General features: G+C 37.7%; 2 protein-coding genes and 3 long non-coding RNA genes across 9 annotated transcripts in view; 2 read left to right on the forward strand and 3 right to left on the reverse strand.

Moving 5' to 3' along the window:
* LOC100576183 overlaps positions 1–2076 on the reverse strand; it is an 8207-nt gene extending 6131 nt beyond the window's left edge. For both annotated transcript variants that reach the window (XR_001703338.2, XR_001703336.2), the window contains exons 1-2: positions 1621–2076; positions 1–155 (exon numbers count right to left, since the gene is read on the reverse strand). The exon at positions 1–155 is cut by the window's left edge and continues 517 nt beyond it. This is a non-coding gene — a long non-coding RNA (uncharacterized LOC100576183). The remainder of the gene's footprint in view (positions 156–1620) is intronic.
* A 27939-nt stretch (positions 2077–30015) lies between these two features.
* LOC411176 (neurotrimin) lies at positions 30016–48135 on the forward strand. Of its 2 annotated transcripts, XM_394650.5 has the most exons (6): positions 30016–30540; positions 30610–30869; positions 39169–39320; positions 44754–44964; positions 45819–46115; positions 46924–48135. In XM_394650.5, the coding sequence occupies exons 2-6, from the start codon at positions 30800–30802 to the stop codon at positions 47106–47108; spliced, it is 915 nt and encodes a 304-aa protein (XP_394650.2). In that variant the 5' UTR covers positions 30016–30540; positions 30610–30799; the 3' UTR covers positions 47109–48135. The 2 variants fall into 2 exon arrangements, with proteins under 2 accessions (XP_394650.2, XP_006565479.1); XM_006565416.3 differs by lacking the exons at positions 30016–30540; positions 30610–30869 and adding an exon at positions 39046–39079.
* LOC107964582 lies at positions 46131–50447 on the reverse strand. Of its 3 annotated transcripts, none has more exons than XR_003304791.1 (5): positions 49972–50447; positions 46966–47121; positions 46729–46815; positions 46400–46487; positions 46131–46140 (listed from the first exon to the last, which is right to left on the reverse strand). It is a non-coding gene; the product is annotated as an uncharacterized LOC107964582 (long non-coding RNA). The 3 variants fall into 3 exon arrangements; XR_003304790.1 differs by lacking the exon at positions 49972–50447 and adding an exon at positions 49593–49717; XR_001703333.2 differs by lacking the exon at positions 49972–50447 and adding an exon at positions 49593–49717 and having other exon boundaries at positions 46922–47121.
* A 28-nt stretch (positions 50448–50475) lies between these two features.
* Positions 50476–54534, forward strand: LOC107964583. The gene is made up of 2 exons (XR_001703334.2): positions 50476–51264; positions 54412–54534. It is a non-coding gene; the product is annotated as an uncharacterized LOC107964583 (long non-coding RNA).
* Positions 54535–54853: 319 nt separating this feature from the next.
* LOC408892 (3-ketodihydrosphingosine reductase) lies at positions 54854–56520 on the reverse strand. The gene is made up of 4 exons (XM_392423.7): positions 56183–56520; positions 55451–55880; positions 55140–55381; positions 54854–55068 (listed from the first exon to the last, which is right to left on the reverse strand). Exons 1-4 carry the CDS (start codon positions 56297–56299, stop codon positions 54856–54858), a joined length of 1002 nt encoding a protein of 333 aa, XP_392423.2. The 5' UTR covers positions 56300–56520; the 3' UTR covers positions 54854–54855.
* Between the last annotated feature and the right edge of the window lie 15569 nt (positions 56521–72089).

Raw genomic sequence — 72089 nt, forward strand, 5'->3', positions numbered from 1 at the left:
ACGCTATTCATTCGGGTAGACAAAACTTCTTAAACTTCACGCCAAACCTCTCAGCATCTGATTTGTATTCTAGCCTAGTTTGCATACATTCCAATGCGCGTATATTATACACCCAACGGTATTGTCGGTAAAGTTGTTACTACTTTAACGAGTATCTGCGAAAAGGGGTACACTTCGGAAACACTGTCGTTTAAGCTCTTGAGAGTTCGTTTGGATCGTATATAAATTATGGAACAAGTTATGGAAAAAGTAGGAAGATTTCTGTTAATAAACAAATCCGAAATATATAAACTTGAATACGCAAAATAAAACGAGTAAATAAAACATAAATATTTTATGTAAGTAAATAGATTTTAGGTTAAGTATGAAACGTATAAAGCATGATATATCTTGATATAAAATATTATATTTTTATAAAAAAAAATGTTGCAATGTTGTGATAATAGAGTTAATAAAAATGACGATATCGTTCACATGAGATTATTATTTATGTGAATACGATTGTTTCATTAATAATGCTATTGTTTGCTATTATTTTTTCTCGTTTTTATATCTATAGTGAATTTTTATTTTTTTATATGCAAAAAAAGATATAACATTAAAAATAAATTATTTGGTTACTTTCTTTATTAGCTTCGAACTAATTCTATTATCATTTAAATGAAAAATTAATAAATTGTTTTTAAATTAACTTAACCTTTCTTTTCAAATCTAGGATATTTCTAACATTAAATCTTACAATGTCTTTTTATTTATAGGATATAATATATATGCAATATATATGTAAATAGAATATTTCTATTGAAATTAATAATTAATATTCTCAATAATATTCAAAATAGAAATTAGAATGTCTATTTTGTTTGTATCTTTATTTTAAAAAATAAGCTTGATTGAATGTATTACAAATGGTCTATGAATACTGATATTTCTTTTATTTGTTCAAATTAAAAAAAAAAAAACAAAATTAAACGACTTTTTAATTTTAAATAACAATTTTAACTTTAATCTTAATTTTAAGCAAGATTTCATATCAAAAGCATCTTTTTAAAACCATTGATTTTGTACTTCTTATATTTTTCATAATGAATAAAATATTCATAAAAAAATCTTTTTTTTAATTATGTATAAATATAAATGTAAAAATATAAAAATTTGTATCTTTTTCGCTTTCGCCCGACATTTAATCAAACATACCATCACTCTATATCTCATATAATTCGTATTCATATAATTCGCGTTTCGTTCAAATGCAAATTTTTTTAACATATTCCATATGGAGGAGGGATGTCATTTATCAAGCGTAATACACTACTATTTGTAAAAGTAAATAAAGAAAAATGGGAAGAAAATGTAGGTAAAAAGCACACAACAGCTGAATGTGATTTTCGTTGAAAGTACCCGACAACACAGATACGTAAAATGGACGCTAAAAGGTTCTTTTTAGATTCATTTTAACAGCAAGGGGTTAAAAGTAGCATGGAGAGGGGAGTGGGCGGGGTTGAAGTGCTTTCCGCTATTAGTACGAGAGCGATTAGCGATCGGGACGTGAGAACGGAACATCTGATTGCTGGACGTCGGGCTTAACGTCGAAATGGTTTAATCCTACGTATATCTTACCAACTACTGCACCCTGCTTCACGTACCAACGTTATCCTAGCAGCGGATACGATGCACGCGGCAAAAAGGCGCGTTTTAAACGGGACTGGGCATGTCTCTAAATATTGAACGAAGCGGAAATTAACGAAATGTTGAAAAAAAATGTCATATAGAACGACAACGATACTAAATCTTGAATAAACTTGAATAATTACGTAATCTGTTGATAGCATGTTGAAACATATATATTGTTAAATAGAAAAAATTTTTAATTCTCTGTGTTTTGAAAAATTATCTATTATTCACTTGTCAATTCTGCTCGTCTTTGTATTTGTAACTTGATATATGATGAACAGAATATGGCGATGTAATCATTCTAGGATAAATGTGATTTTGAACAAATAAAGAAAAAATATATGTATTTATGTTATTCACATTGTTATACACATTGTATTATTTATTGTGTTAGTAGGTTCGTATTTTATTTCATGGATTTTCAGGAATATTTGATTTAGGAAGGATACTAAATTCAAACTTCAATTTATTTTATATCGAAAATTTAATCTTAAATCAAACTTGCATTGAGTAAAAAGTTAAATTTATTATGGTTAGTTCTAACGTATAAGAGGAAGTAATTTCAGAATTGCATTTTCCGTTAAAAAGACGAACGGCTTGAAATGTAAAGCTTTTGAGTGGTATGCTTCTTTGATCGATTGAGTGTACAAAGCAGGATCTTATCAAAGCATACTGATTAATGAGAAACTAGCTCACTAATCCAAGAATCTGTTACGGTTCTATTACACATCCGTCTATTAATCCTAAGAATAAAATTATACATTCTCAAATCATTGTCAAAAAAATCAAACTTTAGATTTTAATTTTAATTCTTTTCTTTTATATAATCAATAATTAACGATTACGAAATACGAATTTATTAAATAATTGAAGAGTGTAAAAAAGTACATCACAATCAGTATGCTATCTTTTGCATTGCAAAAATCTTATAATTCAAAGATCAACAATCGATAACAAAAGAAAGCAAGCAAGAGAAAAATATCAGATTTCATTATAATCCAGTGAAATTAATTGCAGCACAAATAAAATATAAAATTTTATATTTTTTAAACAGAAATAAAATCCCACTAAATCACTAGAACGAAACACATTCAAGAACAACACACCGTTTAATTTCGAGGTTAAGTTATATAACAAAACTATAACCGCCATGTTACATCGTTGATTGTAATCATGGTTGCCACCTGTATCATAGCAAATAGTTTAAAAATATTAACTTTTGCATGAAAGTAATGATACCAAGTGTAATAATTCTCTCGTTGAAAGTTACAAGCCCAAGCTTACGACTAACGCATTTCCTATGAAATTTACGACATTGTGCGAGCAGAACAGGTGGATTGTAATGACAGATCGATATGCATCTCAACTAAATCCAATCTGTTTCAGCATCAGTCTCCTCCGGCGCTTCAATTTCGATTCGCTCTAAACATTAGCCGTGCTTGCATTGGCACGTGTAAAGCGGCCTCTAGTGGTCGTGTGCACGAAACCTCGGCACATACGAACCACTGTGTGCCGACTTGTTTGCCTTCGAGCATAAACAACCGGGACACGTGTATGCATGTAGGTATATACTATTTGCATTCGTGAACTTGGACGCCGGATTAAGGAGTCACGCTTTCAGTTTTCTCCTGGTAATTCTCGTGCTGTGCCGTTAAATTTGCATTGTGTCTACGAGAATATTCTATGAGAATATTTTCCCATCTACAAGAAAATTCTATCTGTGTTCGATGTGCTTCTGATTGTGTTATTTTCGAGGTTTCATACGGAATTTGGTGAAAACTTACATAAAATATGGAATACGAGTGAGTACATAATCTTTATTCATTAAATAGAAAATATTTTATCATAATAATTTTAAATTTCTTCTAAATAATAATTAATCATTTTTGATATAAAATTAAAAATTTGAATAAATTTGTTATTTTATCTGATCATTAATTTAGTAAATAGATAAACGAGATAGAATGTAAACGAGCTAATCTATATACATTTATTGCAAACTTTGTCACTAATCTAACCTTTTTGGCGAATAGTTTTCCAAAAAAGAATTTACATATAGTTAATAATAAAGAATTCTATGATCAAACATAGTTATTTGATTTTTATGTGATTTTATAACATTGTAGTAGATAAATATAAAATATTTTAAATTATATTATTAAATTATATTATCATATGCAAAGATAATAAAATAGGTTATAATAAAAAAGGTTATCGATAGAATATTATCGATAGAATAGAAAGAAAAGAATAATATTTGGCATCAATTTTATGTGCAAGTTTAATATTTTGATTTGTGTAAATTTTATATTTCAAGGCACAATTTTCGTTGTGCATTGGACTAGGATTTTATATTTTCGATCGTTTTGACGGTACTGTTTCCAAATCTCCACGATTTTCGTTGACCGTATTTTTGTTACATTTTCCTCTCTATTGATCTCGAATGTTGTGATTTGAAATCTTTTATGCTCGTTGCAGTTTTCAAATGTTTCATTTCAATACAAGATCAATCATCTGTATCAATTTGAAAAATCTTATATTCTTCGTAATTATATTTTAACGAATTTTTACGAATCATTCGATTTAAATTTTTCAATTTTTTAGTTTCTAAACGAATCTCTTCAAAAATTAATCATTAATTAAACTAATTCTGATAAACTTTTTTTTTACTATCTTTTATTTTAATTTAAAAATGAAATTTCTATTAATCTTTAACTTTATATTCCGGTATTTCTTCGATTTCCATTAACATTGAATATCGAGATTCGCATGCTCGATTTTCGTACTGTACACTCTGTTTTCAGTATCTCTCGATTCATATCGATACAGAATCCTACGTACACTGTTCCGATGTTTGACTTATCTACGTCTCGATAGCTAGGTAACCGAAACTCAAACCACGATGATTTGTCACATAGATATGACATTGGCGATTAATTACAATTAATCACTGAGATAGGTCATGTTTCGAGAGATACTCGAAGCCCGAATTAGCCGGGATGTAGTTGGTTCAACGTGCAAAAGCATGTATACCTAACCCTTGTTAACGCGTGTAATCAAACGTATATCTCTGTGATTCACAACTCTTCAATCATGCGTTAAATTCATACGTTGTATCGATTCTTGTATCGAAATCTTATTACAATTTTATTTTTTATTTTCTTTAATTGCAATCACCATTATATTATATTATCTATATTAACTTCCAATACAATATCTGTTGACGAAAATCATACATTTGTGTCATACATCTTTTTATTAAAATTTATCTCGTACAAAATTTTCGTACATTTACGTACAAAATATTCTATGTTAATTCATGTGTATTGCATTTAACAATGCAAACTTTCGCGAAAACAAAATTCAATTACGTGAATAGTTCATTACCCGGTAAAATTATATCTTACAACGTTACGATTCTACGAGTGTCTGTGAGTCCTGAACTTCTATATCATTTCGCTCATGGTTTTTGGTGTTCGTTCGTTCTTTGTAATGGAAATTCGCAGAGAATATTATTTTATACGTGTGTATACGTGTGTGTGTCTGTATACCTGTGTAAAATCAGTTGCGATAAAATTATTCGCCGTGACATAGTTGCATAAGTAACTTTATCAAACTCGTATATCGTTCTGCCCGTATTATCGTTTACAATATTCATTGTTTGTAATAGAAAGTTTCGAGGATCATTTTTCTCTCTTCCTCTCTCTTTTCCTTCTTGTCGTTCTTTCACTTGAAAAACAATTTTCTTCTTTCTCGTTTTATTTTTGTCTAGTATGGAAAAGGGTATTTTTTTTTCCTGCGGGTAAAGACAAAAAGAAAAGGAGGGGGGAAAAAAGTATAAATACGGAAAATTTGATATGAAATTCACGGTAGATTGAATTTCGAAATATCGATAAATGGCGGGAGTGGCAATCACGGGAGATGGCGTGCCAGTCAACGTGTTAATCAGATTTGATAAAATTGTTATACAGTTTTTATTCGAATTCCGTGTGAAATTCCAAAGAAAAAACATTGTGCGTCCAATGAGATCGGTCGGAAATTTCGATTTAAACTTTAATAAAGTTTTGTTTTGTTTAACAGTGAAAAGAAAACATCAATCCAGTTAGAGTGTTTAATTATCCGATTCTCGATTAAAATGAAATATAACGTTTGAATCCTTATTGATACGAAGAGAAGAAAATTAGTCAAGAAGAAGCGAAAAAAGAAAAAATTAAACAAAAGAAAAAAAATATTTTATTCATTTAATGAAATTTATAATGGAAATATCAATCTATATAAATCTTTCGTATCCCTATTTAATAATATCCTTGCTCTGCGTTATTGCACTCTGATGATATCATATTTTTAAAGGAATACGATTTCTTTGTAGCAGATGATTGAACATGTTTCTATAGGAGGAACGACGTACGAAGAAAATTACGTCGGGAAGGAATGCATGAATATCGTATCTGAAGAATCATGCGTACGCTTTTCTAGTTCGGTGCACAATTGAACCGAATAAAACTCAAGGAAAAATCTGGAAAAACTGGAGAATGCACCTTCATAACAAAGGTCTTTTGTGCAACGAACGTTATTCCTCCATTGAATGCTATTACAGACTGCATACGGCTTTACAATTCTACTTCTTGCGCGCATTCGCAAATTTTCACCACTTTTGAATGCAATTACTCCCTCTCTTTTCACTTCCTTTTTTTTCTTTTTTTCTCCTTTTTTTTTTCTTTTTTTTACTCTTTTGATACTCATCGCAATCATTAAAGAAATAATTCGATCATATTCGTCGATGAATCTAAAAAAATAATCACAATTAATTGTCTGTATATTTAATCCAAAAATTTTAAATCTTTTCTAACATTACTTGTATACTATATAGATACTTTTTATATAGATATTTTTTTTTAAATTTAAAATAACATATTAATTTCATATTATTAATTTCTAAGAATCACATTTCATCCTTTCATTTATTTCATTCATTAATAATAAAAAGAAATTCATATATATTAATCTCGATATTCTATCTATCGATGAATAATAATTACAAAATTTTCTCATTTTAATTTTAGCATAATTATATTTTTACGACAATATTCTTATTCTTCTGAGCCAAATTTATGCGATGCTCATTTTTCGGAAAATATTCCACGAAGAAAAAGAAAAAAAGAAAAACCTCTGTATTTTCCTTGCATTATACGCGCGTATTACGACTACTTTCTGAAATCGTAAAAACTTTTCGCGAATCGTAAAAAAAAGCATGACTCCGGATTTCCATGGGCGTGAAACAGGAAGTCGAACAGTCGAAACGCGGGAAGATCACGCGATACGAAAATAACACCGTTCCGTAATTCCGTGTAATTAATAAAGATATTAATTAAATCACTGCCCCCTCCTCGTCGGATAGATCCGACGTTTACAACGGCATTTATCCTGGTACAGAACCGTGAAATAATAAATGTTACTCGCGATGTTAGTTACGGAATTCGGGTCGTTCTCCGATGGCGAAAGACCTCGGCTAACGTTTAACGAATGTTCCCACGTGTAATCCGATTTACTTTTACTTATCACGCCGTTCAAACACTTGGAAATATTTGCATCGCAGCCTAGGGCGCCTAGGTGAAGTTCACGCTGGGGTGGAGGAGGAGAGGGGAATTTTGGCGTTTCGACGTTGGAGAAATGTTTTTTCTGGTAATTTATCGTTTCACGGTGCCAAGAACAACGCGAATTATTCGACGTGTTAAACTGTACGTAGTCGATTTCCCACCGACGAGTTTCGACCAAATGGTCCGTGTTTCCCAATTTTCCCCATTTTTTTTTTTTTTTGAACTACCACCATCGATAATCGAACCGTAGATTTTTTCCGTGATATTTCTTGGTTATTATTAGACGAGGTATTGCTCGTGCAATATTATTTTATTTTCAAATTTAAATGGTACGAAGAATTATGCAGAGATATGTAAAGTAATAGCAAAATGAATATGTAAAGCGAGTTCAATCATCGTTTATGTATAAAATCACACTTTTGTGTAAATATTCGTAATTACATGAGAATATGTTTTTATCGATGAAGTAAAATATATATTTTATTTTTAGAAAATGAATTATTAAGATAAGTTGAAAAAAGAGATAGTGAAAATTCGTAATTATGTTGTCAAGAATATTTTTTAAAACTTCCTGAAAGAGATTTTAATTTTTTCTTTATTGTTTAAAAAATAACGAAGAAGAATTCATTTTATAATAGAGTTGGCATACGTTTGGAATATTTGATCATTTAATGAAAAATATGTTTGAAACTTCAACATATGGACGAAAGAAGGATTAAAATCTCTCGGGGGATTATCTCTCGAGAAGGATATTCTCGACGGCATATATCAAGATCAAGATCATCGGGAGCTTTTATCTTTCCCAAAATTAAATGTTTACCTAAAAACTTGCTTCCGCAAATATAAAATATTTAATATGAATGATCGTACAACGGATATTTTTTTTTTAAGATCCGTCGCGAGATAGATCATAAATCACTTTTATCTTTTGCCTAATATTTACCTGAAAACAAACATAAAATATTTAATATAAATGATCGTACGACGTATCTGTAATATTTTTTTTTCTAATATTTTTTACCTAATATTAAATAACATTTATCTAAATCGTAGCAAATATTTAATACAAAGCGTCATATCTTGAAATACTCTTCTATTGCAATAAATTATTTCTATCTATTATTACGTATCCACGTAAGTAACCATACTGAAAATGAGAAAGAAAACTTTTATTGCAAAAGGATAATTAAATAAAACGGTAGAACAATAAAATGTGGCATCACAAGAAAGATCGATTTAAATCGTTCGGTGTAAAAATTTGTTGTTTATGGGCTAACTAAAATCGTGTTAAAATCGGGGGTGGAAATTGACGCGGAAAATTTCGAATGCTGAAGTACACAAGATTTGAAACGAACGAGGAAGGGGTGAAACGTTTAAATCCGCGGCTGGTTTGTTCTACACCGGGCTTAATGATTCCTGGCAAACGTTGAACTATTTTCAAACCAGAGGAATTAAAATGAAACGTTAATAGCTGCGATCATGAGAACGAACAGGAATTCAAGAGGTGTAATATGGTTTTCAGCTATTTCGTAATAAGCGGTTTACCGCGATAAATTATTTTTTATTCTCGAAATTTACACGAAAGATTGATAACATTACGTAAAGATGGTGGAATAAAGTAAATAATATTAGGAACGAAACGCTTTTACGAAACGCTCGCTATCTTTCTCTATGAGATAAAGAAATTTACATTTCTAAGATTTGATATCTTTTGAAATAGTTTGTAATATGAACTATCTCTTCTTGTCAAAATTTGATTTTTCGGATATAATAAGTTAATTAAAAATTTATCAATTTACGTCAAATCTTGTTTCTTACAAAAATCAAAATAAACAAATCAATAAATCAACGAGATGAATAATAATAAATAAGAAGAGTAAATTTTGTTTGTCACAATTTAATTAAATGCAATTCCAGAATTCTGAAATACGATATTTTTTGCTTTCTTGCAAAAGGACAAAAAGTGAAAAGAAAAAAAAAAAAAAAAAATTGTTTTCGCCATGAACACTTCGTTTATATTCCACGACTATGAAAGCCATTGAAATCCTGAAAGCAGACTTCATCATTCGGGCCAGTAAAATCGCCTAAGCTTCTAAATTACCAAAATCCAGGGATTTGCAATCCCTCCGGGCTAAAAATTATTCAGACACGATGACAACCACCGAGATCCCAGAATCGTGCATGTCCACAGGATTACCAAAAACTCCAACGATACAGTGAAATTGTCCGTGTCGCAAAACTTTTACTATAAAGTTTCATTCAGAGTTTCAAAATCACGCACAATCACGTGGAAATTATTTTTACACCAAAATATGATTAAATTTAGAAATTCATTCAGAAGATTAAATTTGGATAACAATTTAAATAATCGACTTATTATTTATATATTATTCTCTCGAGGAATTTTAATATCAAAGATTATACAATCTTGACGAATTATTCTTACATATAAATATAATTATATAATATCACATATACATAAATTGATTTTATTGATACTTTTCCACATTTTTGAATAATTCTATCCCTTCTCGATCTCGTGAAAAATCAAATCTATCGTAATCTCAATTTTCACTACGTTTCAATTAACGTTCCTTATTCCAGTATTCTATATAATTTCGCATTATTTTATAACTTCATCTCGAGTGTGTTTAATTCTAAACTTTCCGTATATTGGCCTCGTCCAACAATAAAGCTCCACCCACGCGTTCGCGTTCCCTTTATCGGCATTAATGGGAGAATAAAATTACTATCCGAGCGAAAATCGAGAGAAATATATTTTTACCTCATTATCCGAGTTTAGGATATTGCTTAAGTTTTATATATATATATATATATATATATATATATATATATATATATATAGAATTATTCGTGTCTCGTCCCTTTTTGTCGTATTTCATGAGCGTCGAATCATTCGACGATTGAACCGGTAGTAATCCACTGTATACATTCCTGAAGTCCAGGGTATATCGAGTCTCGCGTATGCGATATGATCTATGCCAACCATCATCAATTCACTGCTACACGCATCTGGTATCCAGAGATCCAGAAGTCATCTGTATCATGTTCTACAAGTGGGAGACTAATATATATATATATATATATAGGTCACGAAGATAAATCGCGTTTGCAGATCAGAACTTGCCATACCAAAATGTCCTTTATTATACGTGAGAAATCATGAATTAAGATGTGATTGGACATGAAGCTCCTATCCTAATTTCTAGGGATCCCCAATAGTTTGTTCTTCGATTAAACATTTCGAATTCTTTCTTACAAATCATTAATTTTACTAATAATAAAATCTGTGTGTGTGTGTTTTTAGAAAGAAATTTAATATAAAATTACAAGTATAATGTATGGGATAATTTCTTTTACACGAAATTAAAAATTTTCACCACTCATAAATTTTAATAAATCCATCGATCTTTACGAGATCATAAATTTTCGAGTTACGTTAAAATACAAGATAAACAGATATTATATTACAAAATTTGTGACGAGAGGATGTAAATATTAAATGAATATATTCCTCTCTAAGAAGATTAATATTACCTTCGCAACAATGTATTTTCATTTCCGTGGAATATAATCTTGTTTGGATAATCTGGTTTGACTGTATGTTTACATACATATCTAAATGTGTGTGTATTTGCCTATACAAATATACAATTATATGCGTATATATATATATTATATATATATATGTAAGTATATATATAACATGGTAACAGAATCGAATCGTGAGCACAGGAATGGTAGCGAAATGATTTTAACCCCTTAATGTCGGCCTCGATACATAGTGTAAACCGCATACTGCTTCGTGTGTCGTCTATTATCGAAGCTATGTAATATAGATCCCTGGAGATGTAACTGCACCACTCTATTATGTACCTCCAGGTTCATAGACCAGTTCGAAACTCTTGTTAATACAATATAAACCACCTGAGCCTAAATTTTGAAATATTCGTCCTAAAAAAAAAGAAAGAAAGAAAGAAAATACGCGGAGAACAAAGATTAATTCTTCTCTCGATAGTTGAAACGAGAATTAAATTTTCGTTAAAACGTGTCCGTTAAATTAAAAAAGAAACATCGATTATTCGATCAAATTGAAATTAAGTTTTTTCGTGAGATATAAGGTATAAAAATATTCGGACATATCGATATAAATTTGATCGATCGTCTGATTAATTCTAACGCGTACAAGTATTTTTAAATATCCAGTTTTCTCTTCTCAGTTGTGATGGATAGGTTACATGGTAAATTAAACTGGTCGGGCAGATTTTTCTTGACAAGCTTTGAATCATGAATTGATTATGATTTATTCGATACACAGGTTCGCATAACGGATGCGAATTTTCGGAATTAAAATTTATCGCTCGTAAGAATGTTTCTTTTTTTTTTCTTTCTTTTTTTATTTTGAAGAATGGATCGTATATAGATATAATATTAAATTACATCATTGGAATAGAACTGTTCATTTAAAAAATATTTAATCCGTCAAGTTTCTTTCCTTTCTCTCTCTTTCTCTCTCTTTCGCCTCTTCTTATTTTCGAGATTCCTTGGATATACCATGCTCGAGAGCTTTACGGTCTCTTACTCTTACAAGAATAAGTTTTGATGGAGTTACTTTGCTCGAAACGAAATTAAAAGAGACTCGAACTTGTTAAATCATCCCCGGTCATATAATGTAACTGTGACTGTAGAAAAAAGTTAAAGGTACTTTAAAAGTATTGATTATTATGTAATAACAAAACTCGACAAATCTTCCCAACTTTATATAAATCCCACTTTTCACAACAACAACTCAAACGATATTTCATTCTCTCGTGACGAGTGACTCGAAACGAAGAGAAAGACGAGTTTTCACGTGTCTGACGATGAATGGGAATAGAGAATAACTAGAGAATACGTCTAAGAGAACTACGCTCGACGATTATCGAGATTCGAAGTTTAAAGAGAATAGCGGATACAAGACTTAAAGAGAATTGCAAATATGTAGATCACGGGGCTAAAATACTCGCGCAAAGCTTTAGATCGTTGCATATGAAATTGGTTTCTATAAACTTGGAAGAATACCAGTACCACTCATCAAATTTTCATCCATTCGTCAATCGCGCACAATCGATTAAATAACATCGAAGAAGAATTTGACGTAACAATAACGTTCAAAATGATTTTCTAAAAGATACGTTTAGAGATATTTGCATGATATTCGAGTAATTAGCAAACAATTTCATCAAAACACGAATCACATTGTTCCAGTATATTTCAACCAAATAACACAGGGTGTTGTACGAATTTCGACATGTTGTTGTTTTAACCACGAATTAAATCAAAACAATGCGCGTTTCTCTTAATTACCGGTAATTGCTATTTGTTCCACTCATTACGCGTGGCGTGTTTAAATTGATGACTTGAAATAGATATCCTCAATCGTCTATTCCCTCCTTTAATAATCTTCGAACCTTTGTTATGATCGACGTAAAAAAAAATGTCAGCATCGATACAGCGATTGTCTCGAAATATCAAGGTTCAAAACAACATTAATAAGCATCAATGAAAGAAAGAAAGAAAGAAAGAAAGGAAGAGGAAATACATCGAGTAATTGCAGAGAAAGTGTATAACAATATTCACGCATGATTGTTACGATGCAGATAGACACGTCTGCTCGTTATTTTCAATCCAGCATCGTATGGCTGACTGTTCTGCGCATCGATCAATAATTTAGCAAAATCGACGTAATTGCGACGTGCCGACGTGCTAAAATTAGAACAAAAATTATCGGTCGGCGCGGTGACGTTACATCGAATGACCAAAGCGCCTTTCCACGTCCGCCCTTCTTCTCCTTCTCCTTCTCCGTAAACGGTTAGCTAAAAAACTTTCATCGTAACTCGATTTACAAAACGGCTGAAAGTATCATCTTTCACTTCGTCGAACGTCCATCGATCGAACTTTCCAAACTCGGCTACTATTATCCACCCTCGGTCTCATCTATGTATATCAATTCTCGTTCGCCGCTGAAATCGAGCGGCTGCTTTTACCATCTTACGACCATCTGAGAAATATAATGACAATAAATATTGTGGCAAGGAACGGTGTCGCGTAAAATAGAGTGAAGATCTCGAGATGGAATCTATCGAAGATTTTATGAGAAGCGATTATATAGGGCAAGTTTCAATCTTGTACCTCTTTTTTTTTTTATATATTTTTTTCTAATAAATTTTTAATCGTCGAATTTTTCAAATATTGAATTACGAATTTTTCTATGTTTATAAGATATGTTTACAAAGTGTCTATTTTTTTATTTTTATTTCTTTCTTTTTTTTAAGAATAAAAGTGAATTATCAAAAAAATGGATGTAATTATTTCTTTCGATCAATAACATCGCGAAAGTAACGCGATAATTGTCTTTGAATTTCCATATCTCCATATTTTTCTAAAAGGAACATGCGCTTCAAAAATGCAATATTTTCCAGTAATACTGTAATATAATCTATTAATTCGATCCCTTTAAATATTTCCAACGATTTGTTCCAATCTATCAATCGATAATGACAATTTCCCTTATTTATCTACTTAGACTTACCAGATCGAGGAGGAAAGTTTCCTCGAAAAATTCCTCCGAAAACACGAGCCGATAATATAACTTCTCCGAGACGAATCCATATCTCGTCTTCGCTCTCTCTTATCTTTCTCTCGTTCGAGGTGGAGAAATTCGAGGCACGCATCCCGATGCCAGGACCGTTCCGATCTGTGGGCCAATGGGAACCGCGGTCGCCGGGTTTAATCTTTCACGATGTTTAACCGCGCTCTTTCGCGGCCAACCTCGGCCAGTTTCGTCGAGTTTTAACTCGACAACCCGGCCAACCCTGTCTCCGGTACACGCCACCGATCTTCCGTTCCTCGTGGAATAACAGCCGCGTAACGAGAGGCTCGCGTGCCGCCGCGTGATTAAGGGTGCCACCGTCGAATCTCGTGCGGAGAAACGAGACATCCGAAAAAGTAGCCCGCCTCGATCATCCCCCCGCCGAATCTCGCGATTAATCGAGCTGGCCAGACAGCAGCGGGCCGAGATTTATCACGAGAAACTCTTCTGCTCGAACTGTACCCTCTCTAGATTTTGTAGATCTCGCGAGGTGTGTAACAAGCGTCTTCTGGGAACGCGCCAAGAAGGGTTGAAGGGATAAATAAGAGGATGAGGAGGTTAAACGAGATTATTATATTGTCGAGAAATGGAGGGAGGATTATTTTATTCGTCGTAAAAAAAAGAAGAAGAGAAAGGATTCGAGAGGGAAGGTTTTGGTGACGGATAAAAGTATCCATCTTGCAGTGCCGTTGTATCATTTACAACGCTGCTGCGAGCTATTGTTCTTGTAAAGAGTTTTCTTTTTGTGTGTGTGTGTGTCTGTTTTTCTTCTTTTTTTGATTCTCGCGTTTCTACCCCCTCGAGGCATGCACAAATTACGTCGCGATTGAAATCTCGAAAAATATTCGGAGAAGATTGTTTTCTTTTCTCGGTATATTATTTCGACACGATGATAATTTTTAAAATACAAATTTTTAGTAACGGATTAATTTTTACTTCGTTCTCTTGAGAGAGAAAAAGAAACGATCGTACGCCTCGAAGACAACGCGTCGATCGTTCTGCGACGAGGAAGACACTCATTAACGCCAGCGCGTGGGAACAGAGGGGGAACTGGTTCAAGGATAAATCGTGTAAAGCCGCCCGGGGCGGTAATCGATACCAAGTACATTGCGATCGCTTTCAATTACCGCCACTTGCCACCCGTGAAAAATAAAATCGCGACCGTTACCCGAGGGACCGAAGGGTTGAAGGGAAGAGGAGAAAAAGCAAACGGAAAGAAAGAAAAGAGCAAAAAGGGGAAAAACACCCACACGTGCATACAACGAAAAAGAAGGGTATAGAGAACGGAAACGAGGAAACGGCGCGCGAGAGAACGGAGAAAGGAGGACGACAGAGGATGGGATCGCGGGCCAAGCTCTCGTTAATTACACCCCCTCCTGTATAATGTCCCCCGACTGTCTCGTAAACGTGTTGTTACACGCAGGTTCTCGCGCGTAACACGCGCAGCCGAGCGTTAATGACGACGACGGAGGGGAGGGGGGAGGAACCCACGTTGAAGCCACCCCCTTTCCACTCCCTTCCTCCGTGAAAAAGAAAAACGCCCTCTTCCCTCTCCTTCTCTCGTTAAATCGGCGAGGCGTATCGCGAGCATCCACCAGCGCGCGGCTGGAAATTGTATTTTTCCAGGGGTCTGAGGTCGAGAAGTTTCATCCATCAAAGAGGTCGCGCGGTGAAGGTTGATGATGGCGTGTGCCCAAGGAAAAAGAAAAGCGGAGGGAGCTTTTGCGCTTTTTCATTAATCATCCAGAGCTTCGCGTCCTCCTGCGTCGCGCTCCTCCGATATCCCTAATCGAATCGTATCGCATCGTATCCGGATGACAGATGGCTCCCCTTCCCCTCCTATCATCCAGCGCTCGGACGACACTTGTTGAAGCTCGCGTTTCCTACGTCATCCAATTACGAATGTAATCCCTGCGCTGGACTCTGTGTGGCGCGCAGACAGACAGAGGAGGAAGTTGTAAATTATTCCTGGAATTCCAGGTGAATTCTCCAGGTGAGAATTCGAGGGGGAGAATCGGCGATTTCGTTTCCGCTTATGGAGCGCATGATACATGGCTGTTGCTGATATGGGGGAGGGGAAGGGTTGATGAATAGACGCATCAGCGAACGATTAGGATATGGATCGTCTCCTTCGTATCCTTTCGATCGAGTTTAATTCGCCAAATTTAGCTTTCTTCTTTTTCTACTTTTAATTTCTACGGGAAGGGAGGATGAAAAAATTAGGATGGCGCGTGTCCCGTCGGATGAATGTCCCTATCCTATTCTCGAACGATTCATTCGGTTCCGCGAATTCATTCGAGAAGGAATGGAGGGGGGAGATGAAAGAGGACGAGGAGGTCGCATCGAAGGGAACAATAAAGACGATAACGCGGACGATGAAGAGGACAATGGTGTAAGGGAGGAAGGAGGGGAGTGGCGGATAATGGGAAGATCATTATTTTCGACGAACAAAGTCCCGTCCACGTCGTCGCCGTCTCGTCGCCTTCGTCTAAGCGCGCCTTAATTAACATCTGCCCCAATTAGAATGGTTCCGACCGAAAGGCCGCGCTGCTTTGAATCTTTCTGCTCCTCGCTCGCGCTCTCCTTGCCCTTTCCTTTCTCCTTCATCGTGATCCTCCTCCCTTTTTTCGCTCTCCTTCTCCTTCCTTTCTTTTCTCCTTCCTCTTCGTTTCTTTCTGCCTTCCCCCATCGTAACAGTGACCCGATTGTTTGTGCTTTACCAGCGGCCGTTTTCACAGCGTTGGAAAAAAATAAGGGATATGGTTGTCTGTGGCGGGGTGAAACAGCGTAGAAATATCGGATATCGAGACCAGGAACCGCTTTCTAACGATTCCTGTGTTAATTGTCGTGGCCAGGAGTCGGAGGCAAAGGGAATTCCGATGGAGCGCTTTTTGATTGAATGGGAGAATAAAAGTTGGATGTCCAATCGAATTTGGAATATTTACGGATGGCGTCCTCTTGTCGAAACGAAAGTACGAAATGGAGCAACCGACCGGTTAAAAATTCACGTTTTAACGCCTTCGAAAGGCTATTCACGGAACTTGAAACTCAAAAGACGCAACGTTGTGCATCGAAAAATTGTTCGATTTTCGTTTCGAAGTTTGATGAAAATATATCTCTTTCAAAAGAGAGAGAGAAAGAAAGAGAGTATTACGTCGGTTTGTTATTTTTCAATCTCCTTAACCCTTTAATCGGGGAAACACGAGTTAAGTCCCCTCTCTTCACTTGCCAATCTTTCGAACTCGTTAAATTTTTCCTTCTTACTTTTATACACTCGTCGCTTTTTTATCGCGTAACAACTTTTTAAAAATAAATCCATCCTTTTTTCACAAGTGTGAAGAGTAATTAACGTAACTTAAATCCTCTCTTTATCACATTGATTCGTAAAAATCAAAGAATTCGTTCTAACAAATTTTTATTAATCCCTGCTATTAATAAATTCTCCGTTTAACAAATTTTTACTACTCAGATTATTGATTAGATTGGTCATTAGCAACTCTGCCATCAGTAAACAAACAATTATTCGTTATCCATCGATTGCCATAAAACGCGCAAGCAAAAATAAATTTCCGTAAAAAGCTGTTCTCGCCGAGAAACAAGCGATCTCATCATTACCATGGCCGAGAGACAAGGGAAATCCTCCACAATAATTACAAAATCAATAGGCAAAGTGCCATTTCGAATTCGTCGACGATTCGTCGTTGAAAGATGTCTAAGTGCGACGATTATTTCCCTTCTAAACGTACACCGCGTTAACGTATTCGTGGAAATTTCCTTTTTAAAAGATTCTAAACGAACGTAATAAAAATTGGTGTTTTAAAAAAAATTCATTCACTAAAAGTAAATAAGAGAGTAAATAATTGCTTCATTCGACTCGTAACTCGACTTAACTCGAATCGCTTAATGACAAGATTTGATTTAAATTTTCGTGATTAAATAATACATTTTCACATTCCTTTTGTTATATTTAAATCTTAATAAAATATCACACGATATTGCTTGTAATACAACCGATATTTCTATGCATCTTATATTTTCTTTTCTTTCCAGTAAAAATCAACCCTCGAAAAGGGTACAACTCATCGATAATGCATCACTCTATAATCGAACGAGAGAGAAAGAGAACGAGAACAACAATCCGCTCATTCGAATCCTCCTTTTTTTCCTTCCCCCTCCCCCACTCGCCTCAATTTGTCGAGGGATATTAATCGCGAGCGCGATAACGTCGTTGCTGTTGCTTCGTGCATGACAAACGGGACTGATATAGCACGCCTGCACGAGGCGGCAAGTTAAACAGAGAGGCGTATTTATTCTACGTGTTCCAACTGCTTTCTACAAATTAACTTTCCACGGAAATGAATAGGCGACGGGACAGAGTCCCGTGGCGTGAAGACAAAGACGGAAAGGGAGGGTAAGGGAGACGGAAAGGAAAGGAGAAGCGGGCAGAGATGGAAATATATACAGGGTGGTACGTAATTTATGGAGAGAGAGGAGACCAACAAGCAGATTCTGTCTCTGTTTCGAGATAAAAGGAAAACGTAGAATATAGTATTTTCCTCGACGTCGTTTCTCTTCGAAACGAAATCATCGTCTAATCCTTGATTAAATTAAACTATTGTTTTCGAGAATATATCATTTTTACTTAACAATCTTATTAACGATTCATTCGTAAATCGAATTTGTTTATATTTGATGTAACTTTTCGAAAACTTTTTCTTATTCTTTTCGTGCCTATATATTTGCGTAGCAATTTCGGGGCCACCCAGTAGAGAAGAAAGGAGGGACAAGGTAGAGAGTAGTGTGCATCAAAACAGTGGGGCTGTCACGCGGCATCCAATTACCTTCGAATCACGTACGTTACCGTTAACGTTCTTAATTATCCATCCCGTGGGCGGGAAAGTTTCGCTCCGTGGACGATCCGTGGAAAAGTTTTAAAGCCGGCCGGCCGTCCTCCTCGTCCTCGGCTAACGAAAATTGCTCGTCGCGTCGAATTATCGAGTTTAACCTGCCGGTAACGGCCATCGGTTCCCAACGGTTCACTTTTACCCTAATGGTTTCACGTTTTTGCCACATCACCCTCGCTGCCCCGTCCCCTCACCGACGACCAGTTCTCGACTCGAGCAGCTTTCGTCGACGACAGCCGCGCCGCTTCGATTTCGATCGAACGAAGAGGAGGGTGGCTTTCGACGTTCGGTGGCCGTTTTGACGTTGTTACAACGCGGTGTAAATTCAATATTCTTTTTTTCCCCCCTCCCTCCTTTTCTTTTTCTCGATTTTCTCCGCGGCTAATAGTTTCTCTTTGCCTGTTTCCTTTTTTTTTTTTTTTTTAATGCACAACAAGTGTTTGTTGCTTCAATGGTGATATTTGGATTATTATTCCGTTCGATGTTTTTCCAATCGTGTTTCAACGGAAATGGTTTGTTTTTTAAAATGTTTTATATTTTTGGAAAATTATAGGGAACGTTAGAAAAAATAAATGATTTTGTCGATGAGAAAGTTTTATCCGATATAAAATTACAGGGAAATAGAAAGGTGATCGTATGTGGATTATATTAATATTCATATTTTCGTGAATATAATTACGTGAAATGAAATCCGAATGGATATTCGTGAAATTTTATAATGGATACGTTTTAATTTTATACGTTTCTTGTAAGTGCATTACCTGTACCTTCTTACCTATTTTAAATAATTTCCTATTTTTCTATATAAATACAGAAATACCCGCGATCTAATAATAACTATTATATCCGTGTATAGGCAATAAATATAGGTAGAGATATAAATGCATATCACAGATCGATATCCTAGTTCTACTATTAAGATTAATGCTATAATGGACTGAATCGGACCAAGTTAGCAGGATATTGATTTAATGCGGAAACGTCTTAAACACGATTGGGTTTGACCCAGAAGAAAAGAAATGAAATTTTAATAATAAATTAAGATAACGGATGATGTAATAAATGTTGGGATAAAATAAATTCGATGTGAATAAATTAATATTTGCCATTTGCGAAATTAAGATATTAGAAATTTAAATTGTGTTTTAGAAAAGATTAGCAGTAGTGCAACGCAATAATAGCTGAAACAATGGTCGCGTAAATTTTGCTCGAAAGAAAACTTTTTATATCATCGATATTTGTATAAATTATTTGATCAATTTTTCTATCGAAAATCCATCTCATTTTTTTTTTCTTTATATGTTATTAATATCTTTCTTTCTTCGTTAATTTAAGAGGAACGAATTTTACCTAATAAATCAAACTGAAATCTTGGGATAACGAATAATATAATTTTTTCATTCGCTCATGAGAAAATTAGAATTTTTTCCAGCAAGGGGTAAAAAAAGAAAAATTGTTATTGCAAGATGTAAAAAATAAAGAGATGAAGAGACGGTATAATAGAATTTTATTTCTCTCTAAAAAAAAAAAAAAAAATATAATTCCCTTTTAATCCAGGTATACAGAGTTACATAAACTCGAGTGTACCAAGTTAAACGTATTGCGTAAAGCTTATTTATAAAAGTCTGATGAATTTATACCGGGTGTTCTCTGAGCTCGATCCGAGGTAAAAAAATGATTATATACCCTTACGGATCTTACGGATCTTCTTTTTGAATTTCTCCTACTTCTTCTCTTCAAAGCAGTTGTACGTCTCTGGTAAAATTATTTCTGGTGAAAAAGCCCTTTCACGATCACCTTATCGACTTCTCGTTGAACCAGCAGATTTTCTATGAAAATTTTGATAAACGCTTAGTCATGGCCGCTGATGCCGGCAATCTATCATCTTGTCTTTCATTTGATATCTTCTTCAATATTTGAATAATCACCCTGTTTATGAAATTGAATTTATTATTTCCCGCCACTTTTATAGCTGAGCCCAGGAAAATCCTTTTAAACGTATCATAAAGGAGGAACAGATCGTAATATCTTCAAGTTCTTTCAAAACAACTTTGTGAAATGTATAATAAAAACGAAAAAAAATATTAGATAAATTTATTTTTCGTTTATTCATTAAATTTCTTAATCACAAGTTTGCTGATTGAACATAATAAATCATAATTCGATTTAATAATAATAATAAATTGATAAACTTTCTTTTAAGACATTCAGAGAACGTCTTAACGTTTCTTTATTACCCGAGACAATATTATAATTACTCGAACGATTATTACACCCCCTATTAGACGCACGTCGACGTCGTGTCTCGATTCAAATTCAATTCGTCCTCGCGATATCATTTAATTTCTCGAATCTTGTGTCGTGGCATTAGCCCGAGCTCGTGCCCATAGAATCCATTCATTTCGAGGGGACTATAACGAAATGGTGTTACGTTATCTTGAAACGTTCGTCTTGTCCCACGTCGTAACGAGAAACACGTTGCGTGACAATGGCAAACTCTATTTCTCCTCTCATCCCATGATGGATCGCAAATCCATACCTTTATAATATGCATCGAAACAATTTATCCACCTTCTGGCCCCACAGATCTTTCCACGGCTTAACTTTGTCAAACTGTGATATCATCGGTGTTGATATCGATGTCAAATGCGAAATTATCATTGATCTTTTTAAAAATAATTTTAATTTCAATGTATATTTCTATTTTACTGAAATCTGAATTTCGATGCTCCACTACTAATAAAATATACAAGAGAACATTCGTTTTATTCTGGCTCTCGAGGGACAAATACGTTCGTGGTTTTTCTTGCAAGGAATATTACGTTACATTTCGAGAAAAGTGGTAATTAATTCAAGAAGTAAAATAAAATAAGGAATATCGATTAATCATTATTGCATCCAATCCAAAATTTTATTATCTCGAACGAAGGATATTTCAATTACACAACAACGATCGAAAAACCGTAAAATGAAAAATGAAATCTTATTACATACACCTTTCGTGTTCGATTATCATAGAATTATCAAAACGACAAAATAATAATAATGATCGGTCCATTCGAACCAATTTTAGAAAATAATCCAGAAAAAAAAATACAATCTTATTGTCGAGAATGCCTTATTTATGGCACAAATTCCACGTACACCGGGGTCTCCAACAAGAATATAAAAAACAAACGTTTTTATGGCTCGTACATTATATATATATATACATTCCGACTGGGATTAAGGAATGAGCGTTGCAAGAAGGGCGCGGATAGCGCAAGGGAAGAGGGGAGGAGGAGGAGCGGCGACATTGAAATTTTACATATGCATGAGCCATAAACGTGCAACAATATTTCCGTCGCGGTGTTATCAATCGGCGAGAGACGTCGTAGCAGCGGGAGCGGAAGAAATTCAGCGAGCGGTGGAGAAGGCAGGCGCGTGGAAACCCAGACATAAACTCTCTCTCTTTCTCTCTCTTTATATATATATATTTTTCTTTCTCTCTTTCCACGCGCTTCGAGGAGCGCGCGATGAGAAAGAAGTCTGTGATGCAACCGCAACTGCGTGTGACGTTTATACTCGTATCCATTTTTCCTCTCCCCCTTTCTTCGTCTCGCTCGTAAAGGGGGGTAGTTTTCCATCCGCGCCTCGAAAGAAGCGACGCGTTACGACGAGATGTATTCGCGAAAGTGGTGAACTTTCGAAATAGCCGCTTTTATTATTATAATCGATCGTGTTTCCCTCCTCTCGGAGAGAAAGAGAGAGAGAAAGAAAGAGAAGGGATTGGAAAAAGAAACAACCGAGCGATTGAACGGTGTAACTGGCCGGATATTGGCCTCGATCCGCAACGATCGGTCGAGTCTTTTTCGAATTGAATGGCGCGCTCTCGGAAGCGTTGTGATGTCGATAGATCGGATAGAGAATTTCAAGGTGGCCGTTTCGCGCCACCGGCAGAAAGCGTACAGAAAGTGGCAGAAATTTGTTTCACGGGCGCGGCGCGGTTGAAAGGGAAAAAACGCGGGAGAACATGTCACGCTGTGATCTTTCTTTTGATCCGCCACCGCTTTGTTCCCACTTTGAAGGTCTACCGAATCTGTTTCCCTGTCTCCGCCGTTTTCCATTCTCTTTTTTTGTCTCCTTGTTTCGTTTCTTTTCTTCTTTTTTCTTTTTTGTTTTTCCTTTTCCGTTTAACAGAGAGAGAAAGAGAGAAAGGCAAAGGTAAACGAGGCAAAGTTTCGCGTTTGTTGCGTAGACCGGCGATAAATCTCGAGGGACAAGCGCAACAAACCGCGAGTTCGTTAGTTCGGTTTCACCCTGTTATATCGTGTTTCACGGAACACTTATTATAATCCTTGAGAATCAAGGGTTGATATATATCGTTTGGAAATTTCTGTAACCAGGTTTGGTTTCCTCCTTTTTTTAACTTTCGGTTGTAATTGGTGGATACGTTTATCAAAATGTTTCGTTTGTTCGAAGATTGCAAATTTGATACGAATTTTCTACTATCGTCGAAACAAAATAAATCTGCAACATCGATCCTAATAAAATTACAAATCTCATCCAAATACAAATTTCAATTCACGCGTTCTTTCCACGCGTGTGTGACATTTTCATTGTGATCACCGATGAATATGAAATATATATACATGTGTATTGGATAGTATAGTAGAAATTAACAATTATTACGGGACAATGACGAACTTGGCGAGCTCCATTTACCCAATATAACTCGATAATTTCATTCCACGTGTCCATTTATGCATTCAATCTCACGTATCCATTATGCTAAATTTTTTCCAATTATCTATTTATCCAAAATGTTCGGACCCGCTTTGAATTGATAACAACTAGATATATTATATTTTACCAAAACATTTTTTCATATATATACATAAATGAAATAAATTCACGTTTCGCTTATTTTTATATCGAATCTCTTTACCTTCAACTTGGCATCTAAATTGATACCTTTTTTTCAATCACGTTCTTCTATTCTAAATTACGAATAATTGAAAATCCTCAAAGTTCTATTTTTCATAAACCATAAACCAATGTCACGATGCATCCAGAGAATAATTTTCAATATACATCCCTCTTTCTACATCCCTAATCAATCAACAAAAAAAAGAAACGTTTTCGATTTGCTCTAATTCATTAATTAAATCTTCCATGCAACAACTCGTCCCTTCGAAGTACCATTTTTCGTTGTGCCCACCACCGATCACACTCCGACAATCCCTTTCCTCGTTGATACAGAGAATTGCTTAATCTTTTCGAGGAAATAATTACGCAAAAACCCACCCCCTTCTCCCCGACACCTATTCTAATTCAAACTTATTCTTCAGCACACTTATATACTCGGAAACTTACCGTTTCCATGAATCATGCCTCTCGCTACACCGACACTCCACTAATTTCCGACGACGAGGCGACCCTCCTCCCCCTGTTTCCCCGCCATTGAAACGAGGCGAGAACAAGAAGAAGCGGAACCGCGTCGATAACCCTCTCTCCACCCTCTCTCCTCCCCCCTCGTGTATTCCAGTCTCGGAGTGCGACGATATTAATATTTTCAACGGCGTGCCGGGGGAGGGGAGGCGAGGGTGGCGCAACCCCACCGCATTAAAAAGCGCGCGCGGCAACCCTCTCGAGGAAAATGAATAGCCTCTCTCTCGAGGAAGAAGAAGAAGAGGAAGGGAGAGGAGAGAGTCCGGGGTTTCTTGCTACCGAACTTTATCGTCTGGCAAACTTTATCCTCATCGATGAATCTCGTGAAATCTGGCCGAATCGCGTCCGTGTCGCGGATCAATGCCACGTGGTCGTTGAATCGCGAAAAGCGACAGATTTTCCGAGAAAGTGTGTTCGTTGGCTCGTTCGTCTGAGAAAAAACGATATTTGCATACTTATTATTGATAACGTTTAATCACAAGGTTCCATCGTTGGATGGAGGAAGATTTTGTGGCAAGTTTTCCAAAAATACGAGTGAAATTAAAAGAAATGATTGGAGGAGGGGGTTCAATGCTGTTTTTCAACCGATTTATATTCCATTCGTTTTTAGAGGTTAATATTAGATCGTATAGGGGTAGTTTCGAATCGAAAATTTTTTCCAAAAATAGAAATGAAATTAATAAATAAATGGGGAGTGAATGGGAATTTTTAAGCGATTTCCTATTAGTGCTTAACTACTAGTTCGTTACAACTTGAGAGAGAGAAATCCTCGAAAGAACAATGAAATTGGTAAGCTTCGTTACAAGAATACAAATGAAATTAGCTCGATACATAAGTATTTTTATGTGTATATATCCTGCTTGTTTCCAAAAAACTGATTTGAAAATAGCTTTTCCACGAAAATATCCGATAGAAAACAATGCAACGTTGATTGACGCGCAAATGTCTTATTAAAGAATATCCGATTTAACGATTTAATGATCTAACTTGGACATATCTTAACACTCTGCAAAGAGAATCGATGCTCGATCTTTCCTTTCGATAAATTCTAGTAGTAAAAGCTGTTTCAAGCTTGATGAAGGTCGAGGAAAGCGTAAGGGAAAGCAAGAAGACGCGTGGAATAAAAAATAAGAGATGGATGTGGCAGATTTGACGGACGTGGAGAGATGGAGAGACTTAGAGAGAGAGGAAGGAAAAAAAGGAATATAAGAAGACGCAGGAAAGGGGGGACTCTCTATCGAGAGAATCCCAATTTGGAAGGAAGATATTTTGGATTTTCAAAAATTGGATCGAAACCCTTTTCTCGCGCGAAATGTTGTATTTTATCGAAATATTGGAATATCCCTTGAATACGCGGGTAGAACGCGGGACACGAATGAATTTATATAAAAGCCCGATGAATAGCTTTGACTAGGATCGACGAACAAAAAGTTGTATAACTCTGTGGAAAAATATCCAGCGAGTTTCTTGCACGGTACAACGGTATATAAATATATGTATATTTACTGGTGCGACGTTCGAGATACCAGAAATGGGTGAGAAACGGCTTACATTACCGTAGGGTGGGGAGAGAGAGGGAGGGTGGAAGAAAAATCTTGGAAACGCACGTTGATCAAACAACACGTTTTTTCTCTCTCTCTCTCCTCCCTGTTAACGGGTATTACTGTCTACTTTCTTATTGTTTCCGCGTTTTCTTCTCTTTTTTTCTCTCTTTTTTAACACAATACGCGGAAAAGAATGAAAGAACGAAAGAGCACAAAAGAAATGGATCGAAAAAAAAAAGAAAAAGAGAAAGAAAGTGAGAGAGAGAGAAGGGGGAACGAAGTGGAAGAAAGTGAAAGAAACGGGTGGAAAATTAAAAGAACGACGAGTCGGATAAGTCTCTCTCTCTGGCGCGGAGAGGTGAGTGGAGGGGAGAGGTGTAAGAAAAGACAGAAAGGGAAAAGATCGATAAGGAAAGAGGGAAGAAGGGGGTTCCCCGCTGCCAGACGAAGATAACGGTAGATCGTCGTCCAACGGGAGAAAAGTTCCGTAATTTACCAAATGCCAGTCTACCGCACCATGCAAATTCCTCGACGTCGGAAACTTAACCGAGATTCGAAAACTTACTTCCGACGATGAAGGTTAATCTCGACGTTGGGTCTTGCGTCGATGGAAACGGGGCGGGAGAGAGAAAGGGATGGGAAGAAAGAGAGAGTGAGAGGGTTTACATATTCGGGACACCGGCTCTAAATTTCCAGGCGAACGGAATACCGCTCAACCTCCGCCTCCCCTTCTTCTGTCCTTCGATCATTCGAAATTACGAATTCTGATCGAATGGTCAACGGTGTATCTGGAAAGTTAATGCATCGCGGGGGATATATAATTTTGCAATAAGTCCAGTGGCATCTGAGGAGAGGGTCGAAGAGTTATATATAAAAATGAGATCGATTTTTGAGGGAGATTTCGTTGTCCGATTTCGAAACAACAAAGTTGGTTTATAATTCTCGCGTGACCCACCGTGATCCAAGAATCCAAGTGTATTATCGTAATCATCGACGGGGTGAAAAATTACAGTGGAGAAGGGAGCAGCGTGCGGTTTCTCTAATAACCGATAATTTCAAGCAAACGAGCTCTCATCGCGTTGTTCGCGCGTAATTTTATTTTTTTTCTTTTCTTTTTTTTTTTCCTCCTCAGGTTAGTCAACAAGGCTTCCCTTTTTCCGAAGTGGAAATAATGGAAAAGAACGGCCGTTATCGCCTCGTCGAATAATTAAAAAAGTCGAATTTATACGGATTGATATCGACCGCAACAATTCGCGTTATCTCTTATTTTTGGATAGATAATTTTAATTCGTTTCCAGTGTACTCTATCATATCGATGATAATTAAATTAATTACCATTAAATAGTTTCCACTGTACGGAGATCAATCGCGGATATATTATTCGCAATTTAAATACATTAGAATGTTGAAACTGTCAATTTGAAATAATACATCCAATTACGTTAATATCTGTCGTTAATAAATAATCGTTTTAAAACGCAATTAAATTGTCAAAACTAAATCGATTTTAATCTTAAAATATCTGACAGAAATTTGTATCTATATACGTACATACATACATATATTAACATAGAGTTAATCAACCATGCGAAATATAAGAATGGCGAAGGCCGAGAGTGTCTTTTCTCGCGAATAATTATGACGTACAGCCGAGATAGATGAAAGAAAGTATAAAAATTTCAACGGGGATACAAAAGATTGTGGATTGCTCGAAAGAGGAAAAAGAAAGAGAAAAAAAGGAGTAGGAGGAGGAGAAGATAAAAGAGACGAAGGGGGTGTCCAGTGGGCGGCGACAATGAAAGTGCGAGAGAAGAAAGTTTAAAGGAACGGGGTTGCCCGCCGCTCTTTCTTTCTTTTTTTCTTTCTCCCTTTCCTTTTTTTTTTTCTTCAGCGACAGGCCCTAATGGGGACCCAGGTTCTCTGTCAGCCGGATTAACATCAACCCCGTCACCTGTAACGGCTTTCACGGCAACCCCGTTGGAAAGATGTTTATCTGCCTGCAAACGAGATTTTCTTTTCTTTTTTTTTTTCCTTCTCCGAAGGGTGGATAGAGATTCGGATGAGTTAAACAACCCGCCGGTATACATAGACTTAACTCGACGAGATAATTCTCCTTGGAGAGGAGTAGGAGAGAGAGAATTTCAGGAAGTGACGAAGGGGAAGAAGAGGCACGCGTATAAAAAGTTGCGCGATTAAATTTTCATTGTATTCGTTTAAACGGGGGATGAAGACGTTTAAAATGAAGTTGATGACGAACAATTAAACCGCCTCACCGTTTCGCTAATGTAACACTCGGTGGAATGTAATACGCCGTTACATATTTCATTCCCGTGGGAATACGGGAGGCGGCGGCGACGTTACCGGAAGACATTTTAAAATATGTTTCGTCGAGCAAAGGGCTCGAGGAGAGAAGGTGGCAAGGTACAAACGAAAAGACAGACAGAGAGAGAGAGAGAAGAAAGGGAGGGAAAATGAAGAAGAAACGAAAGTACTTCTTTTACGAGGAAATATGTACCGTTTCGGTCTCGGGAGAATAAGGTTAACGTCGTAAAGGACACACAATTTGTCCGCGACAAAAAAAGAAGAAGAAGAAGAAGAAGAAAGGGAAGAAGAAAGTCGTGGCGGCTTAAGAAAGGAAGGAGGTAGGGGGGCATAAAATGGTGAACTCGAGGCAACGTTTGTCATAATTAAACCTGGGACTAAAATGAACGGAGTGCGGATCAGTAACCGACGAATTTGTTTTTCGAGAAACTTGCCTCGTCTCCGACGGATGATGTACAATAAGAGAGAAAGAGAGAGAGAGAGAGAGAATGAGAGTCGCAAAAATGAGAGACTGGGAGTAATTGAAGATGAAAAAAAAGAGAAAAAGAGGATAGAGGAACGGAGTCACGGCTTTTATTACAACGAAATTAATCCGAGTTCCTTTGGCCGGATTGAAAGAACTGTTGCCATTAATCACGATCGACTTAAACGTATGTAACCTCGTCGAGTTCTGTAACCGATGAAAATCGATTAATTTCGTCGGCGAGCTAACTAATGCCCTATCGAATCCATCCGATTGAATAAGATTAACGCGGGAGGAGAGAGAGAGAGAGAGAAGCTCTGATGGACAAGCGTGAACAGGAGAGGGTGAGAAGGAGCGGACTGGACCAGGGAAAAATGCAATAATCGTAAGCGACCCGAAAACGGGCGAGAAAGGAAGACAGCGGTGGTGAAACTAATGGTAATCACGGGAGACGAGGAGGAGGAGGAGGAGCAGAAGGAAGGAGGAAGCGACAGCGCGCGGCTGCGGGCGAGAAATAGGTCGAAAGAATCCTAAGGAGGATTCATTACAATCTCCATGGAGGCTGTCTGCCGCGTAATTTTCAGCGGGAAAAAAAGCACGAAACGAAAACGCGGGATATATATTTTATTTCGAAGAGATCATCCTGCGTTTCCTCTATGTTTCCTTCTCTCTTCTCTTCGAGGAAGATGAAAACCATCTCGAATCAAACGATAACCAATCAAATAGATAAAAACTATATAAATGAAATGATTCCTCGGAAGAAAAAAGGAAGAGAGGAAAGGCGGCGTGAAAATGGTGTGGGATCGGGAACAAGTAATCAGCCGGTTGTATTAAGAATCGTAAACACGGGAGGTGGAGGAAGAGCAAAGCGAAAGCTGATTAAAAAGACAGCTGAAGAGGATGGACTGACGAAGAGGAAGTCCAATCCGGGCAGGATTCGTTCGAACCTTTTGACGAGCAACGAAACCGTGCCGGTCAATCGACGCGGAGCCGCAAATTTACGAATCCTTTATCGAGAGACGAAAGGGGGAGGTTTTAACATCGCGTGAGAGGCGAAATTCGGAAAAGAACGAAATCGTTTCGTGGAAATCGTCATAGCGAGAGAAGCGATAGCAGCAGCGATAGCACGTCGGTAGTGGTAAGCAGCAGCAGTAGCAGTAGCAGTGTCGGTGGCAGCGGTGACGACGACGACGACGACGACGACGACACAACGAGAACGACGAGCAGTCGACTACGACGACGGCGACGACGACGACGTTGGTATTGGTGTGACGGCAGTGCGACGGTGGTGGTGATCAGGGAAGAAGATGGAGAAGGAGGAAGGAGCAAGTAAGGGAGGAGGATGGAGGGAGAGTAGGAGGAGGAGGCTGACTGATCGGCAGAGTGGAGGAGAAAGAGCACGCCTGCGCGGAATCCCCGGGCGGACGCGGGCAGTGCCACTGGAGGCCCGGCGGTTTCAGAGCTTCGCCCGGGACGACGAACCGCAGACGACCCGTACGCAAAACTCGGTCGTAGTTAGCCGTGTTCGAAGGATCGGCCGGCGAAAGGGGGCCGTAATCGCACGAGGACGTAAGCCGCGACCCCCTCGGTGACCACGGGCCCGCGTCGTAATCGTGATAACTTTCGATCGTGGAAACATCTCTCTCTTTCTCTCTCTCTCTGTCTCTCTGGGGGGAGACGTGACAGATCGGAGGATAGAGACACGTTGGTAAAACCACAGCAACGTGTGCGGTGGACCGCACGACGACGAAGAGATATATATATATATATATATAGGATAACACGCAGAGAGGATCGACGGTGCGAGGATTAATTTTGGAGATAATTATGTGATCAGTGAGCGACGTCGTCTCGAGAGGAGAGGGGAAGAACGATCGGTGGTGTAAATCCGTAAAAAGGGTAAATTGTGCGCGAGAAAGAAGGGGGGAAAGGGGCGCCGACGAAGGGTGACAAAGTATATATATATATATATATATACATATATATATATATATATATATATATATATGATACTATGCACGAGGTGGTCTGGTAGCAGCGTCGAGCAGCGAGGAGGATGAACAGAGTGACGGCGGAGGGTTAGGAGTGTGAGAGAGGGTGGACCGGCGGGGGCTTGGTTGGTGTGCTGGTTGTTTTGAGATGTCAGTGGACCCGTCGAAGGCAACCGCGTCGTCGTTCTCGTCGCCGTCGCCGTTACTGCGCCCGTCGTCATCATGAGGAGATCCTCTTACGTGAATTACTACGTCCTGTGCCTCGTGTGCTGGATTCTCCTAGGCATCACCGGTAAGATCTCAATCTCGCCGCCCGTCACATATGTTTCCGGCCCCGGATCGGAGTGCGATCCCTCGATCTCGCAGCGATCATGAATCGATCTTTCGAGATTCCCGCGGGAAAGTGTGTCCGAGCACGCTGTGTCCGTTAACGCGGCTCGTGGAGGACGGAGTGGGCGGCCAATTGTCGCGAATCTCGCCGTGTGTCGCACTTACGTCCTCGTATCATCCTTGGATCCCTCGCTGTGCGATGTGTGCGTGCGTGTGTGCGTGAATCCTTTCCCCCTCTCTCTCTCTCCCCTTTGTTGTCCAGGCTTGTTTTTCCAGGTTTTCGCGAGAAGTAGAAGAGAGAGAAAAAAAGGGGGGAGAAAAGGAGGGGGAGGAGGGATAAGGAGCGAGGTGAAAAGGGGAGAGGGGCGAGGAAGGGGGGCAGGCGGGGCGGCTTTGCTAGCCGAAGACTTGTACCGCGGATGGATCGATCAGATTTTGGGGTGTAACTGTGCGTATACGTGTAAATTAGCACGCGTGCATAATATGCGGGTTTTGTGACGTGCGCCTCCTGCCACCGTTTTTCCACGTCACGAGTATTCGGCAGCTGATCGTGTGTATCGGACGATCGATCGACGGGAGCGCCGAGGATCGAGATACGCGAGTGGAGGGAAAAAGGAGGACTCGCAGAAAGGGGGAGGGGGGAGGGAAGAGGGAAGAGGAAGGGGTGGTGGAGGGAGGGGGCTGGTTTCGGACCCGGTCCAGGGCTGTATCCAGCGCCACCCTTGTTTGTCGCGGCGACGATATTGTATTTTTCCCCATTCTTCTTCTTCTTCCTCCTCCTCCTCCTCTTTCTCCTTCTTCTCCTCCTCTTTCTCTTTGACTTCTTCGAATCGCTGCAGTTTTCCTTTCATTTTTTTCTTTTTTTTTTCTTCTTCTTTTATTCCTCGCCATCCTAGTCGTCGGGTCACCGTGTCGACGACGCGATGATACCGTCATCGGGGAATAAGGGGGAGGAGGGGAGGCGAGGTGAAGGCAAAAGGGTAGAGAGTGTTCCCTCATCTTCGCTCTGACGTCGTTCAGGGACGTGTCTATATCGATTTCATCTCTCGCGCGGCTGCATCGCGATGATACGGTTAGCCTCCTCTCTTCTCTCTCTCTCCCTCTCTTTCTCTCTCTCTCTTTTTTTATACCCTTTCCAACGAAGATTCTTCCCGTTGCGGCTTCGTGACAACACACAAACGTAATGTCTATCGGAGAGGAACGTGAAACGTGAAGATAGCGATCGATCGTGAGATCCCCGGCTCGGCTCTTATCTCTTCCCAGTTTTGATAATCTCAATTGACGACGTCAGTAATGAATTTGAATTTAATTATATCGGTTGAAACGTCGCACGAGCCGTTCACGTTTTATCGCTTCCTCTTTACCTACATACACCAAAAAAAAAAAAGAAGAATATAGTCGATAATGTAGCTTAAAACGGGTCACGATATGCTCGCGTCTTCGTTACAACAGGAGCATCAATCTCGTGGCTTATGTAACTCCTCTTATGGAATTCCCTGTTAGCTGCGCCATAAACGCGTTAATTACACCCTCTCGCGTCAACGTGAAATTTTTTGCTGATTCAACTTGCTTGGAAACGCTCCATCAATTCTCCACTCCTTCTAGACATGTTTTATCTTAATGATCTTCCAGGATATCGTTCCCCCCCTCTCATACTCGCGACACCCTCTGCCTGTGTATCCGCCGATATTATAATTTTTCCTTTATGCTCGAGGACGCTCTTCTCAGGACTCTCTTGTCTAGAGAGGGAGGAAAAAAAAGGAAAGGCCGGTAAAAAGGATTGTTATCTTCGTTTGTAATCCCCTTTCTCTCCTTCGATCTCATTTTCGTGCAAAACGTTGTGGACGACAGCATCGACAAAGTCGTTGTTTATCCGTGTCGTTTTATATAATAATATAATAACGTTTCCATTTCCCTGGTCTCGATCGTTATCGAGCGAACCGCATTAAGGTGGAAATACAATACGGGAAAGGCTGCCAAACCGCGAGCTAAACGACACTCGTACAACTTGGCCGAACGTAGCGAGGCGAATCGACGCCATTAACGCAGCTAACAACGTGCTCTCGGTTAATTTTGTTAAACAATTTATCGTATTCCGTCCTCCCCTTCTCCTCTTTTCTCCCCTTCCGCTTCTCCACACGCTCTTAATTGATTTCAACTATGCGTACACTACCGAAATCCGCAAAACAATTTCTATCATCGGCAGTGCAAATGCATTGTGTGCACTTTCCAACCGTGGCGTAATCGCGGCATATTATACACCTGCACGATGATTAACCGACGCAGCTTAGCCAACGAACGAGTGTTATTTCGAACAAACGACGTGTTTCCGGAGAATAGGATTGGCCACACACTGTCTCACGTGTATGGATCTTACACTAAGTTTTCATTATTCGTGAATCTACGTTGATCAGTTACATTTGATTAATCTGTTTAAATGTTCAATCTTTGAAAGTTTTTCTATTGTGTGGTGATCGATTTAAGATTAAAGATCTTCGATAAGCAAGCTTTTCTCTTATATATATATATCTTGCGAAAAGTTTAACTATGCGTTTTCGAACTATTTCATTATACGCATAATCTTAATACGCCGGTGGATCGATGCGACGTTCCAATCGAACCATTAATTCGAGGCGCATCGTGGAAAGTGCTGCACGATCGAACCAGTTCGAACGTAAATGTTTGATGAACTGGTAAGACAGAAAATCGAATTAGCTCCGCCGAAGGGGAGGTACGATCTTCGGGGGAGCGAGAATCCAGATTTATACACCGAGTTTAGTGTCCGATGACGTCGTAAAATTACACCGAACTCTAACGAAGAGAGTGAGAAAAGGAAAAGGAAAAAAAAAAAGACGTCCATTTCGGTTTTCCACCGCATTTTCCATTCAACGTGCACATCTCCCCTTCCTCCTCCTTCTCCTCCTTCTCCAGGGAAATATCTATCAGGGATTCCGTTTCCAAGAAATTTATTTCCACTCACGCATCCACTATAAAATCTCGATACTCTCTTTCTTCTTTCTTCTCCCCCCCCTTCTTCCTTTATTTCTTCATCGAACAGAAACAGATCTCGTCGAAATCGATCGAGACCCCATCTGGGAATATTTAACGCGTAAATTGCTCGTAACGAATAATAATCTATCATCGTGCCGTTTCCTTTCCGCTCGAGCGTGTAACGCGATAAGCGCATTAACGCGATAATCGGTGGAGGAGGAGGAGGAGGAGGATTGACAAGCGAGGAGAAACGAGGGAAACACGTTTTAATTACGTATCGGTTGAATCGTAATTCCATCGAATCGCAATTACGGGACGGGACAAGATACAAGGCTGCTACAATTTTCGTTCCGCCTTTTCTTCTCTTTTTTCAACGGCCGATTATTTTTGTTTCTTGCCTTCGAACAGATCAACAATCTAAATTTTTCGGGGACGAATTATTCATTCGTTGGGAAACGTAAAACAAACTCGTCGAGATCTGTGGTTCGAAACTTTATCGTTCGAGGCCATTTATTCCCTGAAATAATACAATTTACGAGGATCTAAAACGCTTATACAACGATCGATATCGTTCCCTTCTACGCAAATATCTCTCTCTCTATTTTTTTCCTAAGTTGAACGAACGACACAAATTCCAAATTTCCAATTAACCCAGTTTCCATCCAGTCTGCTGTAACAAAGATAGGAATATAATTACACAGGCCGATGTACAACTCGCGTTACGATTCAAACCTCCCCTCCTCTGCATAGCTCCATCGCTAACAACTTCAACCCCCTTCTGTTTGCCCCCGTGAATGATTCATTCCCTCTGAAATTTACGAACGGTCATAAGCGATGCGTTACACAATCGTGCCGCTTTGTTCCTCCTTTCCCTCTCTCCGTGTTCCTATGCCTTTGTTCTTTACGCCGTGATCTCCGCGTGAAACGTGATTTCCAGGAATGTCGGCGGCGATAATCGCGGATATAACGGAATAACTCGAGCAAGCGTTTCAGAAAATGAGAAAGAGGGGAGAAGAAAAATATGCCTGCGTTCGAGTTTTCATCTCTCGACGGTTTGGGGGGAGGAGGAGTGTTGCCTCTCCTCATCTTTGATCGTGATCTCGGAGTAATTTTCTGGGGAGAATGATCAGAACGATGATTCCACGATTCTCCGATTGTGATCTCGACGCGAAGCGTAATTTTCTGGGGAAGAAAAGGCAGCAACGGTCAGCGTGCAACGTCACGATCCAACGTCTATTTATATCCACTTCTTGATGGTGGAAACTAGGATTCGAAGGGTGGCGCTTCTTTTTCTCGAATCGTGGAGCATAATTTCCAGGAATAAATTGGCGGCAATAAATCGTAACTCTCGAAACAATTCTAACGAAGTTTGACGTGATATTTATTTACCTCCCCTGGATTACGTAAATGCCCGTACAATTCCAAGAGTCGTCTCTCTCTCTGAAATATGCGAAATATTATTTTTACGATAAAGGGGACGCGTCCGATATTTTACCATCCTCCAAGAATCCTTTTTGGAAGGATCGAGCGTTTCTGGGGGGATGAACTTGGTGGTTTGTCCTTGGCGTGCACGCGATACACCGATTGGGCGCGCATACACTGATTGCCAATCCAATTCCGCGTCGTCTGAACGGAAACGCGTTGGCAAATCGATTCATCGAGCGTGGAACGATTGGCCGAGATGCAGTTAAAAGGATATCGGCTATCTCGGAATAAGCGGGATACAAATCGGATAGAAGCGGTCATTGATCGATCATCGAATTCACACGATTTTCGAGACGTGGAATTTTTCCATAAAGCGCACATTTTTCACAATGTCTGGATCAATACCCTCTATCGAGTATTCAATTCTCTCGAAATAGCGAACAATCATAGATTGAAAACAAATCGAGAATAATTCTGTTTTATCTCGCGAATTCTTCCAAACTTGCACTTGGAAAAGATCGAATTTATATTTCTCTACATCTCCTTCCCTCCGCTCGAAGAGACAATATACGCGGTACGCGCGGTCGACAACCACGATATTTTCGTTCTCAAGGTCCCCTTGCGATCCTCCTTTAAGCATCTTTCCTTCTCTCGAGCGTTTCGATGAAACTTTATCCCCTCTTCCCTCGAGCAACTTGCTCGCTTCGCTCGAATACGTTGTTTCGAGATGCAACAACGAGACGGTATAATCGGTTCCATCCTCTTGCGTATGTTTGCCGTATTGTGGAGGAAATGTTAAACTTCCGCGCGTTTAGATTCGTGTTCGAAAAATAGGGGCTATTTGGTGGACGACAACGAGCCTAATGCGAGTCTCGTCGTCGTCTTGCTCGTTGCATTTCGCTGTTAAAAACCGGATGCGCCCGTGGAACGTTTCCGTGACGAGGCACGGGTGACTAAGTATTCGTGACGTTGAAACCTCGACGACAATGGGACGAGGGAAAATTGCGCACGCCGGACAATTGCGGATATCGTGCGACTTTCGATATAAATGGCGAGACCGTGTATATGTGTATATGTATATATATATGCGCGTAGAATCGCTTTGACACACTCGAGCGGCTCTCTCGAACGTTTATCCCGATCGAGCGATGCCAATAATGCAATAATCCGTGCACTCTAAATGTTATGAATACCGGCATTATTGAAAGGGTGTGGATTTATCTGGCCGGATGTTATTTGCCAATGCGGACGTTCGATTTTTGCCCACGCGGCTCCTCTACCCATCCGATCGATCGAGCATTGCAGAAAGTTTCCGCGATTTCCTTACGTTTTCGATGCTTGAAATCGTTTCGTTCCCGAATTGTATGCTTTATCGGTATTATCTTAAATAGTAAAAAATGATCGAAGTCGTATTCGTAGATTGTCATCAATGTTCAAGGCATAGAAATTAAGATGAAATAAAAATTTGGATAATGAAGTTTCAGAAAAATTTTTCGGAAATAATTTATAATTTATCGTATAAGATAATTCATTATTATATCAATTGTGAGTATCCATTACGATATATCGGGTATAGAGACAAATAGACGTTCTTATCGTTGATAAAGATTATTGTTACATAACAATAACTATTCTAGGAATAAAGGAGGAAATGTTATTCATACGGTGGAAGGTATAATTTGTAAAAATTAAATTGCAAGATAAGAAGATATCGCGAGATATCTTCTCTACTTCGGCGGCTGTCGTAATACATTTTCATTCTACTTAATTTGCTACGCCCACGTAAAAGGGAAGTACGAGCACGATATAGATTCTTTTTTCTCTTCTTCTTTTTTTTTTTTTTCTTTACCATTCTTTCATTCGACCGGCTAAAGTGTGTTGAATAATACAGCAATAATCGTTAATACTGCTCTCCTTATATTCCCTTAACACGTTTCCCTGCAGTGACGTCATCCGCGATCAACACGGAACTTTTTCTTTTTTTTTTTTCTTCTTCTTTTTTGTTTTTACTGCGGTAATGAGTACTGGCGTTATTGCGAAACATGCGTCTCGAGAAATGCTTTCTTAAATCATCAAAATAATAATTATAATAATAATAATAATCCTTGTACATTTCAGAAAGGTAAAAATTGGAGAGAGAAATACAATTAAAGTAAAAATAGATTTCATTATTTGTCATCGAACCACGAAAAAAAAAAAGAAAAACGAAAAACGAGACGAGAGAAACGTGAAAAGTAATACGTCGATGGCAGCTATTTTCGTGCAGCAGACCGGGAAGAAAAAGTTGTTGATGACCTGAATAACTCAATCAATAGAGCGGTCGTCCAATAAATGAAAGAACCGTATCCCGGAGTCCTCGATCCGGCCAATTGTTTTTCTCGTTACGGATGCCATATAAATAGCTATGAAACCGCCAGTTACAGCAAGGATGAATGCCTCTCGGTTTCGCACAATTGACTGTTGCCATAACCCTTTACGTTCATATTCCCTTCGTCGTGGTTTCCTCCCACGTCCTCTTCTCTAATATCGATGATTTTTCGTCGTTCGTCGGTGTGTAGAAATCGAGGTGGGAGAAGAAACGCTTACGCGTGCGACGAGTTGCCAACGATATCCACTAGATCAAGTACAAGAAACTTTCCTCGAGTATCTATTCCATCAACTTCTCTTCTTCTTCCACTTTTTCTTCTTCTTCTTCTTCTTCTTGTTCTTCTTCTTCTTGTTCTTTCCAACACATTGCCGTATAGACTTTTAGAGACTTTTCAGTCTCGAATCTTTCGACGATAAATCGAAAGATCCCTTTCCAATTTCCACAGTGATCGGATTTCTGCGCGCCGCCAGATATCGTTTTCGAAGCTTTTCGACGAATATCGTTTCAAAGCGTTCCCCTCCCTATCTCGAGCCTCTCCGTAATTTCCGTCGATCTTCCGGGGATCATATCCGGGGAGGAGGGGAGGGGATCCATTGGAAAAAATAAACGTATCCAAAACGGAGGAGGGACTCGACGCGTGAACTCGTCGATTCCGCTCTCCTTTTATTCCATTCGTCACAGTCGGGAACGGAAGTCGATCCTCAAGGTCGTTGGAACGAAGCCCGCGGAGTTGATCCGACTTTGGATACGTGGCAGGATCGAAATCCTTCGGATTAGTTTCCATTTCCTCGATGCTCTGGCAGAACTTCTCCGACAGGATTTATCGGAGAAAGATGTAAAAAAAAAAAAAAGAAAGAAAAAAGGGAGTGAAAAGAGCGGAGATTCGAGCTTTGAAAAGAGAGAGAGAAGCGGAAAGCTGAGGAGGTACATATGGAGGTCACGAATCCGAGATACGAATATATCCTCGCGATCCCTTTTTACCATTCCATCCGTGGAAATATATTAGGGATGGTCGTGTAATGTAAATTCGTTCGGGATAACAAGCTCGCGTGATCGAAACATGTGACCGTATTCTGTAATGTCAGACCAACAGCTCAAACGGTCAAAACTTTTTTTTTTTCGTTTCTGCAACGAAAGGGGGGAAAGGAGACGAGAGGATTTTTCAATTTTGTCGAAGCGGTTCGAAATGAGAGCCGCTTTAGAGAGAGCGAAGTATAAATGTACAAACTTATGGAAAATTCTGAAAAATATACATGTGAATTGTTCTATAATCTATCTTAGATATTAATTATACTAAATTTTTGAGGATTCTAATAAAAAAATATTAACAGATTTTGATATCGTCGAAATTTCTTGAAACGAGTGATATCAATGGGGAAGAAAAATGAGTTTAGTAAAACAAATTTTACTTACTTATTATATTTAAATCTGTATATATACGGAATGCGCGTCTAAATATCGATCGAACATTTTGCAGGGGTGAGCACAAGATCCCATTCGTTAGTGAAGAGGTTCGACGGGATTTACACGGGGCCGTACTTCGACTCAAACACCCCCACGAACATCACGGCTCAGCTGGGGAGCCATGCTTACCTTCCGTGCAAAGTGCGACAGCTCGGTAATAAATCGGTAAGTCTTTCCAGTCTTAACTGTCTCGCGCACTACTACGACTACGAACACTATACGAAACAACCTACCAATTAAAACTTGTCCAACTTCCATCCCATCCCGCCTCGAAGAACGGACAACACAATTCGTCACGAAAGTTTCAAGACGAACGAACTCGATTCTCCCGAAAATCAAAGAGATCAAACAGCTACTTCGCTCCTCGAAGTATTCCGTCAATTTTCCGCCGTCACCGTCGCGAGCGCAAAATTACGAATTCCTTTAATTCCAATTCCAAACTTCGAATATCCTTTTCCTTCTTGCAAAAAGCAACGAGCCTTTATACAGAAAGGGTCGTCGGATAAAGGAGAAATTTATTCGCACGCGAGTCGTGAGTCGACGACGGTGACGATATCGGCGGTATTCCGCGAAATCGTTGATCCGCCATCGAAAAAAAAAAAAAAGAAAGAAAGCTATATAAGCCGGCCCACGTTTCCGCCGATATTTCGCGTGAGCGAAAATCCCCTCCCCTCTATTACAATAATCGAAACGGCGGCGATAAACCGATACGTCAAATACTCCTTCCTCCCCCACCCGCATCTGCATGCAGGCGGATTTATAGCAACTATAAAAGTCTAATATGCCCCTCGTTCTATGTGGCCGTTAGTGAGGATTATAGGGAGCTGCGTGAATTTCACGGTTTGGGTATTTGGGGAAATAGGAGAGAGATGGGGTGATTGAAAGAGAGAGGGAGAGAGAGATCGTCTTTGGGCGATATTATAGTTGGATAATTGGGTTTTAATAAAATTTGCATCTTCGCATCACGAAGGAGATTTTTTTTTTTTGTTTTCAGATGTGATTAACGATTACGATGCGCCTGTACACTGCATACTGTTATTATGCTTATTGGGATATTTAAATATTAATTAATGTCGCGTTAATTTAAAACTTTGCGTGCAGCTATGTGAATCTGATAATATTTAAATGCGAAACGCGATAAAAATGTTTCGTTTGGAAATTAAAAATATTGTGCAAATATTTCGTCTAATCATCGTTTTATATATATATATATATTTATCGTAACGATAACAATAAATGAATAATTGTTTTATATTCGTTTTACTAAAATTTAGATTTTCAAAGCTGTTTGTATCTTGAATGCTTTGAAATTGCAAACCGTGAATTTTCACGAATCCATCGAGAATTTCCTTCAACGTTGTGCAACATTTTTCCAATTTGAATCTCTAAAATTATACGCATATCCGTTTCGTTCCGGATATATGTAGCAAATATTTTTTCACCAAAAAATTCTGCATACATGACGAAAGATCAGAGATCATCCTCCCTTTTTTTGAGCATCGAGCGAACCGTAAAAATTATATCCGTATCGCTCGTTAACAAAATTCTTTTTTTTTTTTTTGCCTTCCATTCGACGTGCGCAACAACGTTGAACGAGGCAGGACTAAGTGTATGGTGACACGCGACCCTCGTGTATAATCGTCCGATTGCGTACTTAAGGGTCCGCGAACATAAGAGTCGCGACCCCTTTGCACCTCTCCCTCCCCCCTTCCCTCCATGCTTGTTCCTTCGATACTTATCACGCGGATGGAATTAAACGCGCCCTTAAAACTGCTGACTTCCCGTCAACGACCTATTGCGCCTCGCCACGCCGGATACACGATTGGAAACGATTAGTCCTGGTGGACGGGGTTGCGGAACAACGATCGCGCGCCGGTGACTTCGCAATTTGTTTTCCACGTATTCCGTTCGATGGAACGGATATTTGGGATATTTTTTGAAACTGTAACATCAATAGAGAGGTTTCGAGAGATTAATGGAAGGGATTCTTTTTTCTTTTTTCTCTCTCTCTGTCTAACTTCGTTTTTGTTGGATCGCAATTTGTCCCTTTTTTGAAAAATCGATGCGATCTTTAAAGTGATGACGTAATGTTACGATAAACTCTGATACGATATTATTTTACTTTTGTCAGATATTATACTCAAAAATTTCGTATGAAAATAGGAACGATGCAAAATTTAATATTAACTTAATTCATATATATATATATATATATAATTGAATATAAACAATAAAAATTTTCAATTTCATAAAATCTATATATTAAATAATATCTTTATATATGTATGCACAAAATATCTCTTATAGGGCAAATCGACGTTAGATGGTAAAATTCAATGGTTGGCCGTTCGTGTAATCGAGTGCGAATCCCAGTTCAACGAAGGGGGGGAAATTCACAGAGGGAAAGGATTTTTAAGGATCCGTGAGGTGGCGCAATTAAATCCTTTTCGTTTCTCGGGATCGGGCGAGTTAAAAGTCCCGTCGTGAAAGTTTCGAAAAAAGGAATTGCAGAAAAGGCGGGGAAATCGATCGATGAAATGTAAGCCAACGCGAGAAACGGGGATTTACTAATTTATTGCCTTCCCCGTTGAAATTAATGGCACGACAATCGTAATTGAGCGAGAGTCGGAGAAAAAGGATGGAGGAGGAGGAGGGAAAGAGAAGGAAAAGCTCCTCAGTTTCAACGAACACTGTTCGCCGAGATAAACGAATTCCATCCGGTTTGGAATTTCCAAGATAACGATTCCACTTCGAGAATTAACCGAGGGATTACGGTTCTCCTTGTGCGGATCGCTATCGATACCGACCAGAGAGATCTGAACCATTTTTGCAAATTTTTTTTTTTCCCTCCCCGCGAGTTGAATTATAACCGATCGTTGTATCGCGGGACACGGAACGAAGAGGCAATTACTCCACTTCGTTGATTGCAACGTTCCCTCGATTTCTAAGTCTACTACGTAGCCACATCGTGGTTGAAAAAGCGTCGTGAAGCGACGTGCGCTTGTCGAGTTCGAGCGTCAATGGAATCGTAATGCGGAAACCCCTCGTATGCTCTATTTTTATATCTAAGAAAGAAATACGAAAAGAAGGTTATTTTTATTCGAAAACGCTACTCCTCTCTCATCTATCTTCGATACGTCGAGTGAGAATATTTAATGGAATTAATATTGTTAATATATACTTATAATTATATTATTTACAGATACAATGATAAAATATACTTATTCGACTGTAAATTAGAAATTGGAATTGATAGTAAATTATTACGATTAAATCCGTCAAAATCGGAATTAGCCGATAAAAACTTTTTAATTTCATCGAAATTAACTCGAAACGCTATAAAGGATTGAATGCGTTTGAAAATCCTCCAATCTCATCCCATTTCTCTTCCCGCTACAAATATATTCCCCTGTAAAATCACAGATATATCATTCCCTAACACTGATTTAATTAAAGCATTCCAATTTACCACCTTCAGCAGGATTCCTCCGCATTATCCACCACCTTTCCCCCCTCGTTCGCTTATCGCGAGAATAGATCGAATATATACTCCGTGATACAATTTCTTCTCGAGAGATCCACGTGAAGGAAGGAGGCGGGTCGAGCAAGTCGATCGCCCCACGATAAATTAACCGTAGACAAGGGAAAGAAGATTGATCGAGCAGGATCGAGGGAAGTCGAGTCAGGCTCTTTCTCTCTCTTTCTCTCTCTCTCTCTCTCCCTCCCTTTTTCCATCTCGTGGTGTATTTTCCAGAGCTTTTTCCAGAGAGTTTCTCGATCCAGTAGTATTCAGGATCCGAGAGGAGCTCGCGAATTTCCAGCCAGACACGGTTGAATTTCACTTCGTCACTGGTTGCCTTCCTCTCTCTCCCTCTTTCTTTCTCTCCCTCCCTCTTTCTGTTGCTTTATTTCGCTTTTTGCACGACCTCCATCGACGACGCGGAAGAAACGGACCAAAAATCTAACAATGGAGGAAGGGATTAATAATTCTCGCGATACGTCCGTCTGGCGGATAAAAAAGATCGGATTGGACCCGGTTTTCATCCCATCCCTTCGCCCGAGCTTCGACGAACTAGGAATTCGGTTACTGTTTTGCCAATTTCACTTTGATCGTTGATAAATAATTAATCGACTCGATCGGGAAAAAAAAAGTAAACTTTGTAAACTTTGATTTGGAAATCGAAGAAAATGTTTAAATTTGAAGATTTATCGAAGTTCTTAATTTATTAACTTAGTTCGAATTCGTGTATCCGAGATGCAAAACGTTTGGAACTCGAGGATCCTTCTCGTTTTTAAGTTGGACGTAGCTCTTTTATCGATTTAATTTCGACGAAATCGTAAAAAGTAGTGGAAAGTTTTTGACTCTGCATAGGACGAAAGTTTGGAAAATTTTCTTCTAATTAATTCGTCAAGTCTGTGAAATATTTACGTATTAATTATACAATAATAAGTATTGTTGCGTAAAGTTGAGTAAGATTGATTTATTTTATATGATTAAACGTTCCTTGTTTGTTCTTTTACGCAATATTTGAACAAGACGTAATTCATCTTCAAAGAGCGGATCCAATTTTGGATCTAAGAATATAAAAGGCGATTCTGAAGTAGGTGACCAAAACTTTCAAGCCGTGCTCTAGTCACTTTAACGAGGGAAAAGGGAGTATAGAGACACGATTCTGAAAACTCTCCTCCTGTTCGAGTTCTAAACAAGTTTTAAACACTCTTTGTCTGTGTCAAACTTTCGTAAGAAACGCCTCGCAAGTTTATAGCCCACGTTGTGTGTTGATACACGTTATAGCGTCGACACTAACGATCAAAGTGTTGGCAAGATAATTCAAATAATATTCTTTTCCCCTCCGGGCCGTGAACGTTCTCGAATAAAAATTTTATTTATTCTATCCGAGATTTATACTAGATTTATCCGATCCTATTGATCGCTTGTCCTCAAAGTAAATAAGTAGAACGAACGTACTTTTATATTTCAACCGCATATTTCAGATAAGAAATTAAAAATTTACGGCGAATAATTAGATTAAATTCCTGCTCCATTATTCGAAAATCTATTATTCAAACGTTTTGTCGTTCGAATTTTTCAATAATTCAAATATTCTTGTTGTTAAAATATGAATGAAAAGGAAATATATGATATTGTTAAAAAGAGATAAGGGATACTTTAGACATTAAAAGAGGGATAAAAATCAAAGGATATACAATGTTAAAGATCATCTTCGTTTCAAAGTACATCTTCATTTATAGTATTGTAATACTTTGAAGTACAAGTAGAATAGATTTTTATCGTTTACTCAGTATTAAAATCAAAAATTAAATAACTAGATGAAATAAGATGTACGATACGAGATCTCTTCTGAATGATATTACTATTACTATTACTATTACAATAGAAATAAAATTTCTTATTCAAATCATATTGAAAATAACAACACATTCATACGTATGTAAAGAAATCATTACCTAATAAAAATTTCCTTTTTATCTTCACACACTTCTTCCAAATTTTATTCTTCTTCAAATCTTCTACAATGACGAGTATTCGTCGACGATATTACTAAAATTAATCTGTTGTTTCCCGTAACGCAAAAGGTGTCGTGGATCCGAAGAAGGGACTCGCATATCCTCTCAGTAGATAGAACCATGTTTATCCCGGACGAAAGGTTTCAAGCGCTTTTCGTAGATGCGTCGGACACTTGGACCCTGCAGGTTAAATACGTGCAGGCACGCGACGAAGGCGAGTACGAGTGCCAAATCTCGACCGACCCGAAGAAGAGTCACATCATCAAGCTCAACATCGTCGGTGAGATGGCGAAAAAAAATAAATCTTTCTCTTCTGAACGACGAAGGTCAAAAGTTATCAGACTGGATAATTTAATTTCCTCTGATATATATATCTGTGTAATACGACTTATTAGAAATTAATCATTGGCCATCCTCGTTCAATTCCACGCAAGTGTTATTTTTACGCCGGCCGAGAAGAGAGCTCTGTCATCGATCGTCGGAGCTCACTTCGTGAACCATGTTCCAACGACGTGATAAAAAATTATACGAGCGTAAAATACAGACATTTTCTCTTTCACATGTGCGAGCGTTAAAGTGTCCGCTCGGATAAGTCTCGTATATTTAATAATTAATCTTCTTTGTCGTTCGATCACCTTCTTGCGATACATTTAACATATCGAATCGGCCACGGATGAATCACGACAGTCGGCATCGTTTCAATCTTCCTTCAACTAGAAATAATAAATATTTTCAAATGTATACACTGTTCGAAAAAGATGTGAAAGAAATAATAATAATAGATTATTATAATTAACGAGTTGTACGTGTCTCGCGATAATCGGCAGAAACAAAGTTTTTTTTATCACGAAATATATAAATAATTCTGTGTCATAGTATTTAAGTACTATCAAAATATCAAGAATTCCGTACAATATTTACATTATTTATCGTGTACTTAACTATTTCATCGTAAAATTTTATTTATATTTTTTTCTTTTAGTCACAGAACGTAATTTGTATGATGACATAATAGAAAAACTTGATATTTCTACGTAACGTGGATTAAAACATTTTCTAAGAATATACGCAATGCATTTTCTTTAAATTGAACTATAAGAGAAAAAAAAATAGATACTAGCTGTGATTTTCCAGTGCCAAAGATCGAGATCATAGGCGACCGCGACATGTACGTGAAGACCGGGAGTACAGTTGCGATACGATGTGTGATCAAGCAATCCCTCGAGGGCCCTTTCTACGTTTTCTGGTACCACGAGGGTGATCGCGTTCTGGACTACCAATTGAACAAGATCGACATCCAGACGAAGAGGATCGATCACGACACGGTCAGCAGCCTCCTGATCCACAAAGCGAGGCGGGAAGATTCGGGAAATTACACTTGCAGTCCGAGCAGTTTGGACAGCGCGAGCGTGCAACTTCACGTGTTAAATGGTGAGCCCTATTTTCGCATTTTTTCCTGGAAATTAAATAACTTTCGTGAGATTCGTGTTGCGTGATGTAAAAAGAAAGAAAGAAAAAAAGAAAAAAACATTTCGATCGATTGTTCGCAAAAGTTTAGAGATCTTTTGAAAGACAAATCTTTTACAAATCTAATAAAAGATTTACTTTGGATCGAGCCCCTCGATTCGAAAGAGTAATTAAACTTAATGTAATAATAAATACGGGCACAGACATTGTACCATAAAAAGATGGTAACTTCGGTGAAATTAGTTTACCGATAATTCAACACAGTTTCGGGTCAATCCTTCGTCAACTTCTTGGTTCAAATCCAATTAGAAGTCTAAACGCAGCGAAAACGAATCTCTGTAACAATATGAAATTTAAGTAAGGTTCGTTAATATTCATTCAATCTCAATCATGAATCTTCTATTAATATTTAAATTTTATAATAATAAGTATAAGAAAGTATAAAATATCGAATATTTTACATTATCGCCAACTTCCAACTTCATTAAAAGTTTCGCACTTTTTTCAAAAAAAAAAAAAGAAAAAAAAAGAAAGAAAATATTGAGTTTCTTAACTTTTTTAAACATAATAAACTTACCTTAAAACAGCCGTATCGACTTTTCTATCTGAACAAAACTTCCAAGGAGTTTTCATGATTACAGCGTATGGATATGGGAAACGGTATCTAAAAAAAAAAAGAAATAGTAAGATAAAATAAAATTTTAGAGAGAAGTATTAAACATTGCTGGCGATAAAAGTAGCAAACGGTGTAAAAATCAATTCTCTGATACAGGGGAGCATCCTGCAGCGATTCAAAGAGGGATCAGCTCGGCACCTGGTGGCTGTCCGACGCTATGGTGGTTGGCAGGCGTCTTGACGCTTTATTCGAGCCATGGTAGCCGCCTGTTCGTCCTCGCCCTTCTGATCCTCATGGTCCTCTATTCGAAGAATCCATCTTACTTCGCGCCGGAACGATAATCAGAAACGGGAGCTGGAAAGATAATGATCGATTATCTCCTGCTACGAGACCCGGAAGGCGCCTCGAGGGAACGTTACATCAAGAGGAGGCGAGGGAAAGTGCAAGGCTTCTTCGGAAAAAAAGACTTCGTGGCAAGGTGGACGATGAAGGGAGAGAGAAGTTGATCGAGGGAAAACCGCGAGGGAACATCCGCGCGACGAGAAACTGCGTGTTCACGTTCGAAGATAACCGAGAGAGAGATATCGAAATCCTTCATCCAAGCGAATAAAATACAACCGAATTTCATTTGTCGGAAAAAAAAAAAAAAAAGAAAAGGAATGATTTCGAATAAGTGTCGTTTACGTCGCGGCTCAGTGATTGAATTTCATCGAGAAATTAAATGTACATTCAGAAAGGGGGAAAATCTTCACAACGAAGGATCGAAGGATCCTGCTTTTCGAACTCGACTCGATCCACTATTGATTATAGGGATCCGTGAACGACGTCGATCGCGGGCGTCTCAACGACGATTCTACTCTGTGAACGTGGTATTATAAGAGAAATTCAGGATAACGCACGTTTTTTCGTGCGTCGAGATATGTATGATCCGGCCGTTAGCAATTAGGGGTTAATTAATCTCGGGGGTGAGAGATTACCCGTGATATCGGCGCGAGTTCTTCACGACGCGGTCGAAAAGTGGTTACTTATGGTCGAGCGATGGACAAAAACGAAACGACACGAAGTTTGCGAACACCCTCCCTCTAATCCTCACCTTCAAAAGCGGGACAACAAACACGAATTTTTTATAGGAATTATACATATAAAAATATACGATCTTCCAATGTGTATTTCAAACACGCGCGATATAGAACCTTTTATACCCTCGTTACGCATCCTCCATCGTTCTATAACGAATCATTCTAACTGATCGCTGAATCGTCATACATACGAAATCATTGTACATATTTGCCTATATATAAAAAGTAAAAACACCGTCGTGTTGAATGATCGTGTAAAAAAAAAAAAAAAAGTCTTCGAAGGGACGACTAATAAGAAGCGAAGTGTTCGAGAGGCGAGTTCCTCCCCTCCTTGTTCATCATCCAAAGATCCGTTGTCAAAGGTGTTTCGCGATCTTCGTGTCTTTCTCGAGGGAAGCCAAACAATAACGAAGTCTTCGATCGGTGAGATTCTGTCGGGGACATCGGGAGGGTTTCGTAGTTTATTTCGCATCGAGATTAAGTCGGTGACGAGCGCGTGCGACTCTGCCGAGAAGAAAAATGGAAATGGGGTTGGGAGTAGGTCGAGGAGTGTCGAGGAGGAGTGGAGAGGGGTCGAGAGAGCGGCTGAAAGAATGTACAAGGTGTAAGATAATCGCGGGATGCCGACAGAACTTCGTCCGCGCCGTTTTCGATAGAATTGAAACTTGTTCGATGAAGTTTTTAAAAGCGATGTGATTAATTATATTCGACTAGAGTGACGATTAGCGAAATGTGTCTATACTCGACCGTGTACCGTGTACATTCGAGGATTGTCTCGAAGGAAGGATGTATCTCGACGATCGTCTCTGATAGACGATACGTTGAAATCATCCGATGGCATGAAGTACGGCATGAATGAATAATTTCTTTCGTTTTTCCAAATTCTTTCATTAAATCATGAGAACAATATCGATGCATCAAATGCAATTATCATGAATGTATAAAACTTTGTTGCATAATACGGTACAAGGCAATAAAACAAAATATCATAATTGTCGACTAACAATTTAAGCGAGATTTATAAGAGTTGTAAATGAAAAGGAATTAGAATATTAGAGTTTCAAAGCATAATAATTAGATTGCGAATTTTTATGTAAATGAAATCATATTTTTTACAAATGATATAAAGATATTTGGCTAGAGTAAACAATTGTCATGTAATTTATCTTAAAACTCGATTAAAAATGTATTACAATTAAGAAAATTTTGAACTATTATAATTAAAAATATTAATTAAATATTTAAATACATTTTAGTATAAAAATCTGCAATATTTTTTTGTTTTTTAAGCCTACAAGTTAAGCTCAATAAAAATTTCTTCTGATAATTATATAAATAATCAATAAAAATTTAATTTTAAAAACTAATTATGATATTATCTATATCTTTACTTATACTATTTACTGTATCTATCTACTGTTATCTTGATTATAGAAGATAGGTTAAGTCACTTTTATTAAAGAACCACTTATATAATAACAAGATTCATTCTTTCTCGTATCATATTTTCTATATAGTTCCTGAATATTTTCGAATGAAAATTGAAAAATCTATAAGATGACTGAAATAAGTTTATCTTTTATGATATAAAATGTCACTGCCATAATAATTGTTCTATTAAAAAAGTGTTCTCTAAAAAAGTGTTCTATCTCGAAAATATAAAATATTTCGACGAGATTTTATGATTAATATTTCGATTATTTATAACAAAAAAATCGAATAAAAAACAATATAAATGAAACGTACCGATTGCCTCGAGACGATCTTCGATGATAAATTTTGGTACTTAAAGTGCATTGAGTATAGACACGAGCCAATAAAATGTTATATATCCGTGCATGCGTCAAGTTTCGTAACGGAATGGGTCATATATAAAAAAAGAAAAACAAAAAAAAATCACCAATTATGATTATTATCGAACAATGAAACGTGATGTAATGATGACGTAAAAATTATTGACATGCGATATTCAGGAATTATAACCTATATAGATATTTCTTTTATTTTATTAATTCATAAAATTTTCTATGAATATTAAACAATTTTCCATCAATTTTGATTGATAAAGCTACATATTTCATTATAAAAATATGCGAAAAATCATAATTTATAAATTTTCACTTACTTGTGTCATTTTTCATACTTCATCAGCAATCACATGATGATACGACGAGAGATAAAACGATAAATAGACGACAGAACAATAATCCATTGGAACAAATTCAAAAAAAGATCATTATGATCAATTTTGAAAGACCCAGACTGTTTTCTCATTCTGCATGTTCGGCTGTATAGACATACGGACGAACAGCTTTTTGGATTGCCTAAGGCATCCTGTTTTGCTTTCTTCTCACAAGCGATAGAAGATACTGTTTTTTATATTATATATAAATATATATATATAAATATATATATATACAAACGAACAGATAAATATATATATGTATATGTGTGTACGCGCGCGAATACGTTGCACAATGGTGTTAAAATATTGAACAAGTTTCAGTTCGAATGAAAGAAAAAGCGGCGCAATAAATAACACGGTGAAAATAACGAGAAAGTTTAACACGAGGTTAAAAACTAAGAAAAAAAAGTATTTAATGAAATATAGATGTGAGAATATAATAGCAAATAATTCTGAATAACAACTATGGAAAAATTGGAAGAAAAATAAAGGTTAAATGAAGAGATTAGGGAGGGGAAAATGGAACTGGGAAAGAAAATTAGTCGAACGAGGCGAACGATACACTAGAATATCTACGATTCATGTGATTGTAAATATATAGTATATAAATAACGTAACGTTAATTAACGATATGCCGTACGTGTTACACTAAAGAAACAAACAAGAAAAAAAAATAAATAACGTTACTGTGTAATTTTTCGGATCGTAAACGCATTCGAATGGGTCTGGCCGCCCGTGCTAACCGGCTCGAAATTGTGTTCGAAACAACAGCTGGTTTCGAGAGTTCTAGATCGAGAATATTCGTGTCGTTTGATTCGTTCAAATCATTAGTCACTATATCGCAAACTTCTGTACATTCCTTTGATCGATAAATAACGTATATATTTAACTACATTTTTCTTGTATTCAATCGAATCTATTCTAAGAAATTCTCGATATGAGAAGATGTTTGCAAGAACAAACACGAAGAGAAAAAATAAAGAGAGAAAAAAAAATGAAAAAATTAAAAGTGCGGGAAAAGACAAAAAAGATTAGAAGAAAAGTAAAAGGCAGCACTGTCGCGTATTTCTGGCATATTGGTGCATCGAGCAACAAAAAGAAACGCAGCTATGTTCAGTGCGTTTCTGGATAGCACGGGCCGGCCACACGCGATTAGATGTAACACCTAATTAAACGCCTAGCGTAAGAACGGATATAAATGAAGGATTATATTGTCTGATATAATGTAATCAGGTATGGACGTACACGCGTATACGTGAATTTTTCGCGGCAATCAGTGATTGTGTGTGCATGAAATTACACGCGTGTGAAATTCTGTGTGCGAACAGACGAATGATATTGAAAGGAAGAAAGAAAAAAAAGAATGTATGCTTGTACATGCGACACTCGAAGAAGGAACGAAAGAAAATGAAAGAAAGGGAGAGAAAGAGAAAGAGTGCGAGAGAAAAATAGAGAAAAAGTGTGAAAGAGTAAGTGAACAAAAAAAAAGAAACACATACGCGAAAAGTAAAAAAAAAGTTGTTCGTTGGACTGACGTGATAAGGCGTTGGTCGAATGACGCATCTTAAAATAAAAAAGGGACGACCGGGAACAATCTTCTTGTACCGTTTCTTCCCTTTCTTCTTCCCGTGCCTCGCGAGGCTACTTGTAACGAAACATAAAAAGAAAGGGCTAAAGATAGGGTTCACCTCGAGGCTACAATTAAAGCTTGCCCGTTTACTGTACCCTTTCTTGTTACAACAACTGAAGCCTCACCTCGCCAGGTGGAAGAAGAAAGTTGTAATTTTCGCGCTCGTCCTCGTCGCCCCTTTATTATGACAGATAACAAAGAGGAGACGAGAGAAAAGGTTAAGATGGCGATGATAATGGTGATGATGGTTATAATAATGATGATTTAAATAAAAAAACGTCGTCTAAGGTATACTAATGTCGTAGGCAGCATTGAATTTTTGTACCATTGTCTATAGTAGCTCTTAAGTGTCGCGGATTTTTTTGTTCTTAAGATGCCAGCCTTTGCAGGCTTGAGTACGTATATAACTTATGTATTCTCGGTTTTGTCGATTGCTCGCGGGGCAGATATTGATTTTAGATGATATTATGTGATTGATTCGATTATTCTTCTATTACTCAAATTGCATAAATGTAGTACATTTTTAGTAATTTTTTTCTTTTATTTCAAATTTATGATATTCCATGTAAATATATAATAATGTTTAAAATTTTATTTAAGTAAATAATATTTTTTGATATATTTTTGTCAGATTTATCTTTGAAATCAGAAACCATCTATATCAAATCAGCCCCAGCGAAAAATACGTACCCGTTCCCGAGAGTCGCGGTACGCGAATATCGAAAGATCCTTTTTCGTGTGATGATTGACCGTCCTGACAGTTCGTCGATGTGCTCTTATGCGTAGATACTCGAAGTTAGTTTTTTCGATAGTAGAAATAATACGAATAAGAGATGGTGATGAGATTCTGATTGAAAATAAATTAGAATTAACGATCTAGCAATCAGTTTTACGACTGAAGTTGCGAATTCAATTATTTAAAAAAAAAAAAAAAAAAAAAAAAAAAAAATTAAAAATGAAGTTATTAGTGCGTTATACGATGAAAGTCGTGATCGATAGTGGAAATGGATCGCAGATAAGACAATTTCATAAAGAAATAAATTTTGTCAAAAGAATATTGTATATTGATGCGGTGTGAAATTTATCTCTGCGAAATAATAGATGGATATTGATTCCGTAATATTGATTGCGTATGTATAATTATTGTGATTTTAACCCTCTACCGCTTATTACTATTAAAATATTATACTTATTTACGATAATATTGTATCTTGTAAATAATTTTAAAAAAAATACGTAGTGTAAATGAATTCAATCGATACAATCGTATAATTCGATATTTATGTGATATTTAATAATGTGATTAATTATTTTTGCTTCGTTCGTACAATTTTATTTATTTTTTTTTTTTTTTTTAGATAAAACTATCATTATATCTAAATGAATATACTGTTATTGTTTCGTTTTATATTCCATTATGCTTGTTTTATTATTAATAATTGATTTTTTATGTCTTATGTAAATCCGATTGTAATTGATACGTAGAAATTAATTTTTTGCTGTAGAGGGTTAGAAATAAATAAAAAATACACAGTCGTCGATCGAAACCCTCGGGACGGAGAAGATTTCATCAATTCCTCATTATCGACGATATTAATATACATCTCGTCGCGCTTATCTTCTTGCAAAAAATAAATAGAAAGCCATATTGAGACTCCTGACACTTTAACAATATCCACGGTTCTTCGTTCTGTGAAAATACGAATGAAGATTGATATTAACATTGATATTTAAAAATACTTGAAAAATAATAGAATGATTTCCGTTCGATGAGAAAATTCAGGAGTCTTGATCGAGACAGGAGAAAATCGATCCATCGTGAACATGTTCAGTTTCAGAGACAACTTCTCATAGTTACGTTTCCAATGCGCGACAGATCACACGTAGCAATGGGTCTAATTAATCGTTAACGCGTGCCGTTTGCCAATTCGAACGTTCGACGAAGCTAATAACAAGCATTTTAAATCACACGCAACGTACAATCGATTCAAAATAATAAAACGATCGAAGAGAAGAAGAGGTTAGGGATCAACGGAAAGGAAAATGGCGGGGAAAGCATTTGTCGAGCGCCCGAATAAGCGAACATTGATTTAAAAATTAACGTAAATAAATTAAACGAAATTTTGAAAAAATAATAACCCTCGAAACAAGCCTCGTCTCGCAGATTCTATAATGTACACCTTTGAGTGCTTTAGAATAAATCGGAATAGACTTTAACGAATCCGTGAGATGATGCCGAGGAAATACAATTGCGTGGATGGATGGAGGATGAGAAACGAGCGGGAGTACGGACGCATAGATGAAATGTATGTGTGAGAAGGTAAAGAAAGAAAGATAAGAAGAGAAAATGATCGGTCTGAAAGTGAGAGGAAGAAAGAGAGAAAGAGAGAGAAAGATAATAAATCAATGTTAAACCGATCATTGCCGATTTACAATTTTGAAAGACACATCTTCGTTATTCGCCATTTCTCTGCATAAGTTTAACCTCGGTTTCATGGCATGCTGGACGCTGCTCTCCTAAGGGCATAAATCGCAACTGAATTGACCGATGCTTTGTGTGGATTTCTCTGTTTTGTAAAAAATTAAAAGAGAATTAATGAATTATTACAAATAATCGATACGAATGCACAGGACATTTTTAATGCATTGGAAAGTGCCAGATGCGAGCGTTTATCATCACAATGGGGCATCGTCCACATCAAAATGTACATTACACACGAAGTTTCAGCGTTTACGTTTTTTTTTTCAAGGTATCGTGACAACAGGGATGAGAAGAACTGTCCCGTTCTATGTGTGTAAGAACCATAAAGCTTAATGAAGAACATTATACTATGAATTACGGGATACTAAATAAAAGTAAGCCAAACCGTTAATTGATTCTAATATTTCTTTTACCTTTATAATAATAAACGAAATATATACCTTTTTATTTAAATTTTCATTTTATTATATTGAAAATTTACAATAGATATATCGATAAATATTTTTATTTTAAATTTAATAATATAAAATATAAATTTTAAATAACTCAATAAAAATGAGCTTGTTACATTGATAAAAAAGTACAAAAATTTTTGTAAGTACTGGACGTTTATTATGCATATATCGAAAAAGTTATAAATGCTGTATATTATAATATTTCTTTTATATATAAATTCTTGTACATGCGATCGTAAAAAATAAAAAAAAAAATTTTATTCAGATTTTTTGTTTCTATCGCGAGTTTTCATACAATTTAAAATGATTTTTTGAAAATGTATAAGATAGCAGGCACTTATAAGACGAAAAATACCCATCAGCATTGATTGGATAAATAATTCTCGAATAGAATTAAATGGTGACATTCCAGAACATAAAACAGTTAATATAAAACCTTCCATACCAACAGTAGAGAAAAATTTTCCAGCCTAAAAAATATTTTATTTTATCAAATGCATTAATGTTAATTAAATTAAAATAAAATTTTAATTTTACTTACCAATGCATCTTTAAAAAGTTTGTCTGCTACTAATTCTGGACTGACAAGGGAACTAGTACTCGATATGAGTTTTGTTTCAAGAGGTTTAGATAATTCTTCTATTGCAAAACCTGGAGTGTTAGTATCTGGAGGCAAACTCAAAGTTACAGAAATATTATAAGGAGCAAGTTCCATAGATATACTTTCTGCCAAGCCACGAAGCGCAAATTTTGTACTACAATAAGCTGAATAACCAAATATACCTAGAAAACAAAAAAAAAAAAAATGAATTATACAATATAAATATATTTAAATATAATGATAATATATACCTAATAATGCAGCTTGAGAAGAAGTAAATACAATAATTCCTTCTTGTGCAGCTTTCATTCTTTGAACAACAGCTTTTGTACAATAATAAGATCCTAAGAAATTAATATTAATCATTTTTTGTAAATCTGCTGGTGAAGTGTCTTCAATTTTGCCACAAATTGCAGTTCCAGCACAATTCACTAACATATATATAGGTCCCATAGTTTTTTCTATGTCATTTAAAGCTTTATCAATTGCATCATAATCTTCACCAACATCTAAAGATAAATATTCAACTTTTTGAATATCCTTATTTTTGCATGCATGAATGATTTCATTTCTTGCAATTTCTAATTTCTGAATATCTCTTGCAATTATTGTCACATGTGCTCCATATTTGGCAGCAAGAATTGCAATACATTTTCCTATTCCACTAGATCCACCAGTTACCTGAAACAAAAATATTAAAAAAAAAAATGATTTTATAAAAAGAATATCCAAAACTTTTAAAAATATATAATTATGATTAATTTGGAAAAGTCGCATAATTTATCGTTAAAATGAATTAAAGATAATTTAATAAATATTTTCATATAAAATATTTATAAAATTTAAATATTTTATAATGTCATTATTAAAAAAATAATTTTTAATAAAAAAGAAGAAAATAGAAATTTATATAATTTTTTTATTTTATTTATATCGTAGAATTTTTTTAGAGGTTAGGTTAGTATCAATATCTGATTACTTACAACAACATGCTTTTTATTAACGTTTTTTAGTCGTCTTCGCCAAAAGAAATATCTCACAAACAAAACAATGATTAGTAAAGCAATAATTATTAGTATTATATTAAAAATTAGTATCATTATTTTTGTTCAATAAAGCTTTTAATAAATGCTACACGAATTCAATTCGTACATTTATACGTAATACTACTATTAAAACACAATTTATATCTAATATCTATAACATTATTATGAAATTTATGTTTTGCAATTTACTCGTAAATTTTGAAGTTAATACATATGTACGTACTTTGCATACAAAGACAAATAATCAAGTATATAAGTATGTGATGTAATTGTTCATGATGTTAAAACTGAAATTTTATCTATATATTTTGATTTTTAAATCAAATCATCAAATAATATATCAAAAATGATATTAATATATCATTATAATATTTTATAAATATTTCATATAATATAATAATATATATATTAAAATGTCCGTTAGAAATCAAATTGCGCCGTGTCTTAAGCGCATAGCAAGTGTAGACAAGGAGAGCTAGCTAGATAGAAAGAAAAAGATAGAAATAGGATAAAAATAGGAAATAGGGTAGAAACAGTACTACTAGTGCCATCTCTTGGCAAAAATATTTCTTTAACTCATAGATAGCATTCTAAGCATAGCAAGAATGTAGACAAGGAGAGCTAGCTAGATAGAAAGAAAAAGATAGAAATAGGAAATAGGGTAGAAACAGTACTACTAGTGCCATCTCTTGGCAAAAATATTTCATAGAAATAGGAAATAGGGTAGAAACAGTACTACTAGTGCCATCTCTTGGCAAAAATATTTCATAGAAATAGGAAATAGGGTAGAAACAGTACTACTAGTGCCATCTCTTGGCAAAAATATTTCTTTAACTCATAGATGGCATTCTAAGTAGTCTAATATTTTGCGTGGTCGGTATTTCAGAACAAATAATCCTTTCGATTTTGTTTTATGCTGTATCGGTAACTAATCTTAGAAATAATACTAATATGATAAAAGAAGTTCTATTTCATCTATAATTCTTTCGCAATATCTATGATTCTGAGACAAAAATATTATTTTATTAATAATACGATATAATTTATATTAACATTATTCGATAAATCTAATTGTATTTATTTACATTGAAAATATTTAGATTATGCGATAAAAGAACAAAACTTTTATTCATACTTATATTTTATTAATTATTGATGCACAATATTTTGCACAAATTATTAAACACCTTAAATCTTTATTTTAAATAATTCTTGACACGTGGCTCCCTACGTATTCATTTTAAGAACTTCTTTGACATAATACATTTGCTCTGATGATAATATTATTCACAATTAACGATATTTCTCCAAAAAAAAAAAAAGAAAAGAAAAGAAAAGAAAATAATTCTCCTTTTTCTCATTCATATTAAAAATTTCTCCACTACCTACAAATAAAACACAATATTTTAAGTTTTATCCTAAATAATATTATCGTAAATAAAACTTATCATCATCTTTTATCGCACAACTTTCTTCTCCGCGACAAACGTTCGTTATAAGAAAACGTAAAGCGTGAAATATATATCGTAATCAAACGTATATCGGAATATATCATTATTCAAATCGGTAGCTTAAATGCATTGCGCGTGGTAGTCGAGATGAAAAAGCTTCCGAAACGCGGATCGATCCTGCGCTCGGTGCACCGCTTCAGGGCGGGTTGCATACAAATAGGTTCCGGACAAAACACGAGAAAATTTTTAAGGAAGCAAGTTGAAATTGGCCCCTTTCGTCCGCGCACGACTCGACTTTTTAGACCCCTTAATCCGTGTGTATCGTCGACCGAAACGGGCTGCGAGTTGACCGGAAAGATTATTAATTAGCCGGCCCCGGGAACTTGAATAGTTCGGTGCTCGTGAAAAGGGGTGGGGGCAGATAGGTCGTACGTGCATTCACCCCCGTTACCGAGGGGCAAAGTCCCCGCTTCACCCCTACCGTTATCCTTCGAGCAAAAGGTCACGTACTACCACCCTGTCGATCGTTCACCTCGTCCTGGGAGTCGCTCCTGGTAGTCAGGTTAAAGCGGAAGGTATGAAAAACTGTTCTCCTGCATTTCGGATATGAGCAACGCGGACGTGAAAAGGGGATGAGCCGCAATAATTTCCCGTCTGATCAAATGTAAATTAAGTGTTTTTTTTTTTCTTTTTCTCTTCTTCTATTTTCAAATAATAAACAACAAAGTTTGAACGATCAAATTTCGACAGAATATCTGTCGAAATCGAACGTGTATCGATAGGAAAGGATGAATTTAACGAATATCAAGCTTTTTATATTCTCTTGCATAATTAAATTACAATTTCAATTAATTATATTTGAGACACATTGCGACAACAGAGAAGATTACAATTTTTGTTCGTTTTTCTCGATATAAATGAACTATATAACTATATATGAAATTTCTCGTTAATGATTACGTATTGTAGAAATGTAGAATAGAAATTTATTGTATCCAATGTCTACGTTCACAGAAACAGGTGAACGTACGTACACTTCACGATATAAATTATCCATTATATTTGAACGTATTGCGGGAAAGCGTAATATATTTGTTCTTTAACACACTGTATAAGCCATTCATATTATAAATTATAGTTTTGCAACATAACGATAATGAAAAGGGACGTTTTGTTCCTTTTTCCTTTTTTTTCTCCGTTAAATCGTTGCTCGTTTCACACTTTATGACACGATATATAAAATAAAATAGCGAAAATCATTTCATACGTTCCTCGCCTCCATAATCCAATAAGAAAATGCACAACGAACTTGGGATTATAAACACCCAAATATTTTCCATTTTTATTCTTCCCTCCCCCTTAATTACATTATTTATCACTCGGTCGTTAAAAATCGATCGATTGGATATTTATTCCACTCTTATTATCATCCCCCCTTCGATCGATTTTTAATAACACGTCCTAATTAACATCCCTCGTTATTCCCAATCTTATCATAAACCCAACCTTATAGGAACAGTTATCTTATAGGAACAGTTCGATGGACTACGAACCATCGTGTCTCTTTCCAATGGACCTCCTCTCTCCCTCCCTCACCCTCTCTCCTGACAAAGACAATAATACCAAGTGACAAACAATGAACCCCCTCCTCTCTTTCCACATTACACTCCCCCCTTCCTGTTATTCTTAAAGAAATATCCAACGTCCTCTGCCAACCAGGCTTGCAAAATTGATGCGATCCAGATACAATTTTATATTTATAACCATTGCCAACTCCTATACATAACAATCGACAATCTTGATAGAAACAACTTGTCAGATCAACCATCATCCTCTTACAATTACTACTCTCCTCTCCACGCCCCTCCCTGTCAAGATCCTTGGACGGATCTTGAACGATCCATCCAAAGGATTTTCAATCACGACGAGGAGAGGGATCGAATATATCGTTAATTATATCGAACGAAGATGATCGGATCGAGGGCATCTTCGAAAAGGAGCAGGAGCCACGAGGGATGCACGCCGCCGTCGTCGTTTCGGACAAAGAGAGAAGCGTACGTTGCACCCCCGTCGGCGGAAGGGAGTGTCCCGTGCGCGACCCACACCCCTTCCCTCCCCCTCGGCCGAGCGTCAGTACCCCTCCTGTGATACCCCTAGCTACGACCCTGGGTTCCGTGTCTCCCGGGCTGCACCGGGGGGTGAACGCCCTCGCCTGACCCAGACTCAGAATCGATCTCCATTCGTTGCACTGTTGGCAACCTCCCCTCCGAGGAACCCTCTCTCTCTCCCCCCTCTCTCTCCCTCCCCCAAGGAGGCTCGTCACACTCGTGACGATATCCCAGCTCTGTCTTGGGGGAGGGAAAGAGAAAAGGAGAGATAGGGGGAGGATTGAGGTGGTGGTTTGGAGGAGGCTGAGGGAAAAATTATCTACCACGTTTCCTGATGTTGTTTTTTTCTTTCCTCGTTTGCAGCAGATTTGGATTTCGTGGAATTAATTTTTTGGAAATCTTGGGTTTGGAGGATGGACTTTTTCTCTGAGGGTGTTTATAAGGATGCGTAAGGAAAGATCAACCCCTTGGCGATTATATTTTAGGTTTTAGTTTCTTGATAAAGTGTGAACGAAGGATTGTTTTGTTTTCGGTTGTTTGTTGTGAAGAGTTGGAAAAGGGTGAATTAAATTTGTTTTTTTCTTTTGGGATAGGGAAGAATACAATATCAGCTTTCTCTTTTATTTCACGTATTCAGGTGTAAATAAAATGGGAATTAATTTGCGTGTGTTAGTTTTAGGAAAAGCATTGTTCGCGCAGGTGTGGTTTAATTTGGGGATATTTTGAAATTAATATTGGAAGAATTTTAGAAAAAGAAACAAAGAGTAAACAGAAAAGTATGGTGAAATGTAAAAGGTAAAAGATGGTTGAAATTGCGTCTTCGAGGTATCGAAGGAAACTGGTGCTTTTATTATAGTTATCCTTTACACTTTTCACGAGATCCGATCTAAATTAGAAATGCTATTTTATTGTTATTTGGTTAAGGGCTTAGGAAAAATTGTGGCCAAGATCTCTATTTTCGAGATATCCAAAAGGAAAACCAACCTCACCGTTGGTCTCTTCGTTCGTTTATCCATTTTATGAGATCCGGTGAATATAGGGGTTGTTGTTGGAATTAATTTTATATCGAGTTCTTTCTTTCTTTTTTTTTTTGAAAAAAATATTACTACTAAACTACATATAAATATATAATCACTGTAATTGCTCAGATACGAACCCCATCTTCGAGATAGCGAAGGAAAACTTTTATTTCCTCTCTTTTTATTATCGCGAGTAAAGTCTTTTGGTTTTTTGACTTTTAAAACCTCCTCTTTTATCTCTACTCCCCATATATATATATATCAACATTAAATTGATATACAATACAAGCATGGCTGATGGAGAATCGAACAGAAATTTTCTATAAATAAATAAATAAATATAAACGTTTAACGAACATCTATATAAATTATATATCATCAATATATTATAACCAATCAATTTCCATTTAATCAATCGGATCGAATTGCCCGAATTTATCCTCAAGTTCGTTCACCTCCTCGAGACACCCCTTCCCAGGGATTCGATGAGTAAACTCGGCCGAAAGGAACGAAGATTCCCTTCGAAAACATCTCGAAAACGATTCGATGGACGATCATACGTACGCAAAAAGGGGGAGAGATTCTTTTTTCTCTTTTTCTCACGGCGGTGCTATTTGCGCCCCTCGTGAATTCTTGATACGCTCGCTATTTCAACCAACGATCCCTCTTATAGACTTGTTCTCCTCCCACCCCGGCTTTGACAATCATCTATGGAATCGCCATCTATTTTCCTACGTGTTCCACGTGTTCGCGTCGCGTTCGCGTTTCTCAATTTCGAACGAACCGGCCTCCCCCTTTTCGCGGATAAAATCGGTGGCGAAAGGGTGGTTTCTCGAGAGATGCGATTTTTGCGAGGAGAAGAGAAAAGATGATTGGGTGGAGCGAATGTTGAGGGTGAGAAAGAATTTTCTTTTTCTTTTTTTTTAAGAGCATACTCGTCGACGAGAACATTATCACCAGCAATATCGGCCGTTCTACTCGAGCTATGAAACTTGGTGTAAAATTATTAGCTTTATATGAGAAGGCGGCTAATGAAAATAAATCAATGATATACGACTGGAGGCTTCTTAAAGTATAAAATGGTGGCAAGTTTTCACCGCGATATACGAGGCAAGAAGGGGAGGGGATTAAAAGGGAAGCTTGTAAGATCGATGTATCCTTTGTTATCCTTTGTATATATAAAAGTTGAGTAAAACATTCTACATCTAACATTTTACAATTTTCTTCTCCCAAGATCACCACCTAAAAAAAATACAAGATTAATTAATAAAAATTCTCGAAACTCCGTCATCTCGATTATATTTTCTTATTTTATTTCATTAATTAATGAACCATTAAAATTTAAAATAAAATCAATTCTTCAAACTTCATTTTTAATTATTATTACGATAAAAATTTACAATAAATTAATAAACAATGAACGTTACACTGATTATTTTAAGAATATTGATTTAATATATTCATACACGGAAATAAATTCGATTTTATTTTTAATAATAGTCATCATATTAACTGTTACCCTGATTTTAATAACAAAAATTACTTATATTGAAAACCTTACGTAAAAAAAAATAATTATTAATTTTTAATGAAGAAAATTTACAAACTTTTTTAGTTCCAATGAATTTCTAAAAATAATTATATCTATACAATTTATTTACCAACCCCTGTAAATATTAATTATATATGAAATTTTGGATCTCGATCACATCGATGTTCGTCGAGAGACGAGTAGGTAGAGAGAGGGAATGGTGGAAAAAGCAGATGATGCCCTTCCCTCTCCCTCCCCCCCATTAATAGTCAGGAAATAATATCCCGCGTAAAACGCTTCCGATGGAGAGCGAAGGAAAGCGTCATTTTACCGGCGCGACTGAATTATAGGAGTGGCGCGAGTCAAAGGGACGCATCGAGGCGTCCTGTGCGTCGTGTATTACCCCTGCTAACGATTTCATCTTCCCCTCGCGGGGGGGAGAAACCGAAAGAGGGAAGAAAGAAAGGAGGGAGAGAAGAGAGGGAAAGGAATGGAAGGAAACTGGTCGAAAGAGGGACGGACGGACGGAGAAGATAGGAGAGGAGGAGGAGGAGGGTGAACGAGGGTGCAACGCCGCGTAAGTAAGTAAGTGTGCAGCTCGGCTCGGTGCATTCTTCTCGACTCTCTCTCTCTTTCTCTCTCTTTTCGTTTCCTTTTTACGCGAGTGGTCCAACGCGGAGTTTTTAACGAGCCGAGGCCTTCTGGCTGCTGGCGTTCGCCACCTCGAAGGGGGTGGATCGCTATCGCGGGGCAGGGAACATTACGCCACCCGCCGTCTGCCACCAGGCATTGTGAGCCTCCATGGAATATTACGGCCGTGGAAAGAAAGATATGCAGAAAACGGCGAGGGGAGAGGCCAGGAAAGGGGTGGCTGCAGCTCGTTCGATCAGGCTCTCCTCGATGTTTCTCGTGATGGTTTATTTATTTATTTATTCGTTTCTTGCCGTTTTGATGGATGTAAGAAAGGGTTAAGGAGGTTGGAAAGTTATGTTGGATCGTGAAAGTTTTATTATTAACGTTTGGGATCAAGAAAGAATGTAAAAATTGTATTTGTGTGGATGTGATGCTTGTAATGATCTCTATTCTCGAGGAAAATGAACAAGATTCTTACGTTACAACGCGTTGAAAACGGGATTCCATTAAGGGAGAATATAATATGTATCCTTGTTGAGATATCCTTGTTTCGTGGAACGTCATCGCAACGGTTAACAGCGTAATTGCAATTAGAATTCCGGATGCGACTTGAATTTCCCGAATTATCATTGGGGACAAATGGAATTTGTCTGGTCGAATTCGATTGAATTATTATTTATATCTAAATCTCTTTCTCCCTTTCTGTGTCTTTCGAATAATCAATGTTTTACTATTTATACAAACAAGATCCTCTGCTTTTCATCCATTTATTATATTCGCTTATGTTTAATTACATTCGTTTCTTGCTCGTCGAAAGATTAAAATGCGTAAAACGTGTTCACAAAAAACGCTGATTATAAAGTTTTTATTGTAAATTAACGAAAGTTGCCAACATATTGCAACATATTACAACACATCGCTTCGAATGGATGCACCAATTGTGTTCAATGGATTTTCAAAATTTTCACTTTTGTATTGTTTAAAATATTTACTTAAATATAATAGATTAGATAATTAACAATCCATTTAATTCTCTCGAGAAATTATAAAAATTAGATTTATTTTTTTAATTTGAACCACTTTTACGATCAAATCGAAATGTTTTGCTCTTCGATCGCTCGCAATAATAAAACTTTCTGCCGAGAAAGGAAGGAAAAGGGAAGAAAAAAAGTTATCAGTTACGTGTTAAAAACCCATCGTTTCATCCTCAAAACATATTCTATGCATTCCTTTTTACGATTATATATTATTTATAAGTGAATTATTAATAAACCACGCGTCTCCGACACACCATTAGCATGTATTGATTTTCGTTGCGCCACGTTGTTAGTTATTTTTAAGCGGGGTACGTTCCGGCCGTAATTAATCCGATTGAATCGATGCACTCTCGCAACATGATCGTGGCGAAAACGTGTTAAAATTCCCCTGGCTCTTGCTCCAAACTATCGATGGAGTAGTGCATCTTTCTCTCTCTCTTTCTTTCTTTCTTTGGAAATATTTTTCGACTCGAAAGAAATTCTTATACGAAAAAGTTGAATAAGTGCAAATACGTTTTCCCTTTTTCTTCTTCTTCTTAATAAACCGTACAAATTTATTCCGTTCATTCGTTTCGAATTATATCGTATTCATTATATCGATTTATATACGTATAAAGATGATAGAAGATAAAATCCGTTGTGAGGAGCGTCTTAATTAAAAGAAGTTCCAAGAAAATCGTATCGAGTAATTCCAGATAATTAATACTTCTACTTAAGATCCTTAATATTCCTCCTTCCCCACTCTCCTTCCCCTTCCTCGTTCGGTAATTTACTTATCCACCCGAAGGATCGGAATCGGTGGAAAAAAATCGTTATTAATAAACGTTACGAGCGCTCATCAATTATCCTCCTAAAAAAATCCTCAAATAATATAATATATAAAAAGCATCGAATAACAAATACATATGAAATTATCATTTAAATTTCAATCAAGTTAAATTATCCTATTTGAATTAAATTCTACGCACGAATTCGAATACAAACCTCTTCGTAAAACGTGAAGAAAAATCGTAATCGATCCCACGATCGATCCTGAAAACTTCCAAAAAATACATAGTATTTCCTCTTTCCTTTTCCTCCCTTTCCTTCTATTCAGACCAAAGAAAATAGCGAGGAAAATCGGCAGCATCAACCTGTCCAACTTTCGCCATCGAGCGAAAGGATCCACAACCTTCCCTCTCCCCGAGCATACATTTATCCCCAAATTGCTCGCGATTTTCCCGACGTGAACGTCTCGAAAGTGGGCTCGTAACGAGCCTCGTGGCCATCCCAGCGCCGAGACGTGGTCGCGAGGCGCGCAAGCTGGGCGAAAGTTGCGCGGCACGAATGCGCGCCAACCTTACGTTGCGCCACGAGAATGGGACGTCGTCGTCGTTGTCGTCCTCGTCGTCGTTCCAGCTACGCGAAAACGAGGCCATTTCTCCTCCCCTCTCTTCGCAGCGCCACCGACGCGCCCCCTTTTTTCCCCACATCGAGAGATACGTCAACGCTTTGCAGAGTGGAGAACAATCGGAGGGAGAGAGAGTTCAGTGCACCGGGACCCGAGTTCCACGAACTCCTCTTTTCCTCCCCCGGCGGATGCGCATTCGTCGCGGGAATATCAATCCATTGTAACGAAGTTTCGCGCTTTTCCACCGAACTTCTCCTCCCCCTCCTAGGCAGAAATTTCATAGATAGGTAGGTTAGATAGGTGTGGATACGGGACCCTCCCTGACATCGACGACCTGTTGGCGGAAACAGGGGGAAGGGAGAAAGGCATCTTGCTTGGAAACTGGACAAAATATCTTCCAGATCCAGATATTGTTCGAGTTCGATCTTTTCATAAAACTTTTTATTAATTGTCAGATGGTATCTCGATTTCTTTAGATATTCAGAATACAATCGTTATCTATTATTCTTTGTTTTATTATCATTCTAAAGTAGAGATACGTCGAGTGTGAGTGAGAAAGGTAGATGTTCGAATGATTGAATTGTTTCATATGATTTTGCGTTGATTACTCTTTAATCGCTTGCGGCTAATTTTACCGTGATAGATGTTATGGAATAATTGTTTCCCTGATTTACATTAGATCAATTTTATTTTTCTTCGTGTTTCTTCGAAGCTAGCTTTCTCGTGCAATTATTTTTATTCCAACATGGTAACGTCACGATTAGATCGTTATATTTTAGATCGTAGCAGTAGGAGGATTTCTAAGGATTTATTTTAAGGAAAATAGAAACATCTGTACATATATATATGCAGCGGTGCTCGGAGATTCGATATCGAAATAATGCATCGTGGCTTCTCTCCCATCAAAAGAAACTCTAGAAACGGTATATATACATATTTGAAATCGAATTCTTGTGCATATATCATCGTCCGATTTCTATAGAAATAATCTTCTAGAAATAGCGGAGAATATAATATAAAAGTAGGTTAAATATCCTTCAAAAATCCTCCTTTTTTTGAAATAAATAATAATACCCGGCTTCGATGCTTTAAATACTCATCGAAACCGATAAATAATTAATCTCTCTCATCATTCCCTTCGTTCATTTTTCCTCGTAAAACCTTAAATCCAATTATCAAATCGAATTTATTTTACCTATACCAAAATTCTTAATTCGATCGAGCGAGAAACAGTTGTCTCCCCATTCAGATTAAAATTTTTGCTCGCTCGAAATCTCAATGCTGCGCCTATAAACGTCACGGAAGCGAAATTGCCCTATTCAGGAATCTCTGGAGACTTCCGGCTGCGTGGTCGTAAGCGGTCGCGAAACCGATAGTTGGTTCGATAAGTGGCCGTGCAAAAAGGGAATAATGAAAATAAGAAAACCTCTCTCTCTCTTTCTCCCTCCCTGTCTGGTTGGTGTGTACATGTATCCTAATCCACGTCTCGGCCACGGTTCCAGACATCCATCCCCAACGCTACGCCCCACCGTTTTACCCTTTCGAATTGGTGCTCGTGTATCATTAGCTATTCAAATTCATTTCTTGCACGATATTACAGGTGAAATATATACAGTGGCTGTTATAACGGTGTGGCGTGATTGCCTCCACTTTGGCCACATCGTTGAAAAACGAACTCCCCAACTCCTCCGGTGGTTGCGCCAGCCCAGGGGTTCATCGCACTGGAAAAGTTTCACCGGTTTTCGACGGGATGGATCCTTTTTTACGTTCTGCTAAAGACAAAACGTAAACGTGAGAGGCGTGAAGGTTAGTTATTAGGTTAGGTTTAATGCTGCTGGGTTAAATGTGACAAAGTAAGGTCACATTTAGGGGGAGGAATCTGTTGGAGGTATTGGTTGTTTAAACGATGTTAAAGAGGACGATTGAGAAATGTTTTTGTTTGGAAGATGTATATTGAAATAATTCTTGTTTTTTTTTTATTTAAATGAAAGAATAACGGGGAAGGATAAAGGTTTAATCGATCAGTTTCAGATTTTAGTTTTTATTCGAATGGAAAAAATTTGTTGTTTGTTAACCTAATTGTTTCCACGATGATATTTGTATGCAATACTTTTTTAAATTGTTACATTTTTCTTTCTCGTTTATTTCTTGTAATTATTATTATTTTTTTTTTTATGAAACGTCTTGGTGATCGTTGAGTAAATATTAACGAAATCGGTTTGAAACGCACAATTTACACAGATTATGATGTTTAAAAGTTTTACGAATTAAATCGAATTTCATTATAACATCGTTGATATCGATATCGATATATATCGATATATATTTCCCTCTATCTTTTTACCGAGACATTCATTGCACGTATATTATTTTAATTTCTGTCCCCAGAAACGAACCAAAAATATCTCAAAAATTAAAAAAAAAGAAGTACGAAATAAATCATTCACAAAATTCAGTCGCGTTTATTATACCCATAATAAAAGAATAACCTTAACAAAACAAGCGAAACAATTCCCTATTCCCCTGAAATATGCCATTATTATTTTCCCTCGCACGTTACACGAGCCAATCCCCGTCACTTGTCGCTCAAATTCCTCCATTTCCACCTCTCTGAAATATGAAACGCATTAATCACGGAAATGCGCTCTCTTCGCGAGAGTCTCGCCACCTCCAAACACCAAAACCGTGATACGTTTCGATCGAAACGTCACGATATTTTCCTCTCTCTCTCCCTTCCTTTCTTTCAACGAAAAAGAAAAAGAGAGAGAGAAGAGACGGGCTAATTAATCGTCGAAAAAATGCACGGAGGATCTACAAGCCGGGCATCGTAATCGGGCCCGGTGTAACATTACCGAAACTTATGTCCCTTTAGCGAGCTGGGAAAAAATTACGAGAAACGTTAATGGCCGCGAATTATTTACACGTTCTTTCACCGAGGGCGAGGACGGAGGCCACGGGAACAGGAATACGGAGCGAGAACCGGCCTCTTCGATGATTTACTCGAATCGTAAATTCAACCCCGCTGCTCTCAGTCAGCGTAAACTCGTGGCCGGCATCGCGGCCCCGCCTATAATTCGCATGCGCCCGTTTCCCAGACATCGCGGGCTCGCCAACCGCGTTCAATCAATAATTAAGATAGCGGCCGATCGAGAGAAGGATCGAGGCACGATTTATCGGGAGCAATTGGCGGGAAATTCGAATTTCGGATGTTCCATGGAAGAGTGTTAAAGTATGTATCTGATATTGATGGATGCTCGTTGGAAAGGATTTCGTTGGCGGGAAATTTGATTTTTGGAATTATCGGGGAAATTTCTCGAATTTTTTAATCGTCGAAACTTGTCTTGAACTTCTCGTCGAGAATTTCCTTTTTTAAACTTTTTCCCCTTCTCATAGGGGAGGATTGTGAATTGTGACGTGTTTCTTAATTTGTAATTACAGACGAGATACGTCTTACAATACGAATAATTTTCGTAGCTAATTAAACTAATTAGATCTCTCGCGAACGGGAGTCAGCACTTGTCAAAACGAGTTTCGAAAGCGAGTAGTTCGAGAACGTTTTACGATGATCCACGAGTCGTTCAAAAAATTACGAATAATAAAAACCTACCCTCATAAAGATCTTCTTTGAATCTTTCTCCTCGAACCAATAAAACATTTCTCCTCCTTTCCAAATCACAGAGAGAGAGAGAAGGAGAGAGAGAACGTTCGACTTCTCCTCCACCCCCATACATAAAGTGTTGCCTTTCGAATCGTTCGATCGAGGAAAAATATTGTTGTTTACAAAATTGGCGCGTGTCACGGCCCCATCTCCGGCTCCCCGATAATATCGATCGTTCGGGCCCGGCACAGAGCCGCGGAGAGCAGGAATTTTTAATACTTTCATCGTGTCGTAACTCGGCTGCCCGGCCGCCGCAGAGCACACGTTCCTTCTCCCCCCTCCTCCCCCGCGCGAGGGAGGAGGAGGGGAGGGGAGGGGAGCGTTGTTTATCAGCCCCAGGGATTTCTATCGGGTGCCGGCCGAGCGAACCCTCCGCTCAGCCGGTCCACCTGTCCACCGTGCGCAACAACGGGCACAGGTGTCCGCGCGCGCGGCAACAGTCACGCGGCAAGGTGCAACGGCCGAGCGTGACTTCTGCTCCTCGAATCTGCGCGCGGCGGGATCACCGCTCGTACAATGCGAGGACACGGGCTTCGATTTGCCACCGCGTTGAAAACACGACGGGGCGAGGCGAGTCCTGAAAAGAAAAGAAAAATAGAGAAATATATGTATATATATATATATATATATATAAATATATATATATGTACCAGGAATCTAGGATGAGGAAGCAAGAAGGTAGAGGAGATAAACAGAAATATAGGAGGCGAAATACCGTGATGTGAACGGGAGAGGGAGAGAGGTAGAGTAAATAGGAGGGTGGAAGAGAGAGAAGAGGGTGTCCGGGACGGTGGAAGAAATTAAAACACCGAGACGTGCCGGCCCGTAAGCCGGCATCGTGAATACATATATATATATATATATATATATATATATATATATATATATATATATATATATATATACACACGTATATATACGATACAGATGGCGACGAGGGGGTAGGAGAGACGTTGGAGAACGGAGGGTAGGAAGTTGGCTGGGTGGCGATGTCGAAGAGGAGGAGGAGGGCAGGGAGAAGGGTGGAGAGAGGACGCATGCGTAGCCGCCTCGGCCCTGACTGCACCGCAGGGTGGTTCAATGTTACGAGAGGGCACTGACCCGAGCTGGAGAGAATCCACCCATCGGTGCACCGCGAGGTGGCTACACCCCTGATATACGGGGTATACGAGGATCCCTGCAACCAGCCCTCCGACGATTCACTCTCCTCCTCGCAGCCTCGCCCCTCGCCCCCGCCCCCTGCGTTGCCCCACAACCACCACCACCACGACCGCAGCACCACCACTACCAATCGCCACCATTATCGCCACCACCACCGCCGCCGAGCCACCCGGTAGATATCGGCACCGATAGCTACCACCGTCCGTCCCACGGAGGAGAGGCCGTGTCCACGAAGGCAGCATCGTGGCCCGGGATAACCATTATCCACCTCTCACAAATCACCTGGATGGATCTTCCACGCGGCTCGCCTCGGTTCGTCTTTGCCCTGCTACGATTTGATGCATGGCGATGCATGGGAGACAGGGTACGGGCCGGTTGATAAAGCCTGACCTGGCCGAATGGCGGAGAGAAGGAGAGAGAGAGAGGGGCCGGTTGCGCCCTTGGCGCGTCACTCGCGTGGAAACTCGCCGCTCGTTTATTATTCATCGGTGATTAAACGGTAATGGCCGCGCTGGTGGCCGGTTTTAATAACGGCCACGCCGCGCACGGGCCCGATATATCGTTAATCGCGCGTGCCACGTTTGTTTACAGAGGGAAACGGAGGAGGGAAACGTCACCTCGAACACCAGTGGCGATCCGGTGGTCGAGAACGTCTCTCGTAATTTTCGTCCGTTGATTTCTTTGTGTTCGATCGTTGTGCTTTGATTATCCTTCGTAATTTGATTTTTTTTTTATTCATTAGAAAATTAACGTATAGGATGGATTCGATGTTTAATAAAAGATTTGATCGATGAGAAAGGAAAGAGAAAGGTTTTATTACGTTAATAATCGTGCGTCCAGTTTTTGATTGTATATATTCTTAAACTAGAATTGAAACGTAATATATAATTTTAGTTAACCGGATTCTAAAGTAGTTTTATCTATTTATTTAACGTTCATTCGTTCATTCATCGTGAATTCAGTTCGCTATATATTGGCAATCGGTATAGTGTGGATATGGGAATTAAAGTGCATCAAAAAGTAAAAAGCACGGGAAATGGGATCTTTTTTGGATAAAAAACAAATTATTCTTGTTTTTCTTCGTTAAGTGTTGAAGTTTTATTAAAGATAAGTGAATGCACGAATGAAAAGAAACGTTCAATTCAAATATCTCCCTCCTCGATTCGAAGTTAATTTCGATTATAAAATATAATCCAATACCATCCAAAAAGATGGTATGGCAATCCACGTAAGTTCTTCAACCCCTCGGGTCGCTACCCTTTCGTGGAACCGTTCGAGGCCGACCCTGAAAACTCCGATTGTCGTATTTTATCGGTGTAAGCAGAAAGAAAAGCATGCGTGAACATATAAAACTGCACGATGTAGAATCGTTTAGAACTGGGTCTCGCTTTGTGGCGCCGCCTTTTTTTTCTTTTTTTTTTAATTCTTTTTCCATCAAAGGAAAATAGTAGATCCGGGGAAGAATCGTCCGTTTCTCGATTAAACGATGTCACCCTTTTTCGCGCCACGATCTCGATATGAAATGACAAAGGTATAAAGTCTATGAAACGAATCGAGAGATTTTTCGCCCGAGATTCGATTCGTTCCCTATCTTCTCTATTTCGCTCGATGAAACGTGAAATTTTATTTTTACCAACGATTCTGAATCGAGCCGTCTCGATTTCACGCGTTCGATCAAACGTTTCGTACGTACAATATAGATTACGATAATAATTTAAAATAGATTCGAATTATCTGATTAAATCAATCATTAAAATTTCAATATGATGATTAAGATTAAGAACACGTGTCCAAACATATTCTCCTACAAAAAAGGAACGAAGAAGGAAAATTTTCATTTCTAATAATTATAATAA

This window comes from Apis mellifera, linkage group LG6 (assembly GCF_003254395.2).
Source record: "Apis mellifera strain DH4 linkage group LG6, Amel_HAv3.1, whole genome shotgun sequence".
In the NCBI taxonomy this organism is placed as follows: Eukaryota; Metazoa; Arthropoda; class Insecta; order Hymenoptera; family Apidae; genus Apis; species Apis mellifera.

Excerpts from the sequence above, each read along its gene's own strand:
- LOC408892 (XM_392423.7), bottom strand. The coding sequence starts at position 56,299 with ATGATACTAATTTTTAATATAATACTAATAATTATTGCTTTACTAATC. Across the intron at positions 55,881-56,182 it reads TTAATAAAAAGCATGTTGTT|GTAACTGGTGGATCTAGTGG; the intron begins GTAAGTAATCAG and ends TTTTTGTTTCAG. Across the intron at positions 55,382-55,450 it reads TTCTCAAGCTGCATTATTAG|GTATATTTGGTTATTCAGCT; the intron begins GTATATATTATC and ends TTTGTTTTCTAG.
- LOC411176 (XM_394650.5), top strand. The coding sequence starts at position 30,800 with ATGAGGAGATCCTCTTACGTGAATTACTACGTCCTGTGCCTCGTGTGC. Across the intron at positions 30,870-39,168 it reads GATTCTCCTAGGCATCACCG|GGGTGAGCACAAGATCCCAT; the intron begins GTAAGATCTCAA and ends AACATTTTGCAG. Across the intron at positions 46,116-46,923 it reads GCAACTTCACGTGTTAAATG|GGGAGCATCCTGCAGCGATT; the intron begins GTGAGCCCTATT and ends TCTCTGATACAG.